The sequence below is a fragment of the Rattus norvegicus genome, chromosome 1, assembly GCF_036323735.1.
Source record: "Rattus norvegicus strain BN/NHsdMcwi chromosome 1, GRCr8, whole genome shotgun sequence".
In the NCBI taxonomy this organism is placed as follows: domain Eukaryota; kingdom Metazoa; phylum Chordata; class Mammalia; order Rodentia; family Muridae; genus Rattus; species Rattus norvegicus.
This window is the reverse complement of record NC_086019.1, coordinates 247,866,274-247,938,362: the sequence shown is the minus strand read 5'-3', so window position 1 is coordinate 247,938,362 and position 72,089 is coordinate 247,866,274. Positions and strand designations below refer to the sequence as shown.

General features: G+C 39.5%; 1 protein-coding gene across 4 annotated transcripts; it reads right to left on the bottom strand.

Moving 5' to 3' along the window:
* Window positions 1-21,558: 21,558 nt before the first annotated feature.
* On the bottom strand, window positions 21,559-59,305 carry Cyp2c6v1 (cytochrome P450, family 2, subfamily C, polypeptide 6, variant 1). Of its 4 annotated transcripts, XM_039108989.2 has the most exons (10): window positions 59,099-59,238; window positions 58,245-58,350; window positions 49,909-50,071; window positions 49,585-49,734; window positions 48,585-48,745; window positions 47,338-47,514; window positions 27,875-28,016; window positions 24,791-24,978; window positions 23,047-23,188; window positions 21,559-21,890 (listed from the first exon to the last, which is right to left on the bottom strand). In XM_039108989.2, exons 2-10 carry the CDS (start codon window positions 58,296-58,298, stop codon window positions 21,709-21,711), a joined length of 1,359 nt encoding a protein of 452 aa, XP_038964917.1. In that variant the 5' UTR covers window positions 58,299-58,350; window positions 59,099-59,238; the 3' UTR covers window positions 21,559-21,708. The 4 variants fall into 4 exon arrangements, with proteins under 4 accessions (XP_038964917.1, XP_038964931.2, XP_038964940.1 ...); XM_039109003.2 differs by lacking the exons at window positions 23,047-23,188; window positions 58,245-58,350 and adding an exon at window positions 22,891-23,046 and having other exon boundaries at window positions 59,099-59,305; NM_001013904.2 differs by lacking the exon at window positions 58,245-58,350 and having other exon boundaries at window positions 21,574-21,890; window positions 59,099-59,276.
* Between the last annotated feature and the right edge of the window lie 12,784 nt (window positions 59,306-72,089).

The window sequence follows — 72,089 nt, the reverse complement described above, 5'->3', positions numbered from 1 at the left end:
TACATAGACTGACCCAGGGCTCCAACTACATATGTAGCAAAGAATAGCCTTGTTGGGCCACTAGGGGAAGGGGAAGGCCTTGGTCCCACCGAGGTTGGACCCACAGTGCAGGGGAATATGGAGTGACAGTAATGGGGATGTATAGGAGAAATACTTGTATGAGGGAGGGGAAGGAGAAGGGAGGGAATGGGGGTTTATGGACAGGAAACCGGGAAGGGGAATAACCTTTTAAATGTATGTAAAGAAATATATCTAATAAAAAATTTTAAAAACTCAGAAAAGAAAATCCTTTTGGAAAACCTAATATTATACTCAGTTTTTAGTGTCTGGTTCTACAGAGATACCTCACTGATCATTAATATTTATTCTTCTTTAAAATAAACAAATTAAGAAGGGAATGAGATAGAAAGAATTAATTGGATTCTATTAGTAAAATAATGCCATTTAGCTAATGCCATGATTTTAAACTATGAGAATACCATTTTTAATTTGAATGTTTTCTTTATTTGCATTTCAAATGTTATCCCCTTTCCTGCCCCCTGGAAACCCCCGATTCCACCCCCTGCTTTTATTAGGGTGCTAACCCAACTACCCATTCCTTCCTGCCTACTTGCCCTGGCATTCACCTATACTAGGGCATCTAGCCTTCCTAGGACCAAGGATATCCCCTTCTATTAATGCCTAACATGGCCATCCTCTGCTATTTATGTGGATAGAGCCATGGGTTATTCCATGTGTACTATTTGGTTGATGGTTTGTTTTCCAGGAGTTCTGGGTATTCTGGTCAGTTGATATTTTTGCTCTTCCTATGGAGGTGCAAACCCCGTCAGCTACTTCAGTCCTTTCTCTAATTCTTTCATTGGGGACCCTATTTTCAGTCCCATGGTTGGCTATGGGCATCTACCTCTGTATTTGTCAGGTTCTGGTAGAGGCTCTCGGGAGACAGCTACATCAATCTCCTGACAGCATGCACCTCTTGGCATCTGCAATAGTGTCTGGGTTTGGTGACTGTATGTGGGATGGATCCCTAGGTGTGATAGTTTCTGGATGGCCTTTCCTTCAGTCACTGCTCCACATTAGGTCTTGATATTTCCTCCTTATTTTGTTTCCCTTTCTGCCCCATCGTTGTGCCCTTTTGATAGATTTTGCAGTTTAGAAATACAATTTATGTGCAGGTTTATTGCATTCAGATCTGTTAAGACCTTCCCTATTAACGATCTCACCTATCATGTGCACAGCGAACCACTAAAGTCATGTAATAGTCTAAATGTACTTACTAGATTAAAAAAAAGTCTTTTTCTAAATCTATTATGAACACAGTACTAACTGGCTTAGTAAACTGAATATCAAACATGTCTTTCTCAAACCTAATTTTCCTGAAATTCCTGTCATTACACTAATATTTTCTAGGAATTTTATTTCTACTGCTAAAATAAACACCATGACTATCACAACCTTGAGAAGGGAAACGTTTACCTGTGCTTAGACTTTCTGGTAGCAGTCCATTTTCCAGGGAAGTCAGGACAAGAATATGAAGGCAGGAATTGAAGCAGAGATGACGAATAAATGCTACTTATTAGCTTGCCCACAGGTGGGAACAAGCCATGCAATTGGCCTAGCAATTGGTGCTGCTCTTCAAAGGGCAGGGTTAAATAATTCTCAAAAAAAAACCTGCTTTAACTACAAACAGATCAGTCATTTCATGAGAGTATGCCCTCACCCTTGCTAAAATAAAAAACCCTCCAATTGAGGGACAGAAGAATGTTCCCCCAATATGGGCTCCACCAAGTACGTTGTGCCCCCATGCCTTAGAGGCCAAAATTGGGCTAGTGACTGTAAATCCAAAACCGACAGCCAAAGATGTCCCCTGCTCCCATGGCAGTTGGGAAACTCTCAACAGGGACAGCTTCTGGCCCCCACTTTCAGGACAGGTCCCGGGGCAATAGGGTTTGTTCCTCAACAAACCAGTCACCACTCACCAAATCAATTGCCCATCTCTGCCAAACCACAAAGAACAACTCAGGATTGGACATCTGTGCCTCCTCCAGTACAATATTAACACCTGAAGAAAGTTTCCAGGCCGCCAACCCCCAAATACTCTTGGCTTGGTTCTGGGGAAGATCTTCCCAATCCCTGAAGGGACTCCAGATCACTCCTGGGGTTATAGACCCTGACCACTAGGGAGAAATACAGGTCCTGGCCAGCATCACAGGTGCCCAGATACTCATACCCACACAACAAGCAATCGCACAGTTGTTGTTACTCCCCAAGATGCCAGTCAAAAATCCACATCATAAAGATGCCAGAGCTCCAGGAGAGAGATGGATATCAGAGAATTTTTGGGCCCAAAAGATATCCTCCTCTCAGCCTATGCTTAACTTGGTTCTGAATGGAAAAACCTTCCAAGGACTCTTAGACTCAGGGGCTGATGCCAGTTATTTCTGACAGGTTCTGGCCAGCTGCCTGGATGTTACCTGACTCAGCCATCCACCCACAAGGAATTGGACACTCTAAAAATCCTAAGATTACCACTCAGACCATTAGGTGGACACATCCAAAAGGAAACTCAGGAACTGTGATCTCCTATGTAATACCTGACTTGCCAATAAATCTCTTGGGGAGAGACATTCTTTTCCAGATGAATGTTTTCATGTATAACCCTAATGAGGTGGTCACAAAACAGACGCTAGCCCAGGGACTCCTACCTGGACAAGGATTGGGAAAACAGGTACAGGGTATCAAAGAACCATTGACAATGACACAAAGTCTAGATCGAAGAGGCTTGAGATTCTTGTCTTCACATTTTCCCTAGAGATCGCAGTCATAACTGTTCCCCAGGCTCACGCAGAAAAGATCTCTTGGAAAGATACTGCCCCAGTCTGGGTTTATCAGTGGCTGCTAACTCAGGAAAAAATTGGCTGCTGCAAGACAGTTAGTGCAGAAACAATTAGCAGCTAGCCACATTGAGCCATCCTCCTCCCCCTGGAATACCCCAATCTTTGTTATTAAGAAAATGTCTGGCAAATGGAGACTCTTACAAGATCTCCGTGTGGTAAATAAAATTATGATACCCATAGGAGCACTAAAACCTGGTCTCCCATCTCCTACCACCATTCCTGTCAAGCTCTTTAAAATTGTTATTGATTTAAAAGATTGCTTCATTATCATATTTCTTCACCCTGAAGATTGTCACCATTTTGCATTTAGAATTCCCCAAGTTAATTTCCAGTGGCCCATGGGCTGCTTTCATTGGTGGGTCCTTTCTCAGGGCATGGCCAGCAGTGCTACCCTGGCTCAAAAATATGTAGCCCATGTAATCCAGCCTCTAAGGAGAGCTTGGGCACAGATATATATCCTCCATTATATGGATCATGTAATACTGGCAGTTCCTGGCCAGCAGCAAGCCTTTTCATGTTTTCAACATCTTCGATAGACACTCAGCTCCCAGGGGCTTAAAATCACCCCTGAAGAGATTCAAACACAAGACCCCTATTCCTACCTGGGGTATGAACTTAAACTAGAACAGATCCATACCCCCAAAGTTGAGCTCCAGCTTCATCCCTTAAAACTTTACAAGATTTTCAACAATTACTTGGAAACCTCCAATTTATCCACCCCCATCTAAAATTCCCCCTGAGGCTCTAGTCCCTCTCAATAAACTTCTTTCAGAGGATTCTCATCCATTGTCCCCCTAAACCCTAACCCCCCCAGGCCATCTTGGCACTACAACAGATAGGTCAAGCGATTTCCTCTCAGATCTCATTCCAGATACATTACACTGCCCTCCTATATCTTATTGTTTGTGCTACTACACAAACCCCAGTGGGAGTCTTTTGGCAACAACCCAGAGTCCCAAAGGAAAAGGGTTCCTTCTATTATGGGTATATCTCCCCTCCAATGTGAGGATGGGAAAGAAGTGAATTGTCTGACACTGGTTTTATATCCAATCCCTTCTGGTGAATGAAAGGTTTCAGCTTAAAATCTTATAAAATAGGATCAAGATTAGAAACAGTTCTATATGAGCTAAGATTTCCTGAAAACAGAAAACAATTGGAGTATTTGTATTGTATTTTCTTTTTTTTTTCTATTTTCTTTTTTCCGGAGCTGGGGACCAAACCCAGGGCCTTGCACTTGCTAGGCAAGCGCTCTACCACTGAGCTAAATCCCCAACTCCATATTTTCCCTTCATTTATGTTTTTCTCAGCCCCAAGCTCCCAGAAGAACACTATATTTATGTATATTACCAATGCCTTGGAAAGGTTCTTTGGCTAATTCTCTGTCTAGCTGATAAATTAATCACCCTGTTATTCTTCTCTGAGTTCTGCCTGGTTACCTGGTCTGTCTCTCTGCCATAATCCTCTCATGTGCCAGACATCCCACCACCCTTTTTCTTGCCTAAGCTAATAATCAACAACGATTTTATTGACAAGTGATTCTTCTATACCATACAAGAGGTTTTCTCTACAGTTCTCCCTTTTGTCTCAATCAAAGGCTTTTTCCACTTACAAGAATAAACTACAAGCAACAATAATACTTATGAGAGCGATCAGGTAAGTTTACATTCATAATGGTCAGTTCATATGTATTTGTCAAACTTGGAGACCTACTCTGTTATTTATCCTGTCTTAGTGATCTCAGACTTCTATACCTGAATTATTGTTTATCTTTTTTTTATTAACTTGAGTATATCTTCTTTACATTTCGAGTGTTATTCCCTTTCCCGGTTTTCAGGCAAACATCCCCCTAATCCCTCCCCCTCCCCTTCTTTATGACTGTTCCCCTCCCCATCCTCCCCCCATTGCCACACGCCCCCAACAATCATGTTCACTGGGGGTTCCGTCTTAGCAGGACCAAGTACTTCCCCTTCCACTGGTGATCTTATTAGGATATTCATTGATACCTATGAGGTCAGAGTCCAGGGTCAGTCCATGTATAGTCTTTAGGTAGTGGTTTAGTCCCTGGAAGCTCTGGTTGCGTGGCATTGTTGTCTATAAGGGGTCTCGAGCCCCTTCAAGCTCTTCCAGTTCCTTCTCTGATTCCTTCAACGGGGGTACTATTCTCAGTTCAGTGGTTTGCTGCTGGCATTCGCCTCTGTGTTTGCTGTATTCTGGCTGTGTCTCTCAGGAGAGATCTACATCCAGGCTCCTCTCAGCCTGCACTTCTTTGCTTCATCCATCTTGTCTAATTGGATGGCTGTATATGTATGGGCCACATGTGGGGCAGGCTGTGAATGGGTGTTCCTTCTGTCTCTGTTTAAATCTTTGCCTCTCTATTCCCTGCCAAGGGTATTCTTGTTCCCCTTTTAAAGAAGGAGTGAAGCATTCACATTTTGATCATCCGTCTTGAGTTTCATGTGTTCGGTGCATCTAGGGTAATTCAAGCATTTGGGCTAATAGCCACTTATCAATGAGTGCATACCATGTGTGTTTTTCTGTGATTGGGTTACCTCACTCAGGATGATATTTTCCAGTTCCGACCATTTGCCTACGAATTTCATAAAGTCATTGTTTTTGATAGCTGAGTAATATTCCATTGTGTAGATGTACCACATTTTCTGTATCTATTCCTCTATTGAAGGGCATCTGGGTTCTTTCCAGCTTCTGGCTATTATGAATAAGGCTGCTCGGAACATAGTGGAGCACGTGTCTTTGTTATATGTTGGGGCATCTTTTGGCTATATGCCCAAGAGAGGTACAGTTGGATCCTCAGGTAGTTCAATGTCCAATTTTCTGAGGAACCTCCAGACTGATTTCCAGAATGGTTTTACCAGTCTGCAATCCTACCAACAATGGAGGAGTGTTCCTCTTTCTCCACATTCTTGCCAGCATTTGTTGTCACCTGAGTTTTTGATCTTAGCCATTCTCATTGGTGTGAGGTGAAATCTCAGGGTTGTTTTGATTTGCATTTCCCTTATGACTAAAGATTTTGAACATTTCTTTAGGTGTTTCTGAGCCATTCAACATTCCTCAGCTGCGAATTCCTTGTTTAGCTCTGAACCCCATTTTTAATAGGGTTATTTGTCTCCCTGCGGTCTAACTTCTTGAGTTCCTTGTATATTCTGGATATAAGGCCTCTATCTGTTGTAGGATTGGTAAAGATCTTTTCCCAATCTGTTGGTTGCTGTTTTGCCCTGACCATAGTGTCCTTTGCCTTACAGAAGCTTTGCAGTTTTATGAGATCCCATTTGTCGATTCTTGATCTTAGAGCATAAGCCATTGGTGTTTTGTTCAGGAAATTTTTTCCAGTGCCCATGTGTTCCAGATGCTTCCCTTGTTTTTCTTCTATTAGTTTGAGTGTGTCTGGTTTGATGTGGAGGTCCTTGATCCACTTGGACTTAAGCTTTGAACAGGGTGATAAGCCTGGATCGATCTGCATTCTTCTACATGTTGACCTCCAGTTGAACCAGCACCATTTGCTGAAAATGCTATCTTTTTTCCATTGGATGGTTTTGGCTCCTTTGTCAAAAATCAAGTGCCCGTAGGTGTGTGGGTTCATTTCTGGGTCTTCAATTCTATTCCATTGGTCTATCTGTCTGTCTCTGTACCAATACCATGCAGTTTTTATCACTATTGCTCTGTAATACTGCTTGAGTTCAGGGATAGTGATTCCCCTTGAAGTCCTTTTATTGTTGAGGATAGTTTTAGCTATCCTGGTTTTTTTGTTATTCCAGATGAATTTGAAAATTGTTCTGTCTAACTCTTTGAAGAATTGGATTGGTATTTAATGGGGATTGCATTGAATCTGTAGATCGCTTTTGGGAAAATGGCCATTTTACTATTAATCCTGCCAATCCATGAGCATGGGAGATCTTTCCATCTTCTGAGGTCTTCTTCAATTTCTTTCTTCAGTGTATTGAAGTTCTTATTTTACAAACCTTTTACTTGCTTGGTTAAAGTCACACCGAGGTACTTTATATTAGGGTCTATTATGAAGGGTGTCGTTTCCCTAATTTCTTTCTCGGCTTGTTTCTCTTTTGTGTAGAGGAAGGCTACTGATTTATTTGAGTTAATTTTATACCCAGCCACTTTGCTGAAGTTGTTTATCAGCTTTAGTAGTTCTCTGGTGGAACTTTTGGGATCACTTAAATATACCATCACATCATCTGCAAATAGTGATATTTTGACTTCTTCTTTTTCGATCTGTGTCCCCTTGACCTCCTTTTGTTGTCTGATTCCTCTGGCTAGAACTTCAAGAACTATATTGAATAAGTAGAGAGAGAGTGGGCAGCCTTGTCTAGTCCCTGATTTTAGTGGGATTGCTTCAAGTTTCTCTCCATTTAGTAATGTTAGCAACTGGTTTGCTGTATATGGCTTTTACTATGTTTAGGTATGGGCCTTGAATTCCTATTGTTTCCAGGACTTTTATCATGAAGGGGTGTTGAATTTTGTCAAATGCTTTCTCAGCATCTAATGAAATGATCATGTGGTTTTGTTCTTTCAGTTTGTTTATATAATGGATCATGTTGATGGTTTTCCATATATTAAACCATACCTGCATGCCTGGGATGAAGCCTACTTGATCATGGTGGATGATTGTTTTGATGTGCTCTTGGATTCAGTTTGCCAGAATTTTATTGAGTATTTTTGCATCGATATTCATAAGGGAAATGGGTCTGAAGTTCTCTTTCTTTATTGGGTCTTTGTGTGGTTTAGGTATAAGAGTAATTGTGGCTTCATAGAAGGAATTCAGTAGTGCTCCATCTGTTTCAATTTTGTGGAATAGTTGGATAGTATTGGTATGAGGTCTTCTATGATGGTCTGATAGAACTCTGCAGTAAGCCAGCACACCTAAAGCTCTAGAACAAAAAGAAGCAAATACACCCAGGAGGAGCAGAAGGCAGAAAATAATCAAACTCAGAGCTGAAATCAAACAAGTAGAAACAAAAAGGACCATAGAAAGAATCAACAGAACCAAAAGTTTGTTCTTTAAGAAAATCAACAAGATAGATAAACCATTAGCCAGACTAATGAGAGGACACAGATACTTTGTACAAATTAAAAAATCAGAAATGAACTGGAAGACAAAACTATAGAATCAGAGGAATTCAAAAAATCATCAGATCCTACTACAAAAGCCTACATTAAACAAAACTTGAAAATCTGCAAAATGGACAATTTCCTAGACAGATACCAGTTACCGAATATAAATCAGGAACAGATAAACCATTTAAACAACCCCATAACTCCTAACGAAATAGAAGCAGTCATTAAAGGTCTCCCAACCAAAAAGAGCCCAGATCCAGGCTGGTTTACTTTAGAGTTCTATCAGACCTTCATAGAAGACCTCATACCAATACTACCCAAATTATTACACAAAATTGAAACAGATGGAGCCCTACCGAATTCCTTCTATGAAGCCACAATTACTCTTTCTTTTTTTCTTGGCTCAGATAGATTTTTAATTATATTTTTTGCTGGACCAAGATTTCTAGAGTCTGGTCTAAATCATTTTACTTCACCCATATTTAAGCAGAGTCTCAGTTCAGGTTTCACTGCTGTGAACAGACCCCATGACCAAGGCAAGTCTTTAAAAGACAACATCTAATTGGAACTGGCTTACAGGTACAGAGATTTAGTTCATTATCATCAAGGCAGGAACATTTCAGCATCCAGGAAGACATGGTGCAGGAGGAACTGAGTTATACATCTTCATCTGAAGGCTGCTAGCAGAATACTGACTTCCAGGCAGCTAGCATGAGAGTCTTAAAGCCCATGCCTACAGTGACGCACCTACTCCAAACAAGGGCTTCTTAGAGGCCAACCTGGGGCAGCAGCCTCAACAAAATCAGAGTTGAGGAAGATCCTGAAATAAAGGGGCCAAAGACCTGGGCAGACATCGGGCCTTAAAAGAGCCTTGGGTCAACCTTACGAGGCTGGAATGGAATAATCCCCATGCCCTTGATTTGCTTGCGAACCAGGAACGCCTCCTTTGTATATGTCCTTCTAGATTTCCATGCTTCAGCTTCTTCTCCCTTCTAGCTCCCCAGCATGAGACTAGAGGAACACTTCCCCGCAGCTGCTGGACAGAGCCTTCCTGTTATCCTGTTTTGTGCTCAGAGAAACACTGAAGGCTCTAGACCCCTGTGTCCAAAACTCTCTTGGTCTTCCATTTGGCAGAAAAAGTTCAAGAAACCTATGGTCCATGGCTTTACCCACAAGGATCAAACCAACTCTCAAACCTAAAAGAATAGACAAAGTAGAATACGGCAATTGAGGGTCTGATTTTGACATCTCTGATTGTGGAAACAGACCCAGGTCGTGACTGTCTCCCACAGGCTGACAAGCTTGTCCAGTACTGGCCTCTACACAAGTCTTCTTTCAGGACACATCTCAGTTACTTTTTCTTTTTCTTTTTTTTTTAATCTTTATTCAGTTGAGTATTTCTTATTTACATTTCGATTGTTATTCCCCTTCCCGATTTCTGGGCCAACGCCGCCCTAACCCCTGTTCCTCCCCTTCTCCATGAGTGTTCCCCTCCCCATCCTCCCCCCATTACCGCCCTCCCCCCAACAATCACGTTCACTGGGGCTTCAGTCTTGGCCGGACCAAGGGTTTTCCCTTCCACTGGTGCTCTTACTAGGATATTCATGGCTACGTATGCAATTGGAGTCCAGGGTCAGTCCACCTACAGTCTTTGGGTAGTGGCTTAGTCCCTGGAAGCTCTAGGTGGTTGGCACTGTTGTTCACATGGGGTCACTGGACCCTTCAAGCTCTTTCAGTCCTTTATAAGATTCCTTCAACAGGGTCCCGTTCTCAGTTCAGTAGTATGCTGATGGCATTTGCCCATGTATTTGCTGTATTCTGGCTGTGTCCCGCAAGAGAGATATACAGCCGGTTCCTGTCAGCCTGAACTTCTTTGCTTCATCCATCCTATCTATACTGGTTACTGTATATGTATGGGCCACATGTCGGGCAGGCTCTGAATGGGTGTTCCTTCTGTATCTTTTCTAAGCTTTACCTGCCTATTCCCTCCCAGGGGTATTCTTGTCCCCTTTTAAAAAGGAGTGAAACATTTGCATTTTGGTCATCCTTCTTGAGTTTGATGTGTTCTATACATCAAGGGTAATTCAAGCATTTGGGCTAATATCCACTAATCAATGAGTGCATACGATGTGCGTTTTTCTGAGATTGTGTTAGCTCACTCAGGATGATATTTTCCAGTTCCATTCATTTGCCTATGAATTTCATAAGGTCATTGTTTTTGATAGCTGAGTACTATTCCTTTGTGTACATGTACAATATTTTCTGTATCCATTCCTCTGTTGAAGGGTATCTGGATTCTTTCCAGCTTCTGGCTATTATAAATAAGGCTGCTATGAACATAGTGGAGCACGTGTCTTTGTTATATGTTGGGGCATCTTTTGGCTATATGCCCAAGAGAGGTATAGCTGTGTTCTCAGGTAGTTCAATGTCCAATTTTCTGAGGAACCTCCAGACTGATTTCCAAAATGGTTGTACCAGTCTTCAATCCCACCAACAATGGAGGAGTGTTCCTCTTTCTCCACATTCTCGCCATCATTAACTGTCACCTGAGTTTTTGATCTTAGCCATTCTCACTGGTGTGATGTGAAATCTCAGGGTTATTTTGATTTGCATTTCCCTTATGACTAAAGATGTTGAACATTTCTTTAGGTGTTTCTGAGCCATTCAGCATTCCTCAGCTGTGAATTCTTTGTTTCGATCTGAACCCCATTTTTAATAGGGTTATTTGTCTCCCTGCAGTCTAACTTCATGAGTTCTTTGTATATTTTGGAAATAAGCCTTCTATCAGTTGTAGCATTGGTACAGATCTTTTCCCAATCTGTTGGTTGTTGTTTTATCCTAACAACAGTGTCCTTTGCCTTACAGAAGCTTTGCAGTTTTATGAGATCCCATTCATCAATTTTTGATCTTAGAGCATACGCCATTGGTGTTTTGTTCAGGAAATTTTCTCCAGTGCCCATGTGTTCAAGAACTATATTGAATAAGTAGGGAGAGAGTGGGCATCCTTGTCTAGTCCCTGATTTTAGTGGTATTGTTTCAAGTTTCTCTCCATTTAGTTTAATGTTAGCTACTGGTTTGCTGTATGTGGCTTTTACCATGTTTAGGTATGGGTCTTGAATTCCTATTCTTCCCAGGACTTTTATCATGAAGGGTGTTGAAATTTGTCAAATGCTTTCTCAGCATCAAATCAAATGATTTTTATCTTTAAGTTTGTAGATATAATGGATTATGTTGATGGTTTTCCATATATTCAACCACCCCTGCATGCCTGGGATGAAGCCTACTTGATCATGGTGGATGATTGTTTTGATGTGTTCTTAGATTCGGTTGGACACATTTTTATTGAATATTTTTGCATCAATATTCATAATGGAAATTGGTCTGAAGTTCTCTTTCTTTGTTCGGTCTTTGTGTGGTTTATGTATAAGAGTAATTGTGGCTTTATAGAAGGAATTCAGTAGCGCTCCATCTGTTTCAATTTTGTGGAATAGTTTGCATAGTATTGGTATGAGGTCTTCTATGAAGTTTTGATAGAATTCTGCACTGAACCCATCTGGACCTTGGCTCTTTTTGATTGGGAGACCCTTGATGACTGCATCTATTTCCTTAGGAGTTATGGGGTTGTTTATCTGTTCCTGATTTAACTTTGGTACCTGGTATCTGTCTAGGAAATTGTCCATTTCCTGCAGATTTTCAAGTTTTGTTGAATATTGGCTTTTATAGTAAGATCTGATGGTTTTTTGAATTTCCTCTCATTCTGTAGTTATGTCTCACTTTTCATTTCTCATTTTGTTAATTTGGACACAGTCTCTGTGTCCTCTCATTAGTCTGGCTAAGGGTTTTTGTATATTGTTGATTTTCTCAAAGAACCAACTTTTGGTTCTGTGGATTCTTTGAACGGTCCTTTTTGTTTCTACTTGGTTGATTTCAGCTCTGAGTTTATTTCCTGCCTTCTACTTCTCCTGGGTGTATTTGCTTCTTTTTGTTCTAGATATTTTAGGTGTGCTGTCAAGCTGCTGATATATGATCTCTCCTGTTTCTTTCTGCAGGCACTCAGAGCTATCAGTTTTCCTCTTAGCACAGATTTCATTTTGTACCATAAGTTTGAGTGTGTTATACCACAATTTCTCTTATACGTAAACCACACAAAGACCCAACAAAGAAAGAGAACTTCAGACCAATTTCCCTTATGAATATCAATGCAAAAATACTCAATAAAATTTTTGCAAACTGAATCCAAGAGCACATCAAAACAATCATCCATTATGATCAAGTAGGCTTCATCCTGGGTATGCAAGGGTGGTTGAATATATGGAAAACTATAAATGTAATCCACTCTATAAACAAACTGAAAGATAAAATCCATAGGACCATTTCATTAGAAGCCGAGCAACCATTTGACAAAATTCAACACCCCTTCCTGATAACAGTCATGGAAAGAACAGGAATACAAGGCTCATACCTAAACAAAGTTAAAGCCATATAGAGCAAACCAGTAGCTAATATTAAACTAAATGGAGAGAAAAGTGAAGCCATCCCACTAAAATCAGGGACCAGACAAGGCTGTCCACTCTCTCCCTACCTATACAACATAGTTCTTGAAGTCCTAGCCAGAGCATTCAGACAACAAATGGAGATCAAAAGGATACAAACTGGAAAAGTAGAAGTCAAAGTATCACTATTTGTAGATGTTATGATATGATTTAAGTGATCATAAAAGTTCCACCAGAGAACTACTGAAACTGATAAACACCTTCAGAAAAGTGGCTGGGTACAAAATTAACTCAAATAAATCAGTACCCTATGTCTACAAAAAAAGGAATAAGCTGGGAAAGAAATTATTAAATAACACTTCATAATAGTCCCAAAGAATATAAAATACCTCGGTGTGACTTTAGCCAAGCAAGTAAAAGATCTGTATGATAAGAAATTCAAGCCTCTGAAGAAAGAAATTGAAGAAGACCTCAGAAGATGGAAAGATCTCCCATGCTCATGGATTAGAAAGATTAACATAGTAAAAAATGGACATTTTACCAAAAGCAATCTACAGATTCAACGCAGTCCCCATCACAATTCCAATTAAATTGTTCAGAGAGTTAGACAGAACAATTTGCAAATTCATCTGGAAAAACAAAAAACCCAGGATAGCTAAAACTATCCTCAACAATAAAACGACTTCCGGGGAAATCACTATCCCTGAACTCGAGCAGTATTACGGTGCAGTAGTGATAAAAACTGTATAGTCTTGGTACAGATAAACCAGTAGCATGCAACTGAAGACCCAGAAATGAACCCACACACCCATGGTCACTTGATTTTTGACAAAGGAGCCAAAAAAATCCAATGGAAAATAGATTGCATTTTCAGCAAATGGTGCTGGTTCAACTCGAGGTCAGCATGTACAAGAATGCAGATCGACCCATTCTTATCACCCTGTACAAAGTTTAATTCCACGTGGAACAAGGACCTCCACAACAAACCAGATACACTCAAACTAATAGAAGAAAAATTGGGGAAGAACCTTGAACACATGGGCACTGGAGAACATTTCTCGAACAAAACGCCAATGGCTTATGCACTAAGATCAAGAATTGAAAAGTGGGATTTCATAAAACTGCAAAGTTTCTGCAAGGCAAAGGACACTGTTTTTAGGACAAAACAACAACCAACAGAATGGGAAAAGAACTCTATCAATCCTACAACTGATAGAGGACTTATATCCAAAATATACGAAGAACTCAAGAAGTTAAACTGCAGGGAGACAAATAACCCTATTAAAAATGGGTTTCAAAGCTAAGCAAAGAATTCACAGCTGATGAATGTCAAATGGCTGAGAAACACCTAAAGAAATGTTCAACATCTTTACTCATAAGGGAAATGCAAATCAAAACAACCCTGAGATTCCTACTCATGCCAGTCAGAATTGTTAAAATAAAAAACTCCGGCTACATCAGATGCTAGGAAGGAGGTGGAGAAAGAGGAACACACCATTGTTGGTGGGATTGCAGACTGATACAACTGTTCTGGAAATCAGTCTGGAAGTTCCTCAGAAAATTGGACACTGAACTACATGAGGACCCAGCTATACCTCTCTTGGGCATATACCCAAAAGATGGCCCCAAAAATAATAAATACACATACTCCAATATGTTCAGAGCAGCTTTATTTATAAGAGCCAGAAGCTAGAAAGAATCCAGATGCCCTTCAACAGAGAAATGGATACAGAAAATGTCGTACATCTACACAATGGAATATTATTCAGCTATCAAAAACAATGACTTCAGCAAATTCACAGGCAAATGGATGGAACTGGAAAATACCATCCTGTGTGAGGTAACACAATTACAGAAAAATACACATGGTATGTACTCAATGATAAGTGGATATTAGCCCAAATGCTCGAATTACCCTAGATAAACAGAACACATGAAATTCAAGAAGGATCCCCAAAATGGGAATGCTTCACTTCTTCTTTAAAAGGAGAACATAAATACCTTTAGGAGGGAATAAAGAGGGAAAGTTTAGAACAGATGCTGAAGGAACACCCATTCAGAGCCTGCCTCATATGTGGCCCATACATATACAGCCACCAAACTATATAAGATGGATGAAGCAATGAAGTGCAGGCTGACAGGAAACAGATGTAGATCTCTCCTGAGAGACACAACCAGAATACAGCAAATACATAGGTGAATGCCTGCAGCAAACCACTGAACTGAGAATGGGACCCACGTTGAAGGAATCAGAGAAAGGACTTTTAGAACTTGAAGAGGCTTGAGACCCCATAAGAACAACAATGCCAACCAACCAGAGCTTCCAGGGAATAAGCCACTACCCAAAGATGATACGTGGACTGACCCGGGGCTCCAACTGCTTCGATAGCAATAAATAACCTACTAAGGGCACCAGTGGAAGGGAAGCCCTTGGTCCTGCCAAGTCTGAACCCTCAGTGAATGGTATTGTTGGGAGAAGGGTGGCAATGGAGGGAGGATGGGGAGGGGAACACCCCCATAAAAGGGGAAGGGGAGGACTTAGGGGGCTTTTGGCCTGGAAACATGGAAAGGTAATAACAATTATAATGTAAATAAAAATACCCAATTTAATAAAGATGGAGAAAAAATATTTCCAAGCTAATGATCCCAAGAAAAAATCTGAAGTAGCCATTCTAATATAGATTAAAATTGACTTTCACCTAGAACTTATCAAAAAAGGTAAGGAGGGACACTTCATATTCATCAAAAAAATTGACACCAAGATGAATTCCCAGTCCTGAATAACTATGATGCAAATGGAAGAGCAACTACATTCAAAAACAAACATTACTAAAGCTAAAAACACACATTGCACCTCACATAATAATACTGGGAGACTTCAACATGCCTCTCTCAGCAGTGGACAGATCATGGAAAGAGAAACTAAACATGGGCACTGAATAACTAAAAGAAGTTATGAACCAAATGTGTTTAACAGTTTTCTATAGAACATTTCATCCTAAAAGAATACAATATATCTTCTAGTTGACACCTCATGGTATCTTCTCCAATACTGACAATATAATTTGTCACAAAACATGCCTCGACAGATAGAAAAAGATTGAAATAATACATTGTATCCTATCAGATCAATATAGACTATGGCTGATCTTGAATAAAAACCGAAATGACAGAAAGCCCACATACACATAGAAGCTGAAAAATGCTCTACCCAATGATAATCTTGTCACGGAAGAAATAAAGAAAGAAATTAAAGACTTTTTAGAATTAAATGAAAATGAATGCACAACATACCCAAATTTATGTAACACAATGAAAGCAGTGAAAGAGGAAAACTCATAGCACTGAGTGCCTCCAAAACAAACTGGAAAGAGCATACATAAGCAGCTTTACAGCACACCTAAAAGCTCTAGAACAAAAAGAAGCAAATACACTCAGGAATAGTAGTGAGCAGGGAATAATGAAACTCAGGGCTGAAATCAGCTAAGGAGAAACAAAAAGTACTATACAAAGAATAAAGGAAAACATGGGATGGTTCTTTGACAAAATCAGCAAGATAGAAAAAAAAAAACTCTTAGACAGACAAGACAGAGGGCACAGAGAGAGTATCCAAATTAACAAAATCAGAAATGAAAAGGGAGACATAAGAAAAGAAAATGTCTAAATTTAAACATCACGAAAATAACTACAAAAGCCTATGTTCAACAAAAATGGAAAATCTGGAGGAAATGGACAATTTTCTAGACAGATACCAGGTACCAAAGTTAAATCACATCAAATAAGCCATCGAAACAGTTACACAATGCCTAAAGAAATAGCAGCACTTATTAAAAGTCTCACAACCAGAGAAAGCGCCAGACCAGAAGGTTTAAGTGAAGAATTCTGTCAGACTCTCCTATAAGCCCTAAGACTAATACTGTCCAAACTATTCCCCAAAATAGAAACAGAAGGAAGACTACACAATTCCTTCTATAAAGCAACAATTATTCTTGTGCCTAAACCACATAAAGTCCCCCAAAAAAAGAGAACTTCAGACCAATTTCCCTTATAACACAAAAATGCTCAGTAAAATTCTCACAAGCAGAATCCAAGAACAGATAAAAATGATTATCTATCACGGTCAAGTATTCCTTCCAGGGATGAAGGAATAGCTCTATATATGGAAACCCATCAACATAATCCACTAAATAAACAAACTCAAAGAAAAAGCCACATAATCATCTCATTAGATGTTGGGAAATCATTTGGTAAAATTCAACACCACTTCAAGTTAAAAGTCTAGGGAAGGTCAGGAATTCAAAGCCATTACCTAAACATAGTAAAAGCAATATATGGCAAATAAATAGCCAACATCAAGTAAATGGAGACAAACTTCAAGGAATCTGACCAATATCATGGACTAGATAAGGCTGCCAACTCATTGCCTCCTATTCAATATAGTACGTGAAGTCCTAGCCAGAGCAATGAGAAAACAAAACGAAGTCAAAGACAGTTCAAAATATCACTATTTGCAGGTGATATGATAGTATACAACGTGACCCCAAAATTTCAACCAGAGAACTCCTAAGCCCGATAAACAACTTCAGCAAAGTGGCTAGATATAAAATTAACTCAAACAAATCAGTAGCCATCCCCTGCTAAAAGGATAAACAGGCTGAGAATGAAATTAGTGAAATGACAGTTTTCACAATAGTCACAATATAAAATTTCTCAGTGTGACTCTAACCAAACAAGTGAAAGATGTCTATGACAAGAATTTCAAATCTCTGATTAAAGAAGTTGAAGAAGATGTCAAAAGATGGAAAGATCTCAGATGTTCATGGATTGACAGGATTAATATTGTAAACGTAGCCATCTTGCCAAAAAGCAATCTACATATTCAATGAAATCCCTATTAAAATTCCAACTCAGTTCCTCATAAAGATAGAAAGGGCTATTTTTAAATTCATTTGCAATGACAAAAAATCCAGGACAGTGAAAACTATCATCAGCAATAAAAGAACTTCTAGGGCAATCAGCATCCCTGACCTCGGGCTGTATTGCAAAGCAGTAGTGATAAAAATTGCATGGTATTGGAAAAGAGACAGACAGATAGATCAGAAGAATAGAATAGAAGACTCATAAATGAACCCACACATCTATGGTCACTTGATTTTTGACAAAGGAACTAAAACCATCAATGTCAAAAGGATAGCCACAAATGGTGTTTGTTCAACTGGAGAACAGCATGTAGAAGAATGTAAATCAATCCATTCTTATTGCTCTGAACAATGCTCAAGTCCAAGTGGATAAAGGATCTCAAATAAATAAAGGGTGGCCTTAGTGAGGTCTCTTATTAATTGAAGATACAGTGTTGCAAATGACTGGTCTAATATGAGGCCCATGACCCATGCATAAGACTGGGAGGAAGGACTGTAGTAGTCAGAGGCATAAAAATCAATCTGGCAGTTCCTGAGAAAATTACATATAATTCTACATGAGGAACGAACTATAGCACTCTTGGGCATATACCTAAAAGATGCTCCAATATATTACAAGAACACATGCTCCACTATGTCTATAGCAGCTTTATTAATAATAGCCAGAAGCTGGAAACAACCAAGATGTCTCTCAAGGGAAGAATGGATACACAAAATATGGTACACTTATACAATAGAGTACCATTCAGGTACTAAAAAAATGACTACAGGTAATTTTTTTTATTAACTTGAGTATTTCTTATATACATTTCGAGTGTTATTCCCTTTCCTGGTTTCCGGTCAAACATCCCCCTCCCCCCTCCCCTTCCTTATGGGTGTTCCCCTCCCCACCCTCACCCCATTGCCACCCTCCCCCCAACAGTCTAGTTCACTGGGGGTTCGGTCTTAGCAGGACCCAGGGCTTCCCCTTCCACTGGTGCTCTTACTAGGATATTCATTGCTACCTATGAGGTCAGAATCCAGGGTCAATCCATGTATAGTCTTTAGGTAGTGGCTTAGTCCCTGGAAGCTCTGGTTGCTTGGCATTGTTGTGCATATGGGGTCTCGAGCCCCTTCAAGCTCTTCCAGTTCTTTCTTGACTACAGGTAATTCTTAGGCAAATGGTTGGAACTAGAAAATATTATTTTGAATTAGGTAACACAGTCACTAAAGAACACACATAGTATGTACTCACTGATAAGTGTATATTAGCCCAAAAGACCGCAATGCCCACGACACAACCCACAGACTATATGGAACTTAAAAGGAAGGAAGAGTAGGTGTGGACACTTCAGTCCTTCATAGAGCGGGTACTGGACAATTTCAGGAAGTGGACGGAGGGGCCACCTGGGAGGAAGAGAACAGGGGAGGAAAAAAGGTGGGCAGAATCAGGCACTGAAAGAGACAGGAGAGAGAAACAGAGGGTCAGGAGATACAGTAGCAATATGTAGCAGTGGGGGATGAAGAAATGGGGTAGAGACTGGAGGGTCTAAGATACCAGGAAAGCAAAAGGCTCTCAGGACTCAAGAGTAATGACTTTAGCCAAAAGGCACAGGGAAGGGGAGATAGAACCTATTGAGACCACTTTCAGTAGATAGGCACAACCCCCATTTGATGTAAAGTGCCATCCACCCATCTCAAGGTTTTTAACACATTAATATTCCTGTTCAAAGGAAGAACAGGGACAAAAAATGGAGCAGAGACTGAAGGAAGGAACATGGGGGGACAATCTCATCTGGGTATTTATTCTGTCTGCAGACACCAATCTTGACACTGTTGCTGTTGACAAGAGGCAAATGCTAACAGGAACCTAGTCTACCTGTTAACTGGGAGGTTCATCCAGCAACTGATCAGTGCAGATGTAGAAGCTTGGAGCCAACCATCACACTGAGCTCCAGGCCTCTGGTAGGGGAGACAACAGAAGGAATGGGGTAGCAGAGGGGGATTGCAGCCCCATAGAAAGAGCAACATCAGCTATCCAGACTACCTAGTGCTCCCAGGAATTATAGCACCAAGGGTTGTACAGGGAAGGATCCACGGCTCCAGATACATATATGGCTAAGGATGGCCTTATCTGACATCAATGGGGGAAAGCCAGAGGTACTGGGGAGATTTGATGCCCCAGCATAAGAGGATGCTGGAATGGTGGAGCAGGAGTGGGTGGATGGGGTGGGAAGCACCCTAATGTAGGCAAAGCTGAGAGGGGAGATGGTAGATGGCATGGGTGTGGTATAGTGAGTTAACTGGGAAGGGAGATATCATTTGAAGTGTAAACAAATGGAATAATTAATTTTCTGTGCCCAGGACCTTAATGAACTGGCCAAATAGCTCCCTGCACCAATATCCTATGGGGGAGAGAGTTGGACATTCAGAAGTGTAGATACTTCTGAGAAGTGAGAGGAGAAGATCCTCTGCCCACAGTCCAGACCCAAGAGAATTGCACAGTGCCATCTGTGGCCACTGGGTGCAAGAACCTATAGGAGCAATTAGGGGCAGGACCCTTTAATTCCTGCCCACGCCTAGAGCTGGAAGACAGTCCCAGAAGCGCCACCACAGTTGAGAGCAGACATAAGACCCACTTTTCTGCTACCAAGTGACCTGCTTGGTGGATTCAGGATACACAGAGGCAGAATTCCTTGGGGTCAGAGCCCTTCCTGTTTTTGGCTCTGCCCGGAAGTGAACTGGCACCATCCCACAGTTTCGTGCACCCAAATCCCATGGGAAAAAGTTCTTACTAGCACAAATACCAAGTGGTCAGTCCTAAAAGCACATGTATACAAAAAAAATCATTATGAGAACACAGCCTAGATAATCAACTATTCAGAGCCATAACAGTTCACATAGATGGAAGCAAAGACCAAAGGGGTCTGCATTAGGTCCTCTGCATACATGATGTGGTTGCATAGCTTAGTGTTTTGGGGACTCCTAACAGGAGGAATTCTGGGTATCTCTGCCTCATTTGTCTACTCTTTGGACCATTTTCCTCTTCCTTGTCGAGTAGGACCTTGATATGACGATTTGTAGCTAATCTCGCCACACCTTTTAATGCCAAGTTGGCTTGATATCCCTAGAAGGCCTGCTATTTTCTGAAGGGAAATGAAAGAACAATGGATCTGGGGAAGAATAACGGTTCCTTCAAGAGGAACTTGAAGAAGTGGAATGTTGGGGGAGGGGCTGTAGTGAGGAGATTCTATATGAAGAAAGAATAAATCAAAGGAAAAAGCACTAAGAGTTTTTTGTCAGTATTGTTGAAAGCAAATCTTCACACAACCTGCATGTTTATTCCTCCCTGTGAGTTGTCTTCATTGTATTTGTCTACAGAGTTCTTCAGTTTCTCATCAGCATTTATATGTTTCAAACACAAATACTGCTAGTGGCTATACTTAACATTCAGGAAAAAAAAGCTTTCTTACTAATCTCCCATTCACGTTCCCTTTTATATTAGTTAAAGGGGAAGATAATGTGTGCATGACTAGTTGCATGTTTGAGAAGAGAGTCATATCTATGTAAAGGCCAGAAGTAAAACTTTTACTAGTACTGTTTCTGTTAGAAACATCTTGTCTTGTTTTGCGAAACAGTTTATCTCCCTAGTATGGCTATTAATCTAGTATGGTGACCAGGAAACCCAAGGGATCCTCCTGTGCCTGCCTCTCAAACCCTGGTATAATGAGCACATGCACTGACTTTGAGACATGCACTGAAGATGAAGGTTGGGTCTTCAGACTTGAATGAAAAGGGCAACAGGAGGAACCTGTTCCTCCCCAGAACTGCCACTTTACATGCTCTGTTATCATTATACGGAACAACATGATATATTGAGAATCTAGTGTTTTGGTTTTAGCCTGAATTGTAAGGAAACACTGAACAAAGGCAACTCAATCAAAAGATCTTATTTTTGAGAACATAAAGAAGATAAATTTCTGTGAATTACCAGTGCTATAGCTAAACCACAGTAAGAACTCAAATTTAGATATACATAGGTACATGAGATTGGGAGACTGTTACAGAGAATAGGGAAGTGCAGATATATGTGAGCAGTGACTCCAGAAACTGGAAAATGCAATGTGTATATTTCTTGAATCTTGAGGACTGTAGGAGTTATTTGAAGGGAGAAAATACAATACATCCGGAGCCAGGCAATTTGATCTCTTTATTTATTTATTTATTTATTTTTTTTTGGTTCTTTTTTTCGGAGCTGGGGACCGAACCCAGGGCCTTGCGCTTCCTAGGTAAGCGCTCTACCACTGAGCTAAATCCCCAGCCAATTTGATCTCTTTAGAGAGGAATGAAGCACAGCTCATAAAATGGTGGCAGAGAGGCAAATCCATTGAAAACTGGAGTTGTATCGATATCCTTTGGGTGAAGTACAGATTTCAGCTTAAAGTTTTGTAAAATCGTGGTCAGGAATAAAAATAACTCCATGCGGGCTAGGCCCTCTCCTGCACACATCCGTTTTCCTAGGAGGAAAATGCCAAAAAAGGTAATTATTCCTTGTACACGGTGTTGACCTGAGATGTACTGCACTGGTACAAAAAATACAAGGGAATAACAGTAACTACTGAGTTAAAGCATACATTTTTTTAGATTAATGGATGGCTAAAGGAAAAACATTTTAGACAAAAAGAGTCATTTTTCAAACTAACATATGATATCAAAGAATACATCATTCAAAAGTACTAGTCACCTAGATAGATGTTATGATCTTACCTATATTCAAAGCAAGAGGAAAGTTGTGGAGGGGGAGGTTTTTAATTTTTCATAAAGAACATAAAACTAAGGTAGCACACACACTACAGAAATGTACTTTATATCCACTGTTCATACCCTGAATTTGGGAGAGGGGAACCCTGAGGCCACTGCAGGGCATGATGGCATATCTACAATATTTTCATCAAACTAAGGTGATCTGAAAATTTTTCAAAAGAGAGAAAATGTCCTCTTCAATTGGTTAACAAACATCAAAGAAATGATCTCCATTTTCTTTTGAATATTATTTGTGACCTATACCCTTTGAGTAAGTTAGACATTTTAATGAGAATGCTGCTCTATGTTTTGTACAAAATGTAATGTGTGAAAGAGCAAGGTATGAACTTTTCCCAGTATCCCTCTGGCCTAGGGATATGTGATAATCTCACATGCATTAACTATACTGTATTGGCATGAAGTAATCACTCCTCTGTTTCCTGTATATGTTTTAGGCCCCTTGGTGCTTTTCTATGTTTTAGGAGACATAGCTTATTATCCAGTCTGGAGGTGAGTAAGAGCAAAGAAGGAATTTAATTTTGAAGAAGTCTCCATTTTCATGGGGAGTAAGTAAAATGTAAGTGAAGTTTAGTTTCTAGAATGGTATCCTTGGTATTTCTGTAATTTACCTAAAAGAAGAAAGCAAATTCCCTATACTCTAGGTTTCTCAATTTATGAATAACTGATAAACAATCAAAACACTCATTTTCATACCCTGATAAAGAAGGTGGTCATATCAAGGACAGTGCATACACAATGAAAATTATGCTCCTTATCATGCAGATGCAAGCTATCAGCACATGTAGAGTCACACTCTAAGTCCCCACGGTTCTGCATGTCACTGGAACCATGGAAATGAGTTTCTATTACCTGCTGAGAAAGGCATGAAATAGTCACTTTTCTTAAACTTTCCATTCCCATCTAAAAAGTGGCCAGGGTCAAATATCTCTGGGTCGGGGAATTCCTTGCTGTCATGCAGCACTGATGAGAGTGATGTTATTATTGTTGTTCCCTGTAATGACACACAGAAGAGTAACAAACAAGCAAGTTACAAAAATTCATGACTTATAAGGAAAATAGTAAATAACATAGTTCAATCTTCTGGTCCATAGGTAAGATTAAGTTTAAAGAATATCAGGTATATTTATGACAGAGAAAGCATAGGAAGAGTATGAGAACTGTGACAGTGATGTTACTAAAGTGCCTTCAGATCAATTTTAGGTCAGTACTTCAGTAGTGAAATCATCATCTCTAGCAGAATTTTAAGCAAGCAACATGGCTGCTTGGGCAAGAGATCATATCCAAACTCCTTTTAGATCTGTGTGACCTGGCTATAATACAGATATGCCTTAAATTCCAGGAGACAAAGGCAAACAAACCTCTGAGTTCAAGACCAGTATTGCATAGAGGAAGTTTCAGTTAAACCAAAGCATAGGTCCAGGAATGGTAGCATACACCCTTAATCCCAGCACTCAGGAGACAGAGACATATAAATCTCTGAGTTCCATTTAATTAGTTGCATTAGTTCAGTGACCTAAAAGACAGGAGAAAGGAGTGGAGTTCATGGTAGTTCATTTTGTGGAGTTCAGCAGCAGTTTTTATCAGGGGCAGATTTACAGAGACAGGTTTCAAGGAGAACAAGTTAGACACAAGTAAAGTCAGAATGACTCAGACAATATAAAGAGTCAAAAGATTAGAATAGATTGCCAGAGTTAGTTTGATTGGGTGAGAATCTGAGAGAAGTCAGATTGAATCAGTCAGCTTGGAGAGAAGTTTGGGCCAAAAGAACTGAGTTAAACCAGCCAACCAGAGTTCAAAAAGAACAAGAAAGGATGTGCTTATTTAGCATTAAACCTAGATGACAACTTCATCAGGTGAATAAAATTTACCCTTACAAAGTTCATATCAAAAACATTATTCATCACAACCAGACTGGTTAAATCCAGAAATGCTTGGATGACCCTACCCAAAAGAAGAGAACACTTCTCATACTCATGAGAAAAACGTATACTTACTTAGGTCATACAGCTCAAAGATACAAATGCTACATATTTTCTCTACCTTGAGAGTCATGGTTAAAATATTTGTGTGTTTTAGGCTTTTTAACTTAGGGTATATGTTGGGACTAGATAGCTAAATGCAGGTGATTGTCAGTGGAAACGCATGGGGGTAGTAGAATACATGTTAAATGAAAGTAGAAAGGACAGTACTGGGGGCAGGATTTAAAGAGGTAGTAAAGTTATATGAAAGGGAAAGTTGGCAAAAAAATGAAGGCTTAAACAAAATGTGATGTATGTAAGAAGTTATGTAGAAACCTACATAGCATTCCCAATGGGAAACTCACAGTCCAAGGAAAAAATATGTAATAAAGGGGTATAATTGAATGTGTATATTATCAAAGAACAGGGCAAGTATGATAGAAGTGATAAGTTTAAGCATGGATAGAGAAATAAGGAAAAGAAAAAAATGAGGGTTAAGGATTCAATCATATCCTCAATCCTCAGGGAATACCATGAAAGAATGGGGAGAAAAAATGTAGGAATCAAAGGTAAAGTGTGACTGAGAAGACTGGAGCACACAGCACAGATGTGCAGCAGAGAAAAGGAAAGCTTACCTTGGGTATTAGGTAGTTCCTGAACTTAATGTCACAGGTCACCGCATGTGGCAGGTTGGTAGGAATGAGGTCAATGAACCTCTGGACCTCATGAATCATGGCATCTGTGTAGGGCATGCGGCTCCTGTCCTGCATGCAAGGGCTGCGATGTTTGCCAACCACACGATCAATCTCTTCCTGGACTTTAGCTGGTTGGTCACAGTAGAAGTGTTGAAATGGGAAAGAAGTAAATTGTTTATCACAATGCATGACTACATGATGCACAAAAGTAGCATTACAAATGCATTTTATATCCAGGAGTACATTAAGGCATGCAGATATGCTATATATAGATGCATATCACTATCTCACTAATAGCTGTTAAAATACATCACTATGTATTATTATAATAACAAGAACAAAAGGATTAAGTAAATACTTCAAGTAGCATAACAACATAAATAACCGTCATATCATAGTCTGAAAAAGATAATTAGAAATCAAACATTGAATTTTTGTCAAAAATATATCTTAAAATATCTTTAGTGTGTGTGTGTGTGTGTGTGTGTGTGAGAGAGAGAGAGAGAGAGAGAGAGAGAGAGAGAGAGAGAGAGAGAGAGAGAGAAATTTGGTGGGATATAATGTTCATAATAGGTCACCGTCAAAGTCAACAAGTGCTTCTGAAGTATAAACATATTTGTCAATAATTAATGTTTGCTATGCAGCCAATTACATAAAATATCTTCTGTTGTGAAAAATGAAAAGCATGAATTACAGTTATATTCCATATGCTAAAAGACAGCTTCAAAAAGACAACACAAGCATCACACTTTCTGTTACTTCATGAACAATGTGTTTGATTTCAGAATTTAGTTATTCCAATTTTCACTGTGAGATTCATTGACAGTATATAAATATGATTATCCATCATGAAAAATTTGATCATCTTCTACTAGTACTAGTCATTTATATTTAGTTTGCAATATTCCATTTTATGAGTTTAAAATTGTATCTAAGTATTTAAATTCATAGCTCTTGAAATAAAAGCTCAGTTGATGTAGGCATCAGACCACATATTACTTCTCCTTTTTCCCTCATCTTTGTTCATGCATGCAGGATCCACATGGTAAAGACAGAATAGAGATCTCTATAGGTCATGTGTCCAGAAACCTAGCCTTTATCTTATCTTTCTATGTGGGCTGTTCTGATTCCTGGAGCCCATGACTTCCTTGACCCTGATTCAGAGAAGTAGATAAAAATATTCTCAGGTGTTTCATTAAGAAAAGACACATTTCTACGAATACTGGAGTCCAGGCTTACATTTTTGCTTAGCAGTCTCAAGGCAAGTGTTTACATGTGACTCAGGGGTCTTTCTAGAGGATGTCATGCTTATATTTAGTCTGATGTTCTGAAATTCTGTGACTGTTTCTTGGATTAGTGGTTTCATTCTCTTCACATTGCAGAGTATTTAGAATGGTTTATTAAGGTGATAGATAACACACACACACACACACACACACACACACACACACAGTTACTAACTTAACTAAGAGGTAGATCTTGCCACTAAAATTCACAAGCAAATTAGAGAAAGGTGCTCTGATCCTCTCAATTCTGGAACTGGAACATGGTCACTCTTCCCCTTTCATCCCTGTAGATTGCTCTTTCTCTGTCAGCCACTAAAGATCTTTGAATACAGGGCTACTTAGGCTGACTCTTTAAAAGCAACTCTGTCTTCTTCCATGGGGGACACTTAGTCACTGCAGGACTGTGGGTAGAAAGGGAGCCCAAGCAAGAAGAGACCCCTTTTATAAACCTTTTATAGCCCTATGTTGGCTCCTTATTGTTTTCAATCGACATCCATACTGTAACTGTAGAAATGTAGTTTACATGTTCATCTGATATCTATGTTACAGTGTCATCTTCCCTGCCCCATTTTTCTTTGTTCCTCATTACACTGTTGTATTTAAGTATTTTTGTGAAGCTCTTAATCATGTGACATTTTCCATTTCTCCTACCCTTTAATTATTAATTATTATTCATATTTTTGCTAGAGTCACTTTAATGTAAATTACATAAAATTGAGAGGTGAACTTCATATATGCTAAAATATTGAATGTATTTAAAAGTAACTTTTGGGTTGGCACAATCAGATGCTTTCTCCAGGGTACACACTCCCCTTTAAGAGGAAACAGAGGGAACCACGTCCCCTTTGGAAGAAATTAAGACAGTTCTTATGGATGCTCTATTTACTCTGATGACAATAATATAAGAAAAACGTCTGTCGCACTTTGTTATTTCCTTTTTTCTATCTCCAGATGTTAGACTAATGAAAGCATTAAAACTGCATACTTACCACATGTGCAATAGTAACATTTAAAGCTATCTGGCTACATAAGTGTCATAGGGAAACTTTTGTTCTATCCAGTAATATATTTTTTTCTTAAATTTTAAGTATACAGACCTATTCAGAAGCATGATAGATAACTTAATAAATACTGTAAAATAATAATAGTAGAATAACTTTTCTATAATAATATTTTTAAAATAAATGCTGCTGGTACAACTGGAATAAGTGTGAGCAATATAGGTTGCATGGAAATGGATATTTGAAATAATAACATTCCTTTTTCTATAACTATTGCCTTATATGGAAATAACTTTCTAATGAATTTATTATTTTTACTCCTTCTCAGAGTAGACATTATCTCAGATAAGCTCAGAAATTCCAGAATTCATGCTTATTTCAGTGAAGTAAGTTTTCACCTCTGTATACCTCAAAATTAGGTTTATTAGAAACAAAGAAGGTAAGTACAAAAAGTTGCCTGCTCTGAAAACCTAATTTGGGGACAAAAAATGTATAGGCAAAGCAAGCCAAAGAAGGCTGTAAGTGCCTTTCCCAGATTATCTCCAAAAGAACCCAGACACTTAACAGCATTCTTTTCCTATGTGGACAGTCTCTTCATTCCTCTCATTCATCCTACACTTTCTGGCCAGTAGCACAAAAAGTCAAGGGCAGACTTTTCTAAGAATAATACACAGGACATCAACAACGTCTTCCCAGCATACAATGAGAATGCCAAGGTTCACCACCTGTGTCCTTACCTGTGACCTCTGGACACTTCAGCAGGAGCAACAGAGCATATCTCAGTGTTGTGCTTGTTGTCTCTGTCCCAGCACCAAACAAATCAGTCACAGTGATTGATAAGTTTTCAAGTGTAAATTCCGAATGTGGATTGTGATTTTCCTAAAAATTGGTTGATGTAATTTTCTGGTAAATTGTTTACAAGCACCTATGATAACAATGATTCTACAATATCACCCCATTTTCTGCATGGTTACCAACACAGAACTGAAAATGTAGTGCCAGAAGAAATTAGCACAACATTGCAGAGACTAATACAGAGGATCTAAATTTCATTCCGTACACTCATATATTTTTGCTTGAATTCAGAGATACTCTACATCTAAATTTGTATGATAAAAATTAGCATCAAGACTTAAAAGGATGTAAACAAGATTGTTGTTCATTCATTAAAAACAAAAATCCATATGCTAAATATAGTGAGAAAAAAATCAAAGGCATTTGACTCTAACAATATGGGGGGTCTCTGTTATGCTACAACTGGTCTATAATCCAAACTGCTTGCACTGTAGTAAAATAAACCAGTTCTTTCTTTAAGGTATTTGTACTACTCTTAAATCAATAGGATTGAGAAAGTGGTTACACACTGTTCAAGATGTTACAAGCTTATATTACACATTTGTTATTCATTGCTTTGTTCACAACTTTATGGACTCAATATTGCTGCAAATTTGCACCAAAGTTGAACTTGTAAAAAGTATAAAAGTTCAAATATCTAGAAGGAATGGGGAAAAAGTAGTCTCACAATGTGAAAATACCATGGCTCCATTCCATAAGCGAGTTCACTAGTAACATGTCATGTATAGGGAAGAATAATTAGACCATATAAACTGAGGAGAGAATAGGTCATGAAGACAGGGGAAATACACACAAATAGCTCTACTAGGATGAAGGAGAGAGTATATATAACATAATTATGAAAACGATGAATAAAGCTTAGCAGATAGCATACGGTAGGGATTTCATCATATTATATCTATGGATATTTAGTCAGGATATGATTATTCATATATCCTAATTTAAAAATAAGTAACACTACAGTGTTTGATATTATGTAATAACACTATTAACACAATTTAAATCACCTTATCTATGTTAGTATCTGTGAAAAATACACATCTCCCTTTCTCACATTACTTCAGGTACTTTTGTTTCCTGAAATTCATTTTATCTTATCGTTCTGGTGGATCCTACCGAAAAATCATGAGAAGTCATATATTGTCTTTTTTCTTATTTTACTAGCCCTAGTACAGTGGTCCAGACCATGGGAATCGTCTGGGAAAGACTAGTAAAAGCATGTATTCTTCAATTCTAATTCTTTATTTCAGACAACAAAGTACGGCATGAAAGACAGCAAATCATAACCTGCACCTGCACTTATGAATAAATTTTTACAAATCTATGTCACATCCTGTTGTCCATTTTTTAATAGAAAGATGGCACTAAATGATTGTGGCCATATGTTCTTTCTATGGAAAATAAGTATTCATGAGCTGACCCTACACAGAAAAATGTTTACAAGTCTATGCTCTAGCACAGTCATACTGATTGGTCTCTTTGAAAATTTCAGACCAATTCCTCTTATGAATATCAATGAAAAATTACTCAATAAATATCTTACAAAACAAATCCAGGAACACATTAAAATGATCATACATCATGATAAAGTAGGCTTCATCACAGGGATGCAGGGATGGTTCATTATACAGAAATTCATCAAGATTATTCACCAAATAAACAAATTCAAAGAAAAAGCCACATAATCATCTCATTAGATGCTGAAAACGCGTTTGATAAAATCCAACATCCCTTCATGTTAAAAGTCTTGGAAAGATCAGAAACTCAAGGCCCATACCTGAACATAGTAAAAGCACTATACAACAAACCAGTAGACAACATCAAACTAAATGGAGAGAAACTTTAAATAATCCCACTAAAATCAGGAACTAGACAAGGCTGCCCAATCTCCCCCTTCTTATTCAATGTAGTACTCAAATTATACCTAGAGCAATTGGAAAAAAATGAGGCAAAGAGGATATAGTTAGAAAGGAAGAACTCAAAATATCACTATTTGCAGATGATATGACAGTATATTTAAATAAGCCCAAAAGATCTACCAGAGAAATCCTCAATGTGGTAAATGGCAGCAAAGTGGCTGGGTATAAAACTAACTCAAACAAATGAGTGGCCTTCCTCTACACAAAGGAAAAACAGGCTGAGAATGAAATTAGGGAAATGACACCCTTCATAATAGTCACAATTAATATAAAATACCTCTGTGGAACTCTCATCAAGGAAGCAAAATATCTGTATGACAAGAACTTCAAGTCTCTGAAGAAAGACCTCAGAAGATGGAAAGATCTCCCCTGCTCAAGGATTGGCAGGATTGATATTGTAAAATTGGCCATCTTGCCAAAAGCAATCTACAAATTCAGTGCAATTCCCATCAAAATTCCAACTCAATTCTTCATAGAATTAGAAAGAGAAACTTGCAAATTCATTTGGAATAACAAAAAAACCCAGGGAAGCAAAAACTATTCTCAACAATAAAAGAACTTCTGGGTTAATCATAGTCCCTGACCTCAAGATGTATTACAGAGTAATAGTGATAAAATCTGTTTGGTTTTGGGACAGAGACAGACTGGTAGATCAATGGTATAGAAATGAAGAGTCTGAAATGAACATACACACCTACAGTCATTTGATCTTTGACATAGGAGCTAAAAACAGCCAATGGAAAAAAAGATCGCATTTTCAACATATGGTGTTTTCAACTGGCAGTCAGTAGGTAGAAGAATCCAAATTGTTTCATTCCCTTGTTTATAATAATAATAATCATTTATTGTTTCTGCTTTTTCACTAGGATATTTTTATTTACATTTCAAATAATATCCCCTTTCCTGGATTGAAATCCATAAGCCCCTAGCTCATTTTCCCTTCCACTTCTTCTATGAGGGTGTTTCCCCAACCAACCAACAACCCCTTCCCACCAACCTCCAATAAGCCTATTAAAAAATGTGGTACAGAAGTAAACAAAGAATTCTCAGTGAGGAATATGGAATTGCTGAAAAGTACCTAAAGAAATGTTGAACATCCGTAGACATCAGGGAAATGCAAATCAAAACAACTCTGAGATTCTACCTCATACCAGTCAGAATGGATAAGATAAAAAACTCAGGTGACAGCAGATGCTGGCGAGGATGTGGAGAAAGAGGAATACTTTTCCATTGTTGCTGGGATTGAAAGCTGATACAATCACTCTGGAAATTAGTGTGGAGTTTCCTAAGAAAAAATGGACATAGGACTACCTGAGGAATCAGCTATACCACTCCTCAGCATATACCCAAAAGATGTTCCACTGTATAACAAGGACACATACTCCACTATGGTCACAGCAGCCTTCTTAATAATAGACAGGTGCTGGAAAGAACACAGATGTCCTTTAAGAAAAGAATGGAGACAGAAAATGTGGTACAGTTACACAATGGAATACTACTCAACTATTAAAAAGAATGACTTCATGAAAAATAAAATTCTTACACAAATGGATGAAAGTATAAAATATCATCCTCAGTGTAGTAAGCCAAACACAAAAAATCACACGTGGCATGCACTCACTGATAAGTGGATATTAGCCCAAAAGCTCTGATTACCTTATGGACTATCCATATGAAGCTCAAGAAGGACAACCAAAGTTTAGATGCTTCAGTATTTCTTAGAAGGTAGAACAAAAATATTCATAAGAGGAAATATGGAGACAAGATGGGAGCACAGACTGAAGGAAAGGCCATACAGAGACTCTGCACTTGGTGTTTCAGCCCATATATAGTCACCAAACCTAGACAATATTGCTGATTCCAAGAAGTACATGCTGAAAGGAGCCTGATATTGTTGTCTTCTGAGAGACTCTGCCAGATCATGACAAATACAGGTTGGCTTGCAGCCAACTGAAAATAGGGTCCCAATTGGATAAGTTAGAGAAAGTATTAAGGGAGCTGAATGGGTTTGCAACCCCTTAAGAAAAATAATACCATTCTGGAAATCAGTCTGGAGGTTCCTCAGAAAATTGGACATTGAACTGCCTGAGGATCCAGCTATACGTCTCTTCGGCATATACCCAAAAGATGCCCCAACATATAAAAAATACACGTGCTCCACTATGTCCATAGCAGCCTTATTTATAATAGCCAGAAGCTGGAAAAAACCCAGATGCCCTTCACCAGAGGAATGGATACAGAAAATGTGGTACATCTACACAATGGAATATTACTCAGCTATCAAAAACAATGACTTTATGAAATTCGTAGGCAAATGGTTGGAACTGGAAAATATCATCCTGAGTGAGGTAGCCCAATCACAGAAAAACACACATGGTATGCACTCATTGATAAGCGACTATTAGCCCAAATGCTTGAATTACCCTAGATGCCTAGAACAAATGAAACTCAAGATGGATGATCAAAATGTGAATGCTTCACTCCTTCTTTAAAAGGGGAACAAGAATACCCTTGGCAGGTATTCTTGCCAAGGGCAAAGGTGAAAATAGATACAGAAGGAACACCCATTCAGAGCCTGCCCCACATGTGGCCCATACATATACAGCCATCCAATTAGACAGGATGGATGAAGCAAAGAAGTGCAGGCCGACAGAAGCCGGATGTAGATCGCTCCTGAGAGACACAGCCAGAATACAGCAAATATAGAGGTGAATGCCAGCAGCAAACCACTGAACTGAGAACGGGACCCCCGTTGAAGGAATCAGAGAAAGAACTCGAAGAGACTGAAGGAGCTCGAGACCCCTTATGAACAACAATGCCAAGCAACCAGAGCTTCCAGGGACTAAGCCACTACCTATGGACTATACATGGACTGACCCTGGACTCTGACTTCATAGGTAGCAATGAATATTCTAGTAAGATCACCAGTGGAAGGGGAAGCCCTTGGTCCTGCTAAGACTGAACCCCCAGTGAATGTGATTGTTGGGGGGAGGGCGGCAATAGGGGGAGGATGGGGAGGGGAACACCCATAAAGAAGGGGAGGGGGAGGGGTTAGGGAGATGTTTGCCCGGAAACTGGGAAAGGGAATAACAATCGAAATGTAAATAAGAAACACAAGTTAATAAAAAAAAGGAAACAATAGCCGATAAATAAAAGGAAATATTATAAGTTCAAATAATTACAAAATGAAAAAGAAAAACATTACCAACAAACCGGAGCTTCTAAGGACTAAACCACCATCCAAGAGTATACGTGGACATACTCATGGCTCCAGGTGCATATGTAGCAGAGTATGCCATTGTCAGCCCCGAATTGGAGGAGAAGCCCTTGGTCCTGCCAAGGCTTGGTGCCCAATTGTAGGGGAAAGTCAGAGCAGAGAGTTGGGTAGGGGTGGATGGGAGGCTGGGGGAACACTCTCCCAGAAACAGAGGAAGGGGGAGATGGAATAGGGGGTTTATGCATGGGAAACTGGATAAGGCTATACCATTTCAAATGTAAATTTTAAAATATCCAACAAAAAAAACCTTTTTATTATTTATTTTACTTTTCATTTAAATTTTCTTGGACACTTTATATATTTACATTTCAAATGTTATCCCCTTTCCCTCCTCTCCCAGAATCTCCTCCCCTGTCCCTCTCCTTCTATGAAGATGCTCCCACTCCCACCTACCCACTCCAACATCTATACTCTTGCATTACCCCACATTGAAGACAGGAGACTTCCAAGGACCAACTGCTTTTCCTCCTATTGATGCTGGACAATGCCACCCTCTGCTACATATTCTCTACTTACCAAATGCTACATAGCAGACAATAACTAAGTGCTGCTCTTCATACCCAGTTTTCTAAGTCCACTTAACAGTGTGTCTGGATCCAAATGTAGAATCTAAAAGTTGATTGCATACTATGCTTTCTGACTTCATTGCCAATGTAATACATGTGCGTAAATTACTTAAATGATATATAGGATATTCATTGGTTTTCTCCTAAATATTCTTAAGAAGTATGTCTTTCCCAGTTTACATTCCAGATAACAAAATATTGCTGTTCACAGAGATCAGCATTTGAGCTCAAAACAGTAATTTCTGAGAAGCTTTTAAATGATACTAACCTTTCACAGTTAGGTTATATGTATATATGATCATATATTCATATACAGAGTTGTACACATGCATGTGCATATACAAATATGCACCCATATACATATGTCAGGTTTGCAGGCACACATTCCATATAATTAATAGTCCTATACTACAAATAATAAAGTGACTACCTTGTCTTGGCATTTTATTACAAATAAAATTAATTTGTGACCGGGGTTGCTTGTTCATAAGTGCTAAATACAAAGTGTTGATAGCAGTAAAGCTAATAAGACTGACTTATACTTACTTCTCATTAGCTTAATTTGGTTAAGTAGTTTTCAATTTCCCATCTACAGTTTTACTATTGTGCACATTTTCTAAGTTACTCAGATTTATCTGGCTCAATGCAACTTGTACTGAGTTGTTCAACTGCCACTCTATGTGTGCCTTAGTCCAGAATAGCTGATACTTCCACTCAGGTCCATAGCTTCCACTACCAAAGATTGAGAAACTCCTCCCTCACCTGCGGTCCTTACCCAGGGTCAAATCCTATCCCTAATCTGCATCTGGAACCTCTGGTCTATATCACTGGTCATATAACGTCACCATCTTGGATATTCACTGGTAAATAAAACTATGAGTATTACAAGATACCTAACTACATTTGGATTAGTTTTAAAGCCTGCAGCAAGGAATTTAGTACCCAGAAATGTGTTGCTGGTTAAAAGCCCATGGATGGAGAAGCCAAAAACCCGAGGTTACAGCTTACTGATGTTATAATGCTAATGGTCATAATGTTCAACTACTGTGTGTGTGTGTGTGTATGTGTGTGTTTGTGTGTGTGTGTGTGTGTGTGTATACATAAACTTGGGCTGTTATAAATTTAGGTACAATAAGTTTCTGTTTACAGATTAGAAGTCTATGCAGAGATGTGTGTATTATAAAAGTGCAAAAAATAAGAGTCCGAGTACTCAGCCCTTTATTAACCCCATATTCCTGCTAAGAAGTGGTAGAAAAGCTGTAAGAATTAGAGGATAGGATGCAGAGAAGTGATGTGCAAATAAAACGACACACTTATGCACATTTGATCTTTGACAAAGAAGCCAAAAATATACAAAGGAAAAAAGAAAGCATCTTCATTAAATGGTGCCATTCTATCTGGATGTCTGTATGTAAAAAATTACAAATAGGCCCATATTTGTCACGATGCACAAAGCTCAAGTGCAAGTGTTTTGAAGACCTCAATATAAAACCAGATACACTGAATCTAATAGAACATAAAGAGGGGAAAGGGCCTTGAACTCATTGGCACAGGCAGAAATTTCCTAACGAGAACTCCGATGGCTCATGAACTAAATTCAGGAATTGATAAATGGGACCTCATGAAACTAGAAAGCTTCTGTAAGGCATCAGACATAGTCAATAAGACAAATTGATATCCTACAGGTTGGGAAAAGGAGATAGGTGTTGGGGGAGAGTGTAACTTAATCTTATATTGTGTGGGTGAAAGGACTGAAGCACTGAAGGCCAGCAGAAAGAATTGAAACAGGTGAATTCAGGAGGTAGGAGGTTGGGAGGACACTCTAGAATGTACCAGAGACATGGGAAGTGAGTGATTCTCTGGAATCAGAGAGGGCAGATACCCTAGATGAAAGGCCCCACAGTGGGGAGAAGGAAATTATTGAATTCGCCACCAGCAGAAAGACAGGTCATTAAATGAGAGATGGGGTTGCTATCACACAACCAAAGCTCTGACCCATAATTCTTCCTGTCCGAAAGCAATGCAAGGATGAAAATGGAGAAGAGCCTGAGGAAAAGAAAGTCCAGTGACAGGCCCAAAGTGGGGTCCAGCTGAAGGGGAAGCCCAAGACCTGACACCATTACTGACCCTATGGGGTGTTCACAAAAAGGGACCTACCATGACTTCTCTCCAAAAGACCCAACAAACAGCTGAAAGAGTCAGGTGCTGATATGTGTACCCAACCAATGAAAAAAAAAACTGCTTACCCTCCAGTTGAATTAGGGAAGAGCTGTAGGAAGCTAAAGAGGAGGCCAACCCTGTAAGAGGACCAGCAGCCTCAATTAACTTGGGACCCTGAGATTAGACACTGGATCACCAACCAGGCAGCATACAACAACTGAGATGAGACCTCCAACACATATACAGAAGAGGATTCCCAGGTCTGGGTTAAGTCAGAGAAGATGAATCTAACCCTCAAGGGACTGGAAGCCCTAGGAAGTTTAGAGGTCTGTTGGGATGGGTATGGTGGTGACATCTTTCTTGAAACTGGTGGGTGGGGAGTATCGGGAAACAGGGAGCAGGTATTGGATGTAGAACTCCCAGGGAGTGGATCACAAGGGGAATAAAATCTGGAGTGCAAAAATAAATAAATAAATAAAGAAAGAAAGAAAGAAAGAAAGAATGAATGAATGAATGAATAAGTAAACAAACAAACTCTCAAGAAAGAAATCAAAGAAGATCTCAGAAAATGGAGAGATCTCCTATGGTCATGAATTGGTAGAATTAACAAAATAACACTACCAAAGCAATCAATAGATTCGATGCAACCCCCAGTAAAATCCCAACAAATATTGTTTTTTTTTTATTTTCATTTTTCTACATACAGTCTGCCAGTTAGACCAACACTAGTTTTTGAAGGAGTTGTCTGTTTTCCATTGTATATTTTTTGTCTTCTTTGTCAAAGATCAAGTGTCTGTAAGTTTTTAATTTTATTTCTGGATCTTGAATTCTATTCTGTTGACCAGTGTTTCTGTCCCTGTACCAATACAAACTTACAGACACTTGATCTTTGACAAAGAAGACAGAAAAAAACAGTATTTGTCACATTACACAAGCTCAAGTCCAAGTGAGTCAAGCAACTCAACCCTAAAACAAGATACTTTGAATTTACAATGTAACAAAATGGAAATTGGGAAAGAGCATGGAACTCATGTGCACAGTAGACTATTTCCTAAATAAAATGGCTACAATGGCTCAGGCTCTAAATAAAGAACTGATAAATGGGACCTCATGAAACAGAAAAGTTCTGTAAGACAAGGACATTGTCATTAGGACAAATTGAAATACAACAGATTGAAAAAAAATGTTCAGTAACTTGACATCTGATAGGTGTTAGTATTGAAAATACACAAAAATCTCAAAAGCTAACCACCAAAAAACAAAAAAAAAACACACACACACATTCAAAATGAGGTATAAAACTTAACAGAGAATTCAAAAAAGAGGAATCTCGAATGCCTGAGAATCACTTAAAGAAATGATCAAAGTCCTCAGTGATCAGAAAAATGCAAATCAAAATGGCCCTGAGATTCCACAGTACACCAATCAGAATGGCTAAAATCAAAAATTCAGGTGTCAGCACATGTTGGCAATGATGTGGAGAAAAGGAACCTTCCTCCATTGATGGTGGGATTGCAAACTGGCACAACCACTCTGGAAATAAACTTGCAGGTTCCTCAGAAAATTGGAAATATATCTACCTGAAGACCCAGCATATACCCAGAAGATGTGCCACCATGCCACAGGGTGTGTCTTCCCCTATGTTCATAGTGGCCTTCTGTGTGACAAACAGAAATTATAAACAGCCCATATGTCCCCCAAAGGAAGAATGTGTTATGAAAACATGGTTCATTTGCAAAATGAAATACTATTTACCTATTAACAACAATGGCAACCTGAGTGAGGTAACTCAGACCCAAAAGGACATGCATGGCGTGTACTCACTAATATATGCATATTAGACAAAAAGTACAGAATTCCCAGGATACAGCCACAGAATTCAAAAAACTAACAAGCCAAAGGGCACAACTGAGCCTGCTCCAATCAACATGGCAGAGAGAAGAATGCAATCGTGGTAGGCGGGAGAGCAGACGGAAGAAGAGACCAGGCTGGGAAAGAAGCTGAGGTGGCAAAAGAAGAAACATTATCTTGTATTGGGGGAAACAGGACTAAAGCCCTGAGAGTCAGATAAAAAAATGGAAACAGGCAACCTTGGAAGATGGGTTGTAGGGGAACCCTCTAGAATGTACCAGAGATCTGGGAGGTGAGAGATTCTCAGGACAAAAAGGGAGGGACTCCAAAAGAAATTCCCTCAGAATATTGGACATAGAACTACCTGAGGACACAGCTATACACTCATGGGTATATACCAGAAAGATGCTCCAATATATAGCAAGGACACATGCTCCACTGTGATCATAGCAGCCTTATTCATAATATCCAGAGAATGGAAACAACCCAAATGTCCCTCAACAGAAAAATGGATACAGAAAATGTGGTACATTTACACAATGGAGTACTATACAGCCATTAAAAAGAATGATTTCATGAAATTCACAGAACTAGAAAACATCATCCTGGGTGAGTTAACACAGTCACAAAAGAACACACAGGGTACGTATTCATTGACAAGTGGATATTGGGACAAAATCTCAGAATACCGACAACACAACTCAGAGACCATTGAAGCTCAAGAAGAAAGAAGACCGAAGTATGGATGTTTCAGTCCTACTTAAAAAGGAGAGCAAAGTAATCACAGGAGGTTTAGTGTTAGAAGAACATGAAAGGAATAGTGGACGGGGAGAGGAAAAACAGGGGCGAGGCTCAGGTTTGGAAGGAGACAGAGGAGATGTTCAGAAGATCAGGAAATTGAACAGAGGTGTGTAGCAATAGAAGATGGAGAACTGGGTGGTAGGCTACAGAAAGTCCCAGATGCCAGGAAAACAAAGGCTCCCAGGACCCAACAGGGATGGCATTAGCTGAAATACCACCACCACCCCAAAAAAGAGAGAGGGAACCTGTAGAGACAATATCCTGAGGTTAGGCACATCTCTGATTGGTGAATGGAGCCATTCAACCTTCTCAAAAATTTAACCCTGAATTGCTCCTGGCTAAAGGAAATAGAAGGATAAAGAATGGAGAAGAGACTGAATGACAGACCACCATAGACTGACACACATGGGAGTTTGAGAAAGGACTGAGGTAACTGAGGGGGGTTGCAAGCCAATAGGAAAAACAACAATATCATCCAACTAGACAGTCCAGAGCTCCCAGGGACTAAACCACCAATGAAAGAAGGCACATAGAAGGACCCAGGGCTCCAGCTGCATATGTAGCAGAGGACAGAGTTATCTGGCATCCATGGGAGGGAAGGCCCTTAGTCCTATGAAGGGTTGATATCCCAGTGTAGGGGAATGCTAAGGCAGTGAGTTGGGAGTGAATCAGTGGGTGGGGAAGCGACCTCATACAGGGGAATAGGGTAAACTGAGAAGGAGGATAACATTTGAAATGTAAATAAATAAAAGAACAAGTAAATTTTTTTAAAAAAGGAAATGCCCTACAGTTGGAGAGGGAACAGGTAGAGTCCACCTCAGGTAGAAAGACAAAATGTCAAGTGAAGGAATTGGGTTGCCATTCCGCAGTCAAAAACTCTAACCCAGAATTGTTCCTGTCTGAAAGAACTGCAGGGACAAAAATGGAGAAGAGACTGAGTGAAAGGAGGTCCAGTTACAGGCCCAAATTGGGATCCAGCTCAAGGGTGGCACCAAGGCCTAATATTACTGATTCTATGGTGCATTTGCAAACAGGAGCCTAGCATGGCTGTTGTCTGAGAGGCTAAGGAAGCAGCTGAAAGAGTAAGATGGAGATACTTACAGGATACTGAAGTACATAAGCTATGGACCCTTGTGGTCAAATTATGGAAAAGTTGGAAAAAAGGAAGAGGGGAGCCCCATAGGAGGACCAGCAGTCTTCCTAGACTCCCAAGGTCTTCCTTGTTGTGCCACCAACAAGGCAGCATACACCAGCATATTTGAGGCCCCCAATGCATATACAGCAGAGGAATACCTGGTCTAGTCTCAGGGAGAGAAGATACACCTAACCCTTGAGAGAATTGAGGCTCCAGGAAGAGTGAATATCTAGTGACATGGTGCTGTTGGGGACAAATTATTGGAGACAGGGGCACTGCTGAAATATAGGATGAAGAACAATCAGAAGGCAGACTGAGAGGGAGATAAAAACTGGACTGTAAAAAACATTAAAGAGGTCCCCTGCATTCCAGACACCGCCCAGAACTGAAGGGATCCAATCAAAAGCTCCCTGATCAAATCCCTTGGGAGGGAGAGTTAAACCTTCAGAGGGACAGACATGGATGGGAAGCCAGAAGAGATTATACTCTGCCCACATTTCTGACTCCAGAGGAAAACACCTAACGCGATCTGGGATCCTTGTGCACAGGGGCCGCGGGAAAAGGCAGCACAGGCCCTCCTGGTTGCTGCCCTCACAGAGAGCTCAAAAGAAGCCCCCCATTAGCAACTTCAGCCCAGGGACCACAGGTAAGACCAACTTTTCTGCTCCAAGCGACATGTCTGGTGGACTCAGGACACACAGAGGCAAAATTCCTCTGGGACTGGACACTTCCGGTTTTTAGCTGGAGCCCCAACCCCAATGATCCCTGCCCAGAGTTCCCTGCTCCCAAACCCCTTGGGAGAGAGAGCTCACAACCTGGACAGGTGGGCACTCCTGAGATTGCAGGGTGGGAGAAACCATGAATACTGTCCATTCCTGCCCACATCCCTGGCCCAAGAGGAAACTGTATATGGCCTCTGGGAACCTGAAGATAGAGGCACTCGAATGGCAGATTCCCTGCAGTCCAGACACCAGCCAGATCTGAAGGTAACTGGTCAACAGTTCTCTGCACCCAAATCCCACGGGAGGGGGAACTAAACTTTCAGAAGAGCAGACGCGCCTGGGAAGCCAGAAGAGACTACACTCTGCCACATTTCTGACTCCAGAGGAAAACACCTAAAGCCATCTGTGACCCCGGTGCATGGGGCCTGAGGAAAAGGCTGCGCAGGCCCTCTTGGTTGCTGCCCTAACAGAGAGCTCAAAAGCTGCCCCCCCACAAGCAACTCAAGCCAGGGGACCACAGGTAAGACCAACTTTTCTGCTCCAAGCGACCTGCCTGGTGGACTCAGTATACAGGCCACAGGAACAGCTGAAGACCAGTACACATGAAAGACTACACACCCAAAAGCAGAACACTCTGTTCCCATAAGTGGCTGAAAAAAAACAGGAAAACAGGTCTACAATACTCCTGACACACAGGCACATAGGGCAGTCTAGCCACTCTCAGAAATGTCATAACAAGGTAACACCAGAGAAAACCTGACAGCAAGAGGCAAGCACAGGAACACAAGTAACAGAAAACAAGACTACATGGCATCATCGGAGCCAATTCTCCCACCAAAGCAAACACTGAATATCCAAACACACCAGAAAAGCAAGATCTACATTTAAAATCACATTTGACCATGATGATGGAGGACTTCAAGAAAGACATGAAGAACACGCTTAGAGAAACAGAGGAAAACATAAATAAACAAGTAGAAGCATATAGAGAGGAATCACAAAAATCCCTGAAAGAATTCCAGGAAAACACAATCAAACAGGCAAAGGAATTAAAATCGGAAATAGAAGAAATAAAGAAAGCACGAAGGGAGACAACCCTGGATATAGAAAACCAAAGAAAGACACAAGGAGCTATAGATACAAGCACAATAAACAGAATACAAGAGATAGAAGAGAGAATCTCAGGAGCAGAAGATTCCATAGAAATCATTGACACAACATTCGAAGATAACATAAAACGGAAAAAGCTACTGGTCCAAAACATACAGGAAATCAAGGACACAATGAGAAGATCAAACCTAAGGATAATAGGTATAGAAGAGAGTGAAGACTCCCAGCTCAAAGGACCAGTAAATATCTTCAACAAAATCATAGAAGAAAACTTCCCTAACCTAAAGAAAGAGATGCCCATCAACATACAAGAAGACTACAGAACTCCAAGTAGATTGGACCAGAAAAGAAAGTCCTCCTGTCACATAATAGTTGAAACAAAAAATGCACAAAACAAAGAAAGAATATTAAAAGCAGTAAGGGAAAAAAGGTCAAATAACGTATAAAGGCAGACCTATCAGAATCACACCAGACTTCTCAGCAGACACTATGTAAGCCAGAAGATCCCGGAAAGATGTCATACAGATCCTAAGAAAACACAAATGCCAGCACAGGTTACTGTATCCAGTAAAACTCTCAATAAAAAATAGAGGGAGAAACCAAGATATCCCATGACAAAACCAAATTTACACAATATCTTTCTACAAATCCAGCCCTACAAAGGATAATAAGTGGTAAAGCCCAAAATAAGGAGGCAAGGTATACCCTAGAAAAACTGAGAAACTAATTGTCTTGGCAACAAAACAAAGAGAAGAAAAGCACACAAACATAATCTCACATCCAAACACGAAAATAACAGGAAGCACCAATCACTATGCCTTAATACCTCTTAACATCAATGGACTCAACTCCCCAATAAAAAGACATAGATTAACAAACTGGATACACAATGAGGACCCTGCATTCTGCTGCCTACAGGAAACACACCTCAGAGGAAAAGAAAGACATTACCTCAGAGGGAAAGGCTGGAAAAAAACTTTCCAAGCAAATGGTCTGAAGAAGCAAGCTGGAATAGACATTCTAATATCAAATAAAATCAATTTTCAACGAAAAGTCATCAAACAAGATAAGGAAGGACACTTCATATTCATCAAAGGAAAAATCCACCAAGATGAACTCTCAATTCTAAATGTCTCTGCTACGAACACAAGGGCACCTGCACACATAAAAGAAACCTTACTAAAGCTCAAAGCACACATTGCAACTCACACAATAATAGTAGGAGATTTCAACACCCCACTCTCATCAATGGACAGATCATGGAAACAGAAATTAAACAGAGACATAGACAGACTAAGAGAAATCATGAACCAAATGGACTTAACAGATATTTATAGAACATTCTATCCTACAGCAAAATTCTATCCTTTCACCACCCCTGGAACTTTCTCCAAAATTGACCATATAATCAGTCATAAAACAGGCCTCAACAGATACAGAAAGATAAAAATAATCACATGTGTCCTATCAGAACATCACAGGCTAAAGCTGGTCTTCAATAACAATAAGAGAAGAATGGAAGTTGAACAATGCTCTAGTCAATGATAACCTGGTCAAAGAAGAAATAAAGAAAGAAATTAATGAACTTCTGAATTTAATGAAAATGAAGGTACATCATACACAAACTTATGAGACACAATGAAAGATGTGCTAAGATGAACACTCATAGATCTGAGTGCAGAAAGAAACAAGAGAGAGTATATATAAGCAGCTTGGCAGCACATCTAAAAGCGCTAGAACAAAAAGAAGGAAATACACCCAGGAGGAGTAGAAGGCAGGAAATAATCAAACTCAGAGGTGAAATCAACCAAGTAGAAACAAAAAGGACCATACAAAGAATCAACAGAACTAAAAGTTGGTTCTCTGAGAAAATCAACAAGATACAAAAACCCTTAGCCAGACTAATGAGAGGACACAGAGACTGTGTCCAAATTAACAAAATGAGAAATGAAAAGGGAGACATAACTACAGTATCAGAGGAATTCAAAAAATCATCAGATACTACTACAAAAAGCAATATTCAACAAAACATGAAATTCTGAAGGAAATGGACAATTTCCTAGACAGAAACCAGGTACCGAAGTTAAATCAGGAACAAATAAACCATTTAAACAACCCCACAACTCCTAACGAAATAAAAGCAGTGATTAAAGGTATCCAAACCAAAAAGAGAACAGGTCCAGGCGGGTTCAGTACAGAATTCTATCAGACATTTCATAGGAGACCTCATACCAATACTATCTAAACTATTCCACAAAATTGAAACAGATGGAGTGCTACCGAATTCCTTCTATGAAGCCAAAATTACCCTTTCAGCTAAATGACACAAAGACCCAACAAAGAAAGAGAACTTCAGACCAATTTCCCTTAAGAATATCGATGCAAAAATACTCAATAAAATTCTGGCAAACCGAATCCAAGAGCACATCAAAACAATCATCCACCGTGATCAAGTAGGCTTCATCCCACGCATGCAGGGATGGTTTAATATATGGAGAACCATCAAGGTGATCCATTATATAAACAAACTGAAAGAACAAAACCACATGATCATTTCATTAGATGCTGAGAAAGCATTTGACAAAATTCAACACCCCTTCATGATAAAGGTCCTGGAAAGAATAGGAATTCAAGGCCCATCCCTAAAAATATTTAAAGACATACACAACAAACCAGTAGCTAATATTAAACTAAATGGAGAGAAACGTGAAGCCAACCCACTAAAATCAGGGAGTAGTCAAGTCTGCCCACTCTCTCCCTACTCATTCAATATATTTCTTGAAGTTCTACCCAGAGCAATCAGAAAACAAAATGAGATGAAATGGAAACAGATTGGAAAAGAAGTCAAAAATCACTATTTTCACATGATATGATAGTATATTTAAGTGATCCCAAAAATTCCACCAGAGAACTACTAAACCTGATAAACACATACAGCAAAGTAGCAGGGAATAAAATTAACTCACATAAATCAGTAGCCTTCCTCTACACAAAAGAGAAACAAGCCGAGAGAGAAATTAGGGAAATGACACCCTATATAATAGTCCCAAATAATATAAAATACCTCGGTGTGACTTTAACCAAGCAAGTGAAGTATCTGTATGATAAGAACTTCAAGCCTCTGAAGGAAGAAATTGAAGAAGATCTCAGAAGATGGAAAGATCTCCCATGCTTATGGATTGGCAAGATTAACATAGAAAAATGGCCAGTTTACAAAAGGGATCTACAGATTAAATGCAATCCCCATCAAAATACCAATCCAATTCCTCAGAGAGTTAGACAGAAAAAATTTCAAATTCATCTGGATAACAAAAACTCAGGATAGCTAAAACTGTCCTCAACAATAAAAAGACTTCCTGGGGAACCACTATCCCTGAACTCAAGCAGTATTACAGAGCAATAGTGATAAAAACTGCATGGTATTGGTACAGAGACAGACAGATAGACCAGTGGAATAGAATTGAAGACCCAGAAATGAACCCACACACCTGAGAGCACCTGATTTTTGACAAAGGGACCGAAACCATTCAATGGAAAAAAGATAGCATTTTCAGCAAATGGTGCTGGTTCAACTGGAGGTCAACATGTAGAAGAATGCAGATCGATCCATGCTTATCACCCTGTACAAAGCTTAAGTCCAAGTGGATCAAGGACCTCCACATCAAACCTGATACACTCAAACTAATAGAAGAAAAACTAGGGAAGCACCTGGAACACATGGGCACTGGAAAAAATTTCCTGAACAAAACATCAATGGCTTATGCTCTAAGATCAAGAATCGACAAATGGGATCTCATAAAACTGCAAAGCTTCTGTAAGGCAAAGGACACTGTGGTTAGGACAAATCGGCAACCAACAGATTAGGAAAAGATCTTTACCAATCCTACAACAGATAGAGGCCTTATATCCAAAATATACAAAGAACTCAAGAAGTTCTACTGCAGGGAGCAAATAACCCTATTAAAAAATGCGGTTCAGAGTTAAACAAAGATTTCACATCTTAGGAATGCGGAATGGCTGAGAAACACCTAAAGAAATATTCAACATCTTTAGTCATAAGGGAAATGCAAATCAAAACAACCCTGAGATTCCACCTCACACCAGTGAGAATGGCTAAGATCAAAACCTCAGGTGACAGCAAATGCAGGCGAGGATGTGGAGAAAGAGGAACAGTCCTCCATTTTTGCCGGGATTGCAGACTGGTACAACCATTCTGGAAACCAGTCTGGAGGTTCCCCAGAAAATTGGACATTGTACTACCTGAGGACCCAGCTATATCTCTCTGGCATATATCCAAAAAATGCCCCAACATATAACAAAGACACATGCTCCACTATGTTCATAGCAGCCTATTTATAATAGCCAGAATCTGGAAAGAACACAGATGCCCTTCAACAGAGGAATGAATACAGAAAATGTGGTACATCTACACAATGGAATATTACTCAGCTATCAAAAACAGTGACTTTATGAAATTCATAGGCAAATGGATGGAACTGGAGAATATCCTCCTGAGTGAGGTAACCCAATCACATAAAAACACACATGGACTCATTGATAAGTGGTTATTTGCCCAAATGCTCAAATTACCCTAGATGCAAAGAACACATGAATCTCAATGATGACCAAAATGTGAATGCTTCACTCCTTTAAAAGGGGAACAAGAATATCCTTGGAAGGGAATAGGGAGGCAAAGCTTAGAACAGAGGCAGAAGGAACACTCTTTGAGAGCCTGCCCTACATTTGGCCCATATATATACAGCCACCAAACTAGGTAAGATGGATGAAGCAAAGAAGTGCAGGCTGACAGGAACCGGATGTAGATCTCCTGAGAGATACAGCCAGAATACAGCAAATACGTACGTGAATGCCATCATTACACCACTGAACTGAGAACGGGACCAATGTTGAAAGAATCAGAGAAAGGACTTTTAGAGCTTGAAGGTGCTTGAGACCACAAGAACAACAATGCCAACCAATCAGAGCTTCTAGGGACTAAGCCAATACCCAAAGATTATACATGGACTGACCCTGGACTCCAACTGCATAGGTACCAATGAATAGCCAGCCTAGTAAGAGCACCAGTGGAATGGGAAGCCCTTGGTCCTGCCAAGACTGAACCCCCAGTGATCGTGATTGTTGGGGGGAGGATGGTAATGGGGGGGATGGGGAGGGGCACACCCATAGAGAAGGGGAGGGGCAGTGGTTAGTGGGATGTTGGCCCAGAAACCAGGAAGGGGAATAACAATCGAAATGTAAATAAGAAATACTCAAGTTAATAAAGATGAAAAAAAAACCTAAAAAAAATTAAAGAATAAAACAAAACCAAAAATTAAAATAAATAAAATTAAAATCTCTTTCCTATTTCAGAAAATGCTTAAGGCACAAAATGACAATTATATGTGAATAGTTTTCTTACATAATGTACTAAATAAATAATAAATGAAAATCCCATAATGGCATGAATTTGGAAAAGCAGTGGAAAAAATACAAAGCTTATTTATTCACAATTTCTTATACTTTATCACATGATTTGAGTCGGTTTACATCTCTGCTGCACTTCATATTGTCTTTTTCCTCAGTTATGTTACTTTTTGTGGTGAAATAACTTTCAATGTGTTCTGATTAACCAATTCCCCTTATGTGCTCCTGAATCTATATTGTACTTTCATGGCTCAATAACTATTCAAGTTGGTTTTCAAATGACAGTGAACTGAGGCTTTTCAAAGCTCTGGCAAATAAGTTTTCAGTGACTGTGAATTTACTTGAAAAATGAAATAAATGAATATATATAAATGCTTTACCTGCTTCCACTTAATTAGGTAATAATCAATAAAGTCCCGGGGATTTGTAACATCCAGTGATTCTTGATGCTCTTTTATTTTCTTCAGAAGGTAGTTTCTAATATGATACACATTTTTAGCTAATGTCGTATGACTTCCCGGACAATAATCAATTAAAACAGGGAAAAAACTGCAAAACTACATGGAAAAACACCAAGGATTTATTAAATGCATAAGGGATAATAAAGAAATACATACATACTATAATCTAGCAATTCTCATTGGGATTTATAATTACATATATGGCTTAGGTTCACCTTGAAAAAGAGTTGCTCCATTTTAGTATAATAATATTATATATAAACTCTATGCTAGTAGAAGAATTGAGGAAGAAAATCCTGCTCATATAATTCTGGTTCATAGTGAATTTTTCCACATTCAGTAATAATTCAATTTTACCTGCAAAGTTTAAATATCATATGATATAAAGTAATGTAATCCAAACATTCTGGATGCCAGTATATGTTAAGAAAATAGGGTAAATAATTTACTGCAGAAAGCTTTTCAATCAGCCAATCTCTGAGATGAAGTGAAAGTATAGAATTGTGTGGGTCTCTAAAGCTGCTTGGACAAAAATTATACACCTTTATTTACTTCTCTGTGGTCCATAACTACTATATAGAAAGAGAGCAGGAGATGCTAATTCCTCACATGGAAAGATTGTCACGATATTAGTGACCTACACACCATACAACCATTCATGCTACCATTTCTTCTTGTTCCCATGTCAGGGAGGATCCAAAATAAAGCAGCAAACATTCCAATGTTTTCAGTGCTTCCTGTATCATTATCCAAAGTTTCCTTTAGCAGATTATTTTCTGTCTACACTGAGCAATTATGCCAAATACTGAAATGAGTAGGTCTTAACTTTTCACAGTACAAGAACTTGTGAGTAATGCAAGAATATTCTTTTATGAGTGACTGAATATCTTTCTAAAAATCAATGGATTAATTTGTAGAAAAAGCTCTCTGAAAGTCAATGACTAAAAATAACATCACATAGGAAGCTAAGTAGCTTGAGCCATCTTAGCATTTGTGCTTTGTTTATCTGTTGGTTAAGCAAAGGATGTAGACCTCCCTTGCAGAGGTCCTATCCATACTACTCTAGGCAGGTCATGTGTATCATTACATCACTATTAGTCCCCTTGTAATTTGACCTGAGAGAAAGAATAGTCACAAGTTTTCAGGAGGAGATGAATTTTATTCACCTGTGTCCAGGGACTGCTCAAAATCTTCATGTTCTCATTGAGTTTTTCCATCAAGTTAAGAAAATCCTGATCTTTATAATCAAAACGATTCTGGAAAATAATGGAGCAGATGACATTGCAAGGAGCACAGCCCAGGATAAACGTGGGGTCACAGGGTGAGCCTGAGGAATGGGAAACAATTGCAATATGTTATTAAAATATACCAAGAGGGCACTTTATCTTTGTAAATAGATAAAATCCTGGAGAAATTTTAAACTTCACTAAAATAAGATTTTCAGTCTTCATTTTATTTTGGAGAAAGTACTTAAAGACAAGTTTCTTCATAATTTAAGCAGATAACTTGACTGTTCTGTGAAAGGTATTTCAGGGGTGAGTAGCATTCACATAGCAATTGAAGATCTGTTCATCACCTAAGCCAAAACAGCGAATACAGAGAGAAATAGTTTACACAACAGAAGACAGATATGTAATATACTTAACAAAAATGAGATGTTGTTAATGAAAACAGTTCAAGGTTACTTATACAAGTCATTTTATTAAGTTCTTTGTGTTTGAAGATTAATACTGTCATGTATAATTTCTTAAAGCATAAAAAATATAATAAAATGAAATTATGATAATTTTTCAAATCATCATGAAATTCTATTACATAGCCAAGGAATGAAATTATATTTTAACTCATAAGTAACCAGGACTATGAAAACGAGCATTCAAGACACATTGCCATATCAGTGAATTTGGGGAGATGAAAGTAGGCCCACAAAATGAAAACAAATATCATCTGGTTTGGGATCTATAGATGTAGATGATGTCACTACCACCATTATCCATAGCAACTCTTCTGTACTAAAATGATCAGCAATAAATAAGTTATGTTCACGCTAAGAATGGAACTCATTAGAAAATTAAAATAAAAGCTGTTGTAAAGTAATGCCAGTAGATCCTTTGACCCTTTGTACTCTAACAGGATGGAAAACTCAAAACACAAAAATTTACTTACCATTGGTTTTCCTCAGTTCCTCCACAAGGCACCGTGCTTCCTCTTGAACACGATCCTCAATGTTCCTTTTCCCCATGCCCAAATTCCGCAGAGTCGTGAGGGTAAAGCGTCTTATTTCTTTCCATCTATTTCCATGGCTAAAAACAATTCCTAAACAAATGGGAATAGAAACTACAATGTGATCTCAGAAAGAAAGAGGGCATTGGAGAAGACACAACCCTAGAGAGACATAGTCTGAGCCCCAGGATCAAGTCTGGCCTTTGCTGTCTATCTTCTTCCTCACTGTGAATGCTACCCAGCTCACTCATAAAAATGCATACTTACCAAGGTCTTTATTAATTTTTTCAGCTACTGGGAAGCTTCCTCTTTCAGCAAACTCCTCCCCATGATCAATCAAGGCTTCTTTTACTGCTTCATATCCATGCAATATCACAGTGGGCTTCGTGCCAAAGTAAAGAGTAAATACAGGACCATACACTTTTGAGAACTGGAAATTGAAAAGCAACCAATGGGTACTTGTCACTTTTCAGTGATGTCACAATGGCCCAGGTACTTGATATTTAGAATACAATAAAGTACCGCATCAAAATATTCAGCAGGTCTCTTGATCGTGTTTCAGTAAGTACTTCAGGCAAAAGTTTTCCAAATTCATTTTGGGGCTGAATTGCTCATGAATAAAAGATCCATTCCATGGGCAGTCACCAAACCCTGGCAACTGTTACTGATTCAATGTTGTGCTTGCAGACAGGAACCTAGTATGACTTTCCTATGAGAGGCTCAAAGAGCAACTGATTGACAAAATTATAGATGTTTACAGTCAAAAATCGAACTGTAGGAAGAGTAAGAAAGAGTGGGAAGATTGAAGGAACATAAGGGAATAGCAATCCCATAAGAAACCACAGAGTGTTAACTAACCTGGGCCACTGGGAGTTTTCAGGGACTAAATCACAAACTAAAGAGAATACAAACCCTGAACTGAGGCTTCGGCACATATATAGGAGAGGACTACCTTGTCTGACTTCAGTGGGAAAGGATGTGCCTAATCCTACAGAGACTTTATACACCAGGGAAGGGAGATGAATAAGGGGCACCTTCTCAGAAACAAAGTAGAAGGAGAATGAGGAAGAACTATGCAAGGGGGATGATATTCAAAATTGGGGGGGGTAAATAACATAATAATAATAACAATAATAATAACTAATATTAATTTAAAAATGTAGCGGAAGTCCCACACCCGCGGATCCCGGCCCACAGCAGCTCTCTGCTCCCAGACCCGGTGAGAGAGAGACCCAACCGCCTGGTTAGGTGGGCACTCCTGAGGCTGCAGAGCAGAAGAGACCACCAACACTGCTCACCCCTGCCCACATCCCTGGCCCAAGAGGAAACTGTATAAGGCCTCTGGGCTCCCGTGGGGGAGGGCCCAGGAGCGGCAGGACCCCTGCCTGAGACACCTCTGGAACCTGAAAGAAACAGACCGGATAAACAGTTCTCTGTACCCAAATCCCGTGGGAGGGAGAGCTGAACCTTCAGAGAGGCAGACAAGCCTGGGAAACCAGAAGAGACTGCTCTCTGCACACACATCTCGGACGCCAGAGGAAAAAGCCAAAGACCATCTGGAACCCTGGTGCACTGAAGCTCCCGGAAACGGCGGCACAGGTCTTCCGGGTTGCTGCCACTGCAGAGAGCCCGTGGGCAGCACCCAACGAGCGAACTTGAGCCCCGGGACCACCGTAAGAATAACTTTTCTGCTGCAAGAAAGCTGCCTGGTGAGCTTGGGACACACGGAAGCAGAATTCCTGTAGGACCGGGCACGTTCTGTGTTTACCAGAAGTCCCACTCCTGCGGATCCCGGCCCGCAGCAGCTCTCTGCCCCCAGACCCTGTGAGAGAGAGACCCAACCGCCTGGTCAGGTGGGCACTCCTGAGACTGCAGAAGGGAAGAGACCACCAACACTGCTCACCCCTGCCCACATCCCTGGCCTAAGAGGAACTGTATAAGGCCTCTGGGCTCCCGTGGGGGAGGGCCCAGGAGCGGCAGGACCCCTGTGCCTGAGACACCACCAGAACCAGAAGGAAACAGACCGGATAAACAGTTCTCTGCACCCAAATCCCATGGGAGGGAGAGCTGAACCTTCAGAGAGGCAGACAAGCCTGGGAAACCAGAAGAGACTGCTCTCTGCACACACATCTCGGACGCCAGAGGAAAAAGCCAAAGACCATCTGGAACCCTGGTGCATTGAAGCTCCCGGAAACGGCGGCACAGGTCTTCCTGGTTGCTGCCGCTGCAGAGAGCCCGTGGGTAGCACGCCACGAGCGAACTTGAGCCTCGGGACCACAGGTAAGAATAACTTTTCTGCTGCAAGAAAGCTGCCTGGTGAACTCAAGACACAGGCCCACAGGAACAGCTGAAGACCTGTAGAGAGGAAAAACCACACGCCGGAAAGCAGAACACTCTGTCCCCATAACTGACTGAAAGAAAGGAAAACAGGTCTACAGCACTCCTGACACACAGGCTTATAGGACAGTCTAGCCACTGTCAGAAATAGCAGAACAAAGTAACACTAGAGATAATCTGTTGGCGACAGGCAAGCGCAGGAACCCAAGCAACAGAAACCAAGAGTACATGGCACAATCGGAGCCCAATTCTCCCATCAAAACAAACATGGAATATCCAAACACACCAGAAAAGCAAGATCTAGTTCCAAAATCATTTTTGATCATGATGCTGGAGGACTTCAATAAAGACGTGAAGAACTCCCTTAGAGAACAAGTAGAAGCCTACAGAGAGGAATCGCAAAAATGCCTGAAAGAATCGCAAAAATCCCTGAAAGAATTCCAGGAAAACATAAATAAATAAGTAGAAGCCCATAGAGAGGAGACACAAAAATCCCTGAAAGAATTCCAGGAAATCATAAATAAACAAGTAGAAGCCCATAGAGAGGAGACACAAAAATCCCTGAAAGAATTCCAGGAAAACACAATCAAACAGTTGAAGGAATTAAAAATGGAAATAGAAGCAATCAAGAAAGAACACATGGAAACAACCCTGGATATAGAAAACCAAAAGAAGAGACAAGGAGCTGTAGATACAAGCTTCACCAACAGAATACAAGAGATGGAAGAGAGAATCTCAGGAGCAGAAGATTCCATAGAAATCATTGACTCAACTGTCAAAGATAATGTAAAGCGGAAAAAGCTACTGGTCCAAAACATACAGGAAATCCAGGACTCAATGAGAAGATCAAACCTAAGGATAATAGGTATAGAAGAGAGTGAAGACTCCCAGCTCAAAGGACCAGTAAATATCTTCAACAAAATCATAGAAGAAAACTTCCCTAACCTAAAAAAAGAGATACCCATAGACATACAAGAAGCCTACAGAACTCCAAATAGATTGGACCAGAAAAGAAACACCTCCCCTCACAGAATTGTCAAAACACCAAACGCACAAAATAAAGAAAGAATATTAAAAGCAGTAAGGGAAAAAGGTCAAGTAACATATAAAGGGAGACCTATCAGAATCACACCAGACTTCTCGCCAGAAACTATGAAGGCCAGAAGATCCTGGACTGATGTTATACAGACCCTAAGAGAACACAAATGCCAGCCCAGGTTACTGTATCCAGCAAAACTCTCAATTAACATTGATGGAGAAACCAAGATATTCCATGACAAAACCAAATTTACACAATATCTTTCCACAAATCCAGCACTACAAAGGATAATAAATGGTAAAGCCCAATATAAGGAGGCAAGCTATACCCTAGAAGAAGCAAGAAACTAATCGTCTTGGCAACAAAACAAAGAGAATGAAAGCACACAAACATAACCTCACATCCAACTATGAATATAACGGGAAGCAATAATCACTATTCCTTAATATCCCTCAATATCAATGGCCTCAACTCCCCAATAAAAAGACATAGATTAACAAACTGGATACACAACGAGGACCCTGCATTCTGCTGCCTACAGGAAACACACCTCAGAGACAAAGACAGAAACTACCTCAGAGTGAAAGGCTGGAAAACAACTTTCCAAGCAAATGGTCAGAAGAAGCAAGCTGGAGTAGACATTCTAATATCAAATAAAATCAATTTCCAACTAAAAGTCATCAAAAAAGATAAGGAAGGACACTTCATATTCATCAAAGGAAAAATCCATCAAGATGAACTCTCAATCCTAAATATCTATGCCCCATATACAAGGGCACCTACATACGTAAAAGAAACCTTACTAAAGCTCAAAGCACACATTGCACCTCACACAATAATAGTGGGAGATTTCAACACCCCACTCTCATCAATGGACAGATCATGGAAACAGAAATTAAACAGTGATATCGACAGATTAAGAGAAGTCATGAGCCAAATGGACTTAACGGATATTTATAGAACATTCTATCCTAAAGCAAAAGGATATACCTTCTTCTCAGCTCCTCATGGTACTTTCTCCAAAATTGACCATATAATTGGTCAAAAAACGGGCCTCAACAGGTAAAGAAAGATAGAAATAATCCCATGCGTGCTATCGGACCACGACGGCCTAAAAATGGTCTTCAATAACAATAAGGGAAGAATCCCCACATATACGTGGAAATTGAACAATGCTCTACTCAATGATAACCTGGTCAAGGAAGAAATAAAGAAAGAAATTAAAAACTTTTTAGAATTTAATGAAAATGAAGATACAACATACCCAAACTTATGGGAAAGAATGAAAGCTGTGCTAAGAGGAAAACTCATAGCGCTGAGTGCCTGCAGAAAGAAACAGGAAAGAGCATATGGCAGCAGCTTAACAGCACACCTAAAAGCTCTAGAACAAAAAGAAGCAAATACACCCAGGAGGAGTAGAAGGCAGGAAATAATTAAACTCAGAGCTGAAATCAACCAAGTAGAAACAAAAAGGATCATAGAAAGAATCAACAGAACCAAAAGTTGGTACTTTGAGAAAATCAACAAGATAGATAAACCCTTAGCCAGACTAACGAGAGGACACAGAGAGTGCGTCCAAATTAACAAAATCAGAAATGAAAAGGGAGACATAACTACAGATTCAGAAAAAATTCAAAAAATCATCAGATCTTACTATAAAAACCTATATTCAACAAAACTTGAAAATCTTCAGGAAATGGACAATTTCCTAGACAGATACCAGGTATCGAAGTTAAATCAGGAACAGATAAACCAGTTAAACAACCCATAACTCCTAAGGAAATAGAAGCAGTCATTAAAGGTCTCCCAACCAAAAAGAGCCCAGGTCCAGACGGGATTAGTACAGAATTCTATCAAACCTTCATAGAAGCCCTCATACCAATATTATCCAAACTATTCCACAAAATTGAAACAGATGGAGCACTACCGAATTCCTTCTACGAAGCCACAATGACTCTTACACCTAAACCACACAAAGACACAACAAAGAAAGAGAACTTCAGACCAATTTCCCTTAAGAATATCGATGCAAAAATACTCAATAAAATTTTGGCAAACCGAATTCAAGAGCACATCAAAACAATCATCCACCATGATCAAGTAGGCTTCATCCCAGGCATGCAGGGGTGGTTTAATATACGGAAAACCATCAACGTGATCCATTATATAAACAAACTGAAAGATCAGAACCACATGATCATTTCATTAGACGCTGAGAAAGCATTTGACAAAATTCAACACCCCTTCATGATAAAAGTCCTGGAAAGAATAGGAATTCAAGGCCCATAACTAAACATAGTAAAAGCCATATACAGCAAACCAGTTGCTAACATTAAACTAAATGGAGAGAAACTTGAAGCAATCCCACTAAAATCAGGGACTAGACAAGGCTGCCCACTCTCTCCCTACTTATTCAATATAGTTCTTGAAGTTCGAGCCAGAGCAATCAGACAACAAAAGGAGATCAAGGGGATACAGATCGGAAAAGAAGAGGTCAAAATATCACTATTTGTAGATGATATGATAGTATATTTAAGTGATCCCAAAAGGTCCACCAGAGAACTACTAAAGCTGATAAACAACCTCAGCAAAGTGGCTGGGTATAAAATTAACTCAAATAAATCAGTTGCCTTCCTCTATACAAAAGAGAAACATGCCGAGAAAGAAATAAGGGAAACGACACCCTTCATAATAGACCCAAATAATATAAAGTACCTCGGTGTGACTTTAACCAAGCAAGTAAAAGATCTGTACAATAAGAACTTCAAGACACTGAGGAAAGAAATTGAAGTAGACCTCAGAAGATGGAAATATCTCCCATGCTCATGGATTGGCAGGATTAATACAGTAAAAATGGCCATTTTACCAAAAGCAATCTACAGATTCAATGCAATCCCCATCAAAATACCAATCCAATTCTTCAAAGAGTTAGACAGAACAATTTGCAAATTCATCTGGAATAACAAAAAACCCGGGATAGCTAAAGCTATCCTCAATAATAAAAGGACTTCAGGGGGAATCACTATCCCTGAACTCAAGCAGTATCACAGAGCAATAGTGATAAAAACTGCATGGTATTGGTACAGAGACAGACAGATAGACCAATGGAATAGAATTGAAGACCCAGAAATGAACCCACACACCTATGGTCACTTGATTTTTGACAAAGGAGCCAAAACCATCCAATGGAAAAAAGATTCCATTTTCAGCAAATGGTGCTGGTTCAACTGGAGGTCAACATGTAGAAGAATGCAGATCGATCCATGCTTATCACCCTGTACAAAGCTTAAGTCCAAGTGGATCAAGGACCTCCACATCAAACCAGACACACTCAAACTAATAGAAGAAAAACTAGGGAAGCATCTGGAACACATGGGCACTAGAAAAAATTTCCTGAACAAAACACCAATGGCTTATGCTCTAAGATCAAGAATCGACAAATGGGATCTCATAAAACTGCAAAGCTTCTGTAAGGCAAAGGACACTGTGGTTAGGACAAAACGGCAACCAACACATTGGGAAAAGATCTTTACCAATCCTACAACAGATAGAGGCCTTATATCCAAAATATACAAAGAACTCAAGAAGTTAGACCGCAGGGAAACAAATAACCCTATTAAAAAATGGGGTTCAGAGCTAAACAAAGAATTCACAGCTGAGGAATGCCGAATGGCTGAGAAACACCTAAAGAAATGTTCAACATCTTTAGTCATAAGGGAAATGCAAATCAAAACAACCCTGAGATTTCACCTCACACCAGTGAGAATGGCTAAGATCAAAAACTCAGGTGACAGCAGATGCTGGCGAGGATGTGGAGAAAGGGGAATACTCCTCCATTGTTGGTGGGATTGCAGACTGGTAAAACCATTCTGGAAATCAGTCTGGAGGTTCCTCAGAAAATTGGACATTGAACTGCCTGAGGATCCAGCTATACCTCTCTTGGGCATATACCCAAAAGATGCCTCAACATATAAAAGAGACACGTGCTCCACTATGTTCATCGCAGCCTTATTTATAATAACCAGAAAATGGAAAGAACCCAGATGCCCTTCAATAGAGGAATGGATACAGAAAATGTGGTACATCTACACAATGGAATATTACTCAGCTATCAAAAACAACGAGTTTATGAAATTCGTAGGCAAATGGTTGGAACTGGAAAATATCATCCTGAGTGAGCTATCCCAATCACAGAAAGACATACATGGTATGCACTCATTGATAAGTGGCTATTAGCCCAAATGCTTGAATTACCCTAGATCCCTAGAACAAACGAAATTCAAGACGGATGATCAAAATGTGAATGCTTCACTCCTTCTTTAAATGAGGAAAAAGAATACCCTTGGCAGGGAAGGGAGAGGCAAAGATTAAAACAGAGACTGAAGGAACAGCCATTTTGAGCCTGCCCCACCGGTGGCCCATACATATACAGCCACCCAATTGGACAAGATGGATGAAGCAAAGAAGTGCAGACCGACAGGAGCCGGATGTAGATCGCTCCTGAGAGACACAGCCAGAATACAGCAAATACAGAGGCGAATGCCAGCAGCAAACCACTGAACTGAGAATAGGTCCCCCGTTGAAGGAATCAGAGAAAGAACTGGAAGAGCTTGAAGGGGCTCGAGACCCCAAAAGTACAACAATATCAAGCAACCAGAGCTTCCAGGGACTAAGCCACTACCTAAATACTATATATGGACTGACCCTGGACTCTGACCCCATAGGTAGCAATGAATATCCTAGTAAGAGCACCAGTGGAAGGGGAAGCCCTGGGTCCTGCTAAGACTGAACCCCCACTGAACTAGACTATGGGGGGAGGGCGGCAATGGGGGGAGGGTTGGGAGGGGGACACCCATAAGGAAGGGGAGGAGGGAGGGGGATGTTTGCCCGGAAACCGGGAAAGGGAATAACACTTGAAATGTATATAAGAAATACTCAAGTTAATAATAATAAAAAAAAAAAGCAAAGCAAGAAAACCCTATAGGCAAAATGAGAATAATGTCAAATAAACCACACTTTATATTATGGAGAGTTTGCAAACCTATCTTCTGAAATTAAATATTCTTTCTCAAAAAAAAATGTAAAAGTACTCAACATTTAAAAGCACTCTTTTTTTATCACTTGATGCCTGGACAATCTAATTCCATGTTCGCTCATACTAAAATAAGTGTCAATGCTCAGATGACGATTTCAGCAACACCTGTAAGCCTTTTTCTGTGCAGCTTACCTTCAGGAATAAAAGAGAAAATCCATAGTGAGGACCCAAAGTTAATTCTATCATTACCACAAGTGTGGAGACTGTGTAGTACCGAAGCTGCACAAAGCATGGGCATCTGTTAAGAGAACAGTTTCACCCTGAGGCATTCTTGGTCCCAGGCACAGAATAAAAGTCAATTTGAATAGTATCAAATATGTTTAGTTCTCTTATTTCCTGTGTTTTGCCTCATCTATGGATATTTTATTTTAATAAAACATCAGTTATTTAGGGAGCTTCAATACCAAAAGATAATAAATACACATCTTTAAAATGCTGCATGATTTGGTGGATGGTGTCATATACCCTTTTCCAGAGACTTAGCAAAAAATATGGAAAGAGCAATAAAATAAAGAAAAGAAGTATACATAGTTTTTGCAATTTTCCAAATGTTATTTTAATATGTAAAGACCCAAAGTTCTCTAATTCACCATAGAAATTGCTTTTTCTTCAATTTCTCATGGGGATAGAAATGAACCTTCACAGGATTCTAACTTTACAATCATTAATCAATTACAAGGCCATTTGGGCAAGTCCTGAAAATGTAAATGAAAATAAGATTACACAGACTTTATATGCTATAGTTATGAATATATGTATATAAATATACCTATTTGCATGTACCAATTAATAAAAGAATGGCCATTGATTGTATAAAAGAAAAGTAGGAGTGTATGGGAGGGTTTGGAAAGAGAAAAGTGAAAGAGGAATATATTATGATCTCAAAATAATAATTATGTAATTATAATCTCAAAATGAAAAAAAATTTTAAAAGAGTTATATTCACCTTTCCTTGCAACGTAAAAGAGGAGCATAAGCATACTTACACTGGTTAAGGATTGGGTGATGTTCTTCACATTTAGCTGAAAGATATTGCCAATAATTGGGAGAGGAATAGGGCCTGGGGGGAGCTTTCCTCTCCCAGAACTCTGTCTCCAGATTGACAGGAGAATAAGACAGGTGAGAGTGAGCACCAGCAACATGACCAGATCCATTGAGTTTCTCTTTATTGACACAGCTCTGCCAGGAAGCATAGAGCTTTTATCATGTGGCTGCTGAATCAATATTGCATAATTGACTAATCAGCTACCTGCTGATCTTTTTCTTTTACATGAACTTTATCCTAGGGACAATAACAAAAATAAGCTCTTCTTCGTTCTTAAACATCTCATGATATAACTCAAACTGTGTACTTATCTGCTTGACCTTCCCAAGGTTAGAAGTATATGCATGAGCCACCATGCCCAAGTTTAACTGTATATTTAACTGTGTGTATAATTGAAATATTTGTTACCTCAGACATTTACACAAGCATTCTCAATAACTGTAACTTTATAAATATTTAATACCCCATTTTTCATTGGGTTGTTTGGTTCTTTGATGGTTAGCTTTTTGAGTTCTTTATAGATTTTGGATATTAGCCCTCTATCAGAGGTCAAGTTAGTGAAATAATTTTCCTTAATTTGTCGGCTGCTGATATTCCCTATTGACTATGTCCTTTGCCTTACAGAAGCTTTCAAATTTTGCGAGGTCCCGTTTATCAATTCTTGATCTTAGAGTATGAGCAATTAGAGTTCAATTTAGGAAATTTTCCCTTTTCCAGTGAGTTCAAGAAACTTTCCCACTTCCTCTTCTATTAAAATCAGTGTCCCAAACTGGGATCCAGCTCAAGGAGAGGCCCCAAGGACTGACAATATTACTGAGGCTATGGAGTGTTCACAAAAATGGACCTATCATGAATGCTCTCTGAAAGACCCAACAAGCAGCTGAAAGAGAAAGATGTAGATATTCATATCCAACATATGGACAGAAGCTACCAGCCCCTGTGGTTGAATTAGGGAAATCTAGAAGAGGCTGAGGATGAGGGCAACCCTTTAGGAAGACCAGCAGTCTCAATTAACCTGGACCTCCGAGAGCTCTCATAAACTGAACCTCCAACCAGGCAGCAGATACCAGCTGATATGGGGCTCCCAACACATCTACAGCAGAGGACTGCTCAGGCCGTGTTCAGTCAGAGAATATGCACCTAACCCTCAAGAGACCAGAAACCTCAAGGATTTAAGAAGTCTGATGGGGTGGCGGTGGGGAAATCCTCGTGGAAATAGGGAGTTTGTTGAAGTGGGGGAGATATGGGATTGGAACAGTCAGAGGGTGGACCCAGAGGGAAACATATTCTAGAGTGTTAAATAAAGATAATAAATAAATTTTTAAAAAGTATTTAAAAGACTAGTGCAGAATTCTATCAGACTTCATAGAAGACATCATACCAATACTGTCTATACTATTCCACAAAATAGAAACAGACAGAGCACTATCAGTTTTCTTCTATGAAGCCACAACTACTCTTAAACCAAAACCAAAGACTCAACAAAGAAAGAGAACTTCAGACCAATTTCCCTTATGAATATCGACTGACAAATACACAATAAATTTTTGCAATCCAAATCCAAGAACACATTAAAATGATCATCTATAATGATCAAGTAGCTCCATCCCAGGGGTGCAGGGATCGTTTAATATACAGAAATCCATCAATGTAATCCACTATATAAACAAACTCAAAGATAAGGACCACATCATCATTTCATTACATGCAGAAAAAGCATTTGACAAAATTCAACACCCCTTCATGACAAAAGCCCTGGAAAGATCAGAAATTCAAGGCCCGAACTAAGCATAGTAAAAGCAACACACAGCAAAACAGTAGGTAACACTAAAATCAATGAAGAGTAATATGAAGCAATTCCACTAAAATCAGGGACTACATGAGACTGCCCACTCTCTCCCTATTTATTCAATGTAGTATGCAAAGTTTTAGCCATAGCAATCAGACACAGAAAGGAGGTCAAAGTGATACAAATTGGAAGGGAAGAAGTCAAATATGACTATTTGCAGATGATATGATAGTATACTAAAGTGACCCCAAAAGTTCTACCAAAGAACTATTAACCAGCTAAAAAATTCAACAAAATGTCTAGAGATAAAATTAACTCAAACAAATGAGTAGACTCCTTCTACTCAAAGGATAAACAGGCTGAGAAAGAAATTAGGGAAATGGCACCCTTTATGATAGTCTCAAATAAATAAATAAAATATCTTGATATGACGTTAACTAAGCAAGTGAAAGATCTGTATGACAAGAACTTCAAGTCTCTGAAGAAAGAAATTAAAGAATATCTCAGAAGACAGACAGATCTCTCATGCTCATGGATTGGCAGGATTGATTTAGTAAAAATGGCCATTTTGCCAAAAGCAATCAACAGATTCAATGCAATCCCCATCAAATTTCCAACTCGATTCTTCATAGAAAGAACAATTTGCAAATTCCTTTGGAATAAGAAAAGAAACAGGATAGAGAAAAATATCCTCAACAATAAAAGAACTTCTCGGGGAGTCACCATCCCTAACCTCAAGCAGTATTACAGAGCAATAGTCATAAAAACTGTTATTGGTACAGAGACAGGCAGATTATATCAATGGAATAGAATTGAAGACCCAGAAATAACCCCACAGACCCATGGTCACATGATCTTTGTCAAAGGAGCTAAAATAATCCAATGGAAAAAAGATAGCATTTTCAAACAATGGTGCTGATTCTACTGGAGGTCAGCATGTAGAAGAATGTGGATTGATCCATTCTTATCACCCTGTACAAAGCACAAGTTCAAATGGATCAACAACCTCCACATCAAACCAGATACACTTAAACTAATAGAAGAAAAAGTGAGGAAGATGCTCGAACACATAGGCATTGGAGAAAACTTCATGAACAAAACACCAACAGCTTATGCTCTAAGAACCAGAATAGACAAATGAGACCTCAAAAAACTGCAAAGTTTTGTAAGGAAAAAGACACCGGCATTAGGACAAAATGGCAATCAACAGATTGGGAAAAGATCTTTATCAATCCTCCATCTAATGGAGGGTTAATATCCAAAATATACAAAGAACTCAAGAAGTTAGACTCCAGATAGCCAAATAACCCTATTAAAAGTGGGGTACAGAGTTAAACAACGAATTCTAAGCTGAGGAATATCGAATGGCTGTGAAGCATGTAAAGAAATAACATCTTTAGTTATCGGAGAAATGCAAATCAAAACAACTCTCAGATTCCACCTCATACCAGTCAGAATGAATAAGATAAAAATCTCAGGTGACAGCAGATGTTTGCAAGGATGTGGAGAGAGAGAAACACTCCTCCATTGTTGGTGAGATTGAAAACTGGTAGAACTATTCTGGAAATCAGTCTGGATGTTCCTCAGAAAACTGGACATTCCACTACCTGAGGACCCAGTTATACCTCTCCTGGGAATATACCCAAATGGTACTCCAACATACAACAAAGAAACATGCTCCTATATGTTCATAGCAGCCTAATTTCCAATATCCAGAAGATGGAAAGAACCCAGATGCCCTTCAACAGAGGAATAGATTCAAAAAATGTGGTACATTTACACAAAGGAGTACTACTAATCAATCAAAAATAATGACTGGGGTTGGGGATTTAGCTCAGCGGTAGAGCACTTGCCTAGCAAGCGCAAGGCCCTGGGTTCGGTCCCCAGCTCTGAAAAAAAGAAAAAAAATAATGACTTCATGGAATTCATAGGCAAATGGAATGAACTAGAAAATATCATCCTGAGTAAGGTAACCCAATCACAGAAAAACACACATGGTGGGCATTCATTGATAAGTCTGCATTAGTCCCAAACTCGAATTACCCAAGATGCAATTCACAGACCACATGAAGCTCAAGAAGTAGCATGACCAAAATACGGGTGCTTTCACTCCTTAAAATGAAGGAAAAATATCCATAGGAAGGGTTATGGAGGCAAAGTTTAGAGCAGAAACTGAAGGATCAGCCATTCAGACCCTGCCGACATGTGGCATATATAGCCACCAAAACTAGATAAGATGTATGGAGCTAAGAAGTGCATGCTAACAGGTATCAGATATAGATCTCTCCTGAGAGACACAACAGGAGCATGTCAAATACAGAGATAAACGTTAGCAGCAAACCACTGAGCTGAGAATGGGACACAATTTGGGGGAATTAGAGAAAGGATCGAAAGAGCTGAAGGGACTTGCAATGCCATAACAACAGCAATGCCAACCAACCAGATCTTCTGGGGACTAAACCACTACCCAAAAACTATACATGGACTGACCCAGGTATCCAACTACATATGTAGCAGAGAATAGTCTTGTTGGGGCACCAGTGGAAGGGGCAACCCTTGGTCCTGCCTAAGTTGGACCTATAGTGCAGGGTAATTTCAGGGGGATTGTAGTGGTCCATATGGGGGGGGCACTTTTATGGGAGATGCTAAGGGGCTAGGAGTCTTATGGACATGAAACCAGGAAAGGAAATAACATTTGAAATGTAAATAAAGAAATATATCCAATAAAAAATACTGATAAATACAACTAAGTAAAAAAGTGCGCCTAGTGTTACTCAGACATCTTGAATAAAAGATCATAAAATACAATCCATGGAAAATACTTTTTATTTGTCCTAATGGTGAAAAGACAAAGAGAAGTACTGTCAGTATCACACAGTTCATAGAAAAAAAATGAATTCAGTGAGATTTTCTTATGGCCATAGTTACTCACTGTAGTTTTGTTACAACTTCTTATTTAAAATAGATTCTTATCTAATATCATACATCCAGGCCTCTCATCCCTCTACTTCTCCTTGTTTCTTCCATCTCCCTTCTCTCCGCAGTATTACTCCTCTCGCTGCTCGGTTTTCTGTTCAGAAAAGTGCAGGCCTTCTAGGGATGACAGTCATATGGCTCAAATCATGATACAGTAAAAATATACAAGAGCCCTTATTTGATACTAGAAAAGACAACACAGTAGGAAGGAAAAAAGTTTCAAGTTCAGGCAAAACAGCTACACCCTCTGTTAGGCAGTCCACAAAATCACCAAAGTACAGCTGTATACCTATATGACTACATAAAAAAGTATTGGGATTGCTGCCTTCACATCATTCTAGAAGAGAAACTAGCTCAGTATAACTGACCACAGAAACATTTGATATCTGAGCAGAAAATACTTGCAGAACTGTGAGTAACTGAATATATTGTCTCCCCAAGAAAAAGTGTTTTCTATTTTTTATTATTGTCTAAAGTATAGTTAATAATGATGTGATGAAATATCATAACCAAAAGCAAATTAAGGAGGAAAGTCTTTAAATGGTTTACAATTCTACAGGATGGTTCATAATTGGAGGAAGTCAAAATAAGAACTCAAGCAGGGTGGGTTCAGGAAGTAGAGACTGATACAGAAGTCATGGAGAGATGACTTTACTGGTTTATTTCCCAAGGCTTGTTCATCCTGCTTTCCCCTAAAACACAGAAACACCATCCCATAGATGGCCCCACCCATCATGAGCTGGGTCCTCTTCAATCAATCACTAATTAAAAATATATCTATAGCCAGAACTGAGAGAGACATTTTATCAATTGAGGTTCACTTTTTCAAAATGACTCTAGCTTGTTTCAACTTGACATAAAACTGTCATCATAACTCTGTAATTGATAAGAAAAAATTACTATACAATAAATAATGAAAGTTGAAAACAGTGCAGTTTCCTCTGGCTTTAATATATCATAGGTAATTGAGAATGTTAGAAATCATAGTTTAAAATGACCAAACCATTCAGAATGGGATCATAAAAATTCAAATATTAATGGAATGATATATGTTATTCTAATTATAATGGCAAAGCTCACGCAGTGGCATCCTTGTAGAGGTGACATCATACCTGTTCTAAATTGGCTAAAAAGATATTGCTAAGCTCTCTTATCACAGAAAATTGTCTTTTAAAACTGTTATACAGTATTTCATAAATCATATTATACATATTCTGTGTATTTTCTTAAAATGCTCACTTCAGTATTTCATTTGATTTTCTCTACTTTCTTTGTCTAAGCCAAAATTATTTCCACCAGGGATTAAAAGGTAGTCTTGGAGATCCTGTCCTTTTCCTAGGCAGACAGAGACAGGTAGTTGAGCCAGGATGTGAGTCCTTATCTTGCCCTTTTTTTTTCTCCACATAGACATTCAGTTCTATTGCATCTACCAACCTTTACTGACTGTGTACTGTGATTCAATATCAACCTTATTAAATCCTATTTAAAACAAACATGAACTTAGTTAATAATTACATCATAATACTTGACATTGAGATCAAAAAAGTTTGATCCTTATCTTTCAAATCTAGTTAATAATTAGATCATTGTTTTCTGACATGGAGGTCAGAAAAGTTCTATGTTAATATTCTTTAGACTTTTGGTGACCAAAAGTCATCTTGTGTAAGTTAAGCAGAATTTGCTGCCTGACTCACATTGAACTAAAATCCCAAAGAAACAAAGTTACATTTACTAGACATAAGCTAGACTAAAAAGCATAAAACTTTATATTTGATTTTATATTGGAAATTAGTAAGCTCTTAAATTGATGTGATCCTTATGGCCTCAATGCCCAGGATACTAGCTGAAGTCAGAGCCTATGGAATAGTTAGAGAAATATGTCTTAACCTGTTTTATTTCCCACTAGAATCATTGTGGGTAGCTGATAAAACTGTGAGCTACAAAACACAATCTGAAGTATCTGTACATAGGCAGCATGACCTAACCTTGGTCCTTTCCCTTTACTAAACTTGTCTCTGGACTGGTCTAAACTATAGTTTCAGGATGGGATATGACAAACAGCATTGGTTTTCAAAGGGATGCCCATACTATCCTTCTTCCAACATCAGGAAGCACAATGAAGAGTAATTGTCTTCATAGGAAAGACACAAAAGAAGGTGTCTTATAGGTACCCATAAAAGGAGACTGCTCAGACATAGGTTTAAGCCAACAGTAAGCCTATTAGCCAGCTGGTAACAGCATTGGTTTTTCTGGATCTCAATGTAGCCCTGAGCATTTCTTATGATGAACTTTTAAGCACAAATACCATACTCTATGCTAACATACTTCAGTTAAAAATATGATTAGTTAGAAGCTGAACTACAGAAGCCAAAAAGTAAGAATAATACATTGGGAGACTTTCCCAGAACTTGACTTTCATGGCTAAGGGTTTTTTTTTGTTTTTAGTTTTTCAGTTTTTGTTTTGTTTGTTTTGTTTTCATTTTGGCAAGTAGTATTGGCTGTGCTCTGAGTTTTATGTCCTAAGGGTACGTTCATCATGAAGTCAGTTGTAGTAAGCTGTGGGGGTCTCCATTGAAGAAACAGATAAATTTTATTTGTATATACACAAATATGAAAGGGTTTCATGCCAGCTTCCCCCACATCACCCTGGCTCAAATCTGAAGGATAATAAAACCATGCTCCTCATATGCATCAATTATTACCATCCCGGCTTTAAAAATGATGGACCCCAACCCCAGAGCTCTCTAATAAATCACCTGAGGGTAAATTGGTGTCATTTATGTTTCTCAATTTGCTAGGCAAAAGTATGCTTTTGTTACAGTAGATCCATACACATGTGGGCTACAGCCCAAATAAGTGAAAAGTCAAAACAGCTAATTCACCATATGCTCTCTACCTTTGCCATCATGACATTCCTCAACAGATAAAACCTGATAATCTCCCTGACATCACTAGCTCTCAATTCAAAACCTTCTGCACATGTTGGGAAATTGTTCACCATACAGGGATTTCCCTCAAGGAATAGTAGAAAAAGTACATCAAACCCTTGAAATCCAATTTCAAAAACAAAAGACAACCACATACCCCCTAATGTACAATTAATAATAGCTCTGTCTACACTAAACAAATTTAACATCTACAAAAACTCCAAACACCCTCCTATCTTCCTCCACTGACACACACCAAATTTATCTCCCCCTGCCATAGTATATGGACATGGTCCTATGGATGGAATTTGGAAGGGACCAGACCCTCAACTTACAACTGGGTGTGGTTGACTTATGTTTTCCCACCGGATCAACGTAAGCCTATTTTGGTTCCTAACAGAAATGCCTGACACCACCCCATCAACCAAGAATATGGCAGATCAAGTGCAAAGAAAGAGGAGGAGGAGGAGGAGGAGGAGGAGGAGGAGGAGGGGGAGGAGGAGGAGGAGGAGGGAGAGGAGGAGGAAGAGGAGAAGAAGGGGAGGAGGAAGAGGAGGAGGAGGAATTTCCAAACACAGAGGAAAGGCAAGATCTCCTGTAAGGACATCCATGATCTGGTGAATGCTGCCCAGGCCATGTTACTCCCACAAGCTTCCCTCTCCTCCATTCTCTTGGGTGTTTTTATCATTCTTCATACTAACTCTGCTACTGTCCAGACTACCCCTACCCTTCCCAGGACCTATCACTAGAGAATCTTTGCTAGAGAAACCTACAACGAACATAACAAATTCATAGGAATGTAGGATTGCCCACTTGAAGGTTGCTGGATCAGGATTGAGATATCCACACACCCAGATTCCATCTCCACTTCTCCAAGACTATGGGATGGTAAAATCATGCCAGGAGGTTTGGTAATGTAGAACAGGTTTGAGAACTGAAGATTTGGTGTGCAAACACCTGAGTTTTACATAACTCTTCATTCCCTGCCATTCCCAGCATGGAAAATATGCCACACTCCCCACTTAAGGAAATGTGACCTCTGGTGAAATAGGCTCAGCACAGAGTTCTCCATGCTAATGAGGTACCTAGAGACCATGAGGGCTTAGCCAATAAGCTCCCCTTCTCAGACCTTCCACCCTGAGAAGTTGGTATAGTATGCAACTATTCTCCACATGAACAGTCAATAAACAGTTAAAACTGTGGACTGTCTCTTTCATGAAGAGCCACTGTGGGGAGACATGGAGAAGGCATTCAACTATTAAATCACAGCTCAGTTCTCCTGTAGTAGGCCTCTCTGAACTCCCAACCACAATACAACCAAACTAAGGACAATCACTTCTGAAACAAGCCAGAGTTCCCCTTTCCCCCAGCCCCAGGCTAGACAGCAGTGTTCAGCCTATGGGCCCCAACTCTATTCTCAGCTCATTGCAACTTTCAGTGATGCACATATTTCAAAGAATCTGAGACGCTCATTACCCTGGACTCATTGCAGGCCCAGGACACCTGAATCAGCTTTGACTTCCACACCTGTCAGACTGAGTTTTCCCCATATAGAGCAGTGTCTCCAAGATACCTTGAAGCCCAACCACAACCGATGGGTGATCATGTGGGATATGTGCAATCAAATTTCCAGAATTTAACCTCCTGATCTGTAGGTGAACCCACACCAGTCCATTTCTCTGCTTTCCTTACCAAAATGAAGGTGACTACCTCCATGAGGTCTCACCATACAGAGGTTTAAAATTCACCAGCCAACATTCACCAGTGTTAAAGCTGGTTTTCAGCTTTCCATCAGTGACCCATGGTTTGAACATTGGTGAACCAGAGTCATGAGTAAACTCTACCATTATGGCTATGCCAAAAACCCATAGCTAATAATCATGTCTCCATGAATTTTTTCCCATCTCCAAATCAGTCTTTACCCATGTTAATATTCTTCACCAGTAAAATCAACCTCAGAAGGAACTCCAAACTACTGTCTTCTAGCTACAATACATCCATATACAGCTGACTTCCTTCCCTTAACCAACAATCCCAACTCCCCCCAATGTTTTTCCTTTGCTTTGCTCACCCAACCACTATTAACATCTGTTCCTATTAGCATTTCTCTTCATGAATTTCATGGACCCTTACCCACAAGGAAAACACAAGACCTTCCTCTCTTTTTCCCACCACTTCCATTTTTGCCTTGTAGGACCCTTCATAAAACTGCATCTTACATATGTCCATGACGTCACCATCACCAAATCAATATGTATTAACTCTCCTGCTATCGTCTGTTACAAAGGCACTATAGGTTCCTATATTAACCCTCATTTTCAGGGCTTCTAGATCCTTGTGATAATTGTTCCTTGCAGATAGGAGGAACCAAAAGAAGAGAGATATCTTCATCCTTCTCATCATTGGACTGGGCCTCACTGTTTCACTAGGTATGACAAGAACAAATGGAACAGCCCTTGTCCAAACATAACATCTGGCCAGTGACTTTGAGGACAAGATTGACCAGGCAATGTCTTCCACATCAGACACTCTTGAGGCCCTTCAGTGCCAGATAACCTCCTTAGCAGGAGTTGTTCTGCAAAACTCAAGGGCCCTGGACAAACTGAACCCTAAACAGAAAAGAATGTAAGTTTTGCTGGGGACGAAATGTTGTTTGTATGTCAATAAATCTGGGCTAGTAGAGAAAGATGTACAAATGCTAAAGAGCTCCAGGGAAATCTCCAGGGAAGCTAAGTTCCCAACACCACTACCTCTTAGTACTCTAAACTTTTGGTAGCTTGGATTCTTCCTCTCATCAGCCCCATACTAGCCATATGAGCCTTGGTTCTTTTGGCAACCCACATCATCCAATTTATAAAATAACTGTTGACTAGCATTTCAAACCTCACTACTAATCAGGTTTGGTTCAACATCAAACTCTTCCCAATATAAAAGACAGTTATTCTGTTGACATCTTTCCTTTATAAAAAAAGAAAAGGAGGCATTGTGGGGCAGTGGACCATACCAGGAAACTTGGTAATGTTGAGTGGGTTTGGAAGCACTGGACCTTCATACCAGAGGGTGGTAGGTGCTTCACCTGCTCCCTGGCCAGATACCTGTCACATGACTGTGGTATCCCATGGAGGATTATGACAATAAGTCATGTAGGGACAGTGTGCTAACACCCTCCACATGCAGATGAGGCATCCCTAATATCTCAGATGAAGCAAATATAAAGCTTCTGCTGTCAAACCACAACCCATGAAAAGATGCATATGATATCTTATACCAATAAGGTATAAGAAGGAATAAGAATGTGAGAATTACTCCATCAAGGGTTGCTCTGAGAGCTTCTGTCATATAAGAACTGTAATTCTTCCTGGAGAGAAGAATTCTCTCCAAGAGGTTCTGCCACTAGATGCTGCCCTAACAACACACCACAGTCACTTCCTACCTAGTAGCCCCAACCTATCCACTGCATTTTACCTGCTATCCTAGCCCCCTGCCAGTGCTTCACCACTTTGTGCCAACCATAGCAGAAGCTTCAAATACAATTCCACTCCCTACTTGTGCTAGCCTTTCAGCAACATAATAGCAGTGAAAGAAAGTGGCTACCTTGACATGGCTCCCCATTCCCCCTCAAAGAGTGTAATGGTTTGCTTCAGCTGTCCCCCACCCCCACAGATCTCCATGGATATCTTCTGGTATACAGATCATCATGTCTGATTTATTTCTTCATGTTCTATAGCTCAAGCATATGATATATTTATGTCTTCAATGTTATTGATATATCATGGTATTCCCTGCATTCCCATCTCCCACTTAGCAGTAATCTTTTGCTGGCTCATGTTGCTCTATTGGCAGAACACCAAAGTTCTAGAACAAAGAGAAATAAATTCACTCAAAAGGAGTAGAATGCAGGAAATAATGAAAAAATAAGGTATAAAACTGAACAGAGAATTCACAAAAGAGGAATCTCGAATACCTGAGAATCACTTAAAGAAATGATTAAAGTCCTCAGTGATCAGGAAAATGCAAATCAAAATGACCCCATGATTCCACCTTAGCCCATCAAAATGACTAAGATCAAAAATTCACATTACAGCACATGTTGGCAAGGATGTGGAGAAAAGGAACTTTTTTCCACTGCTGGTGGGATTGCAAACTGGTGCAACCACTCTGGAAATCAGTTTGCAGATTCCTCAGAAAATTGGAAATATATATACCTGAAGACCCAGCTATACCTCTCCTGGACATATACCCAGAAGATGCCCCACCATGCTATAGGAGTATGTGTTCCACTTGTTCATGGTGGCTTTATTTGTAACAGCCAGAAGCTGTAAACAACCCACATGTCCCAGGATGGAAGAATGGATAAGGAAAACATGATTCATTTGCATAAAAATACTATTTATCTATTGACAACAAGGACATCCTGAGTTTTGCCAGTAGATGGATGGAACTAGAAAATGTTATCCTAACTGAGGTAACTCTGACTCAAAGTGACATGCATGTCATGTACTCACTAATATGTGCATATTAGCCAAAAAAGAACAGAATACCCAGGATACAGTCCATAGAATTCAAGGAAGCTAACAAGTCAAAGGGCACAAGTGAGGATGCCTCAATCCACTTGACAGGGAGAAGAAAGCAATCATGGGGCGCAGAAGGAAGAAGGGACTAGGGTGGGAAAGAAGACAGGCAAAAGAGGAAACATTATCTGGTATTGGGGGTAAAAAGGACTAAAGCCCTGATGATCAGCTGAAAAAAGTGAAAACAGGCAACCTTGAGAGATGGGTTGTAGATGAACCCTCTAGAAGGTACCAGAGACCTGGGAGGTGAGAGATTCTCAGGACACAAAGGGAGGGACTCCAGAAGAAATGCCCTCAGAAAATTGGACATAGTACCACCTGAGGACCCAGCTATACACTCCCGGGCATACACCTGAAAGATGCTCCAACATATAACAAGGACATATGCTCCACTATGTTCATAGCAGCCTTATTTATAATAGCCAGAGAATGGAAACAAACCAAATGTCCTTCAACAGAAATATGGATACAGAAAATGTTGGTACATTTACAAAATGGAGTACTCTACCACCATTTAAAACAATGAAACTCACAAAACTATAAAATGTCATCCTAAGTGAGGTAACACAATCACAAAAGAATACAAATGGTATGTATTCATTGATATGTGGACATTAGTACCAAATCTCAGAATACCGACATTATAACTCAGAGACTATAAGAATCTCA

What these genes read in the sequence shown, in the direction of transcription:
- Cyp2c6v1 (NM_001013904.2), bottom strand. Translation starts at nt 59,266, where the DNA reads ATGGATCTGGTCATGTTGCTGGTGCTCACTCTCACCTGTCTTATTCTC. An exon ending in GAAGTGTCCAGAGGTCACAG is followed by an intron (nt 24,979 to 27,874) that starts GTAAGGACACAG and finishes GTGACCAACCAG; the next exon opens with CTAAAGTCCAGGAAGAGATT. An exon ending in TTTCATGCCTTTCTCAGCAG is followed by an intron (nt 21,891 to 23,046) that starts GTAATAGAAACT and finishes TTTTCCTCCTAG; the next exon opens with GAAAACGGATGTGTGCAGGA.